This window comes from Hemiscyllium ocellatum, chromosome 43, assembly GCF_020745735.1.
Source record: "Hemiscyllium ocellatum isolate sHemOce1 chromosome 43, sHemOce1.pat.X.cur, whole genome shotgun sequence".
Classification (NCBI taxonomy): domain Eukaryota; kingdom Metazoa; phylum Chordata; class Chondrichthyes; order Orectolobiformes; family Hemiscylliidae; genus Hemiscyllium; species Hemiscyllium ocellatum.
In genome coordinates, this window is record NC_083443.1 from 2,887,489 (window position 1) to 2,959,577 (window position 72,089).

A 72,089-nucleotide genomic window follows, 5' to 3' on the forward strand; every position below is an offset into this window, starting at 1 on the left:
ACAGAATCAATGTGTTCATCTCACTGGACAGATATGACCTTTGTCACCTCGTAAATGCGTGAGAGGATGGAACTCTGGCATAATGGATAAGGCTCCCATTCCTGCCTGGCAAGTTCCTGAATCAAAATTGTTGATGAGAATTTTGAGTGCAGTCCTCTCCCTGGTGTGAGACTGCACAGCTCTGTGACCTCCTCATTGTTGAAATGAACTGGCTTCACTCTTTCAACCTGGGAAAGGTATTCCATTGGGAAATATTTGTGCAAATCTCAGAAAGGATAGTGCAGAGCCCTGCTCCACCCTACGCAGTCTCCGAAGACCCAGAAACGCTGTAAGATCTATCCCCGTACCTTGCACAGAATAGGAAAACCAGGTTCTCTGGTCTCCCTGAATGAATGCAGCAGCTGACAACACAAATCCAAGAAAACCATCCAGAGAACCTATACTGACTTTCTAATGTCAGGTGCAAGTCAATACTAACATATATGACACACCCATTCAATGCATAAAATGCCTCCATCTCCTCTGTTTCTATTCCTGGCTGATAAACTGTTACATTTCTGTGCCGTCCCTGAAATATGAACAGTTCTGGTCTCCATGGAAATAGTTGACACTGTAACTGCACAATTTTCTTTACCTCAGTCACGATAACAGCAACACCGCCACTGATGGTGGAGATGCTGGGGAGGTGATGGTCTAGCGGTATTTTCTCCACACTATAAATTCTGAGATTTCCACAAATATTCCCCAATGGTAATGACACAAATCCGGACTTCAATCCCGCCACAGCAGATGGTGGGAGTTCAATTCAATAAAATATTTGGAATTAACATTCTAATGAAATATTGATGGTTGTAAAAACTAAGAACATCTGGCTCAATAGTGTCCTTCAGGGAAGGAAATTTGCTATCTTCACTGGTCTGGCCTACATGTGATTCCAGACCTTCAGTAGTGGTAGACTCTCCAATGCCCTTTGAACTGGCCAAGTCAGCCAGTCAGTTATAACTCTACAAGGTCTCAAAGAAGTGTAACCAGATCGACTGAAGCACTGCCAGTCTACAGCACGTCGAAGTGCAGTGGTTCAGAAAGGCAGTTTCCCAGCACCTTCTCAAAGGCAACTCGGGGAAAGAGTAATAAGTGCTGGCCCAGTCACCAACACCCATGTCCCATTAATGAAGAAAAGAAAATGACCACACTGAGGATGGAGAGATAGATGGGACAGAACTCACTTGAAACAATGGCTTGGATATACACCAACATGGGCATGATACTCAGAAATATAGGAAAAGGTGAACAATAAATGAAAATGTTCTCACAATTTATTTCCATACAAGCTGATTATCCACAGTCCTGTTGTTTATTTTTTTCTACGTCCCTATTTCTGCACATATTCAACGCAATCCTCCAACACACATTACAGTATTTCTCAGCTGCTTCCACATCTGATGCATGGTGAGTGGACTCAAAATGATAACTGTGATTTTCTCTCGACAAAGGCTACCAAACTTGCTTCGTTTCCCCAGCACTCTGTTTTTTTTTGTTGTTGTTTCAGCATCTCAGTATTTTACTTTGTTTGATTTAATCTTTATTTTTTGTTATTTTATGGGACATTGGCCCATCGAGTCCACACTGACCCTCTGCAGAGCATACACCCAGAACCACCTCATACACCATTCCTGCATTTCCCATGGCTAACCCGCACCCTACCCTGTCCCTGCGTCTCCAATTCCTATCACATTCAGCAGCACATGGCGGATAATTTAGCATGGTCCATCTACTGAACCTGTGTGCATTGTGGGAGGCCACTGAACCTGTTAGAGGTGTACTAGAGCATGAGAGGAACGAGCAGAGTGAATAGTCAGCAGCTGGTCCCCTTCGCCAAAGGGTTAAAAATAAAGGAGAACACGTTTAAATTGAAAGGCAAGACACTAACAAAGGATTTGTTGAATCTGTTTTGAATCTGGACGATGGTTTGTGTCTAGAATGCATTGCCTGAGAGGGTGGATAACGAAGGAAAGCTCACAAACTTTATAAAGCACTTGTATCAGCATTGGATGGTGCAGACTCGATGGGCCTTGTCTTTATTACATGATTTCTTGTGGTGGCAGCCATGAAAGCTCTGATGTATTCTGAAGCAGCAACCAAAGAGACTTGTTGGTTTGTTCCATCGAACTGTGCTCAGTAAGCGGCGAGATTACAAACCAGCAACATCCCATGTGGTATCAGTGCTTACTCCAACTAGGACAGTCCAGACGTCTCTGAAAACATCCATGTTAATTCACATGCTCAGTGCAAGAATTGTCCAATGATGGCATCAGCATTATTTCAGCTATTTGACCCCATTATTTTAAGGACACCCATAACATAGAAACAGGCTTCGCTTCATTATTATATAGACTTCTCGTGTAAGATTGCTATTTCTCTGAAGAATACTAAATTTCTTATGACATATTGACAAAGAGTTCGTTTTCCAGCGAGCTTCTCATCACATATGGCGGCTTGTGTAACACTCCATCCACCAGCAGTAATTTACTCACTGTTAAACCAACACATGAGATGCGCACCTGGCACTCCCTCTCAATAGCCACGTGGATGGACTAACCCCAACTGGACTGGAACGTCTCAAGGGCAATTAATTCTGGTCCAGTTCCATTAAAATCCCAAAATGAACTAAAAAGACAATTCGATTTTACAACAATTATTAAACAATGAGGACATCTTATTGATCCGATGAGTTCATCGCTGTTGTTGAAGTTATGTGATCTATTTCTATGAAACCATATCGTGCATGTACTGAAAGAACAAAAACTCAGGTCACAGACACTGACCCGAAACTATAAATACTTTAGTTTGGTGTTTTCTGGCTGTCATAGATGTATTGGGCTGATAGGCCTGTTTCTATGCTATATGGGTGTATTACTTTAATTGTTGGAAACAGAGAATGAAGTCTCACTATTTCCATAGGTTGTGGGCATCAAATAGTGAGGAATACAATCTCCAAGGGCACACAGGATTTGAAGCTATATCATTCTCCCTTCACTATCAAATTGTTAAGATCCCCGTTTCTTTCTTTGTAACATTCCTGTTAGTGTTCCTGCATCACAAGAACCCCTGGGGTTTATCACCATGCTCTGAATAGAAATTAAACACAGGCAACAGAATGCTGGCCTTGGTAATGAAACACACCTCACAAGAACAACTGAATGGAATCTGCTGTATTAAAGTCATTCATTCGACATAATCTGATTCTAAAGCAGTTTCAAGCATGGCTTTCCCTTTGTACTATGCTCTTGACCTCTTGACAACATTATGATTCTTTCCTGAGTGCTTTTGAGTTCAGTTTAAAAGTCACATATGGAAAGCTGTGCCCAATAATCTGAAAGGAAAAGTTTTCATGTTCATCACAATCGTGTCATAATTTTTTTCAGTATCTAAAGACAACAGAAATGTAGAAACTAGCATCGAGTTAGGAATAAAAACAGCTCCGACATGCGATAAGGTTGTGGATGATTTGATTATGACCTCAATCACACATTCCTTCTTTGCCCTTACACTGTTAGTGCGTCATTCTTAGTCAAGAATCTGCCTGCCTCTGCCTTAGGAATATTCAACAACTTATTCTCCATTGCTATCTGGGAAGAGAATTCCACAAAGACACAACACAATGAGATGATTACACCAAATCACCATCTTCTTAACAGAGGTATTCTTCCGTTTTATAATCCATCCACTCATAGGAATCTCTCACACAAGCTGAAATATTGTTTCGAATTCATCTTTAAAGACAACTTGGAATATTCTGGGGTCAAACAAGGTCACATGTTGTTCGCCTAAAGCACAGAAGATCCAGGTCCAGTCAATTCAAGATTTCCTCCATAAATAATCCCAGGAGTCAGCTGCGTGAATCTCCTATGGATTGCATTTCATATCATTGTGGTTAAAATCTGATTGAAGATTTGTAGCTCGGGTATCCGTTGTTGTGGTTCTGCTCGCCCAGCTGGAAGATTTTCCCTGGCTAGGGAACATCATCAGTGCTGTTGGAGCCTCGTGTGAAGCGCTGCTTTGATGTTTCTTCCGGTATTTATATTGGTTTGTTCTTGCCGCTTCCGGGTGTCAGTTTCAGCTGCAGTGATTTGTATGTGGGGTCCAGGTCGATGTGTCTGTTGATGGATGTTCTTGCCGCTTCCGGGTGTCAGTTTCAGCTGTAGTGGTTTGTATATTGGGTCCAGGTCAATGTGTCTGTTGATGGAGTTTGTGGATGAATGCCATGCTTCTAGGAATTCTCTGGCTGTTCTCTGTCTGGCTTGTCCTATGATAGTGGTGTTTTCCCAGTCAAATTCATGTTGCTGGTTGTCTGAGTGTATGGCTACTAGAGATAGCTGGTCGTGTCGTTTTGTGGCTAGCTGATGTTCATGGATGCGGATTGTTAGCTGTCTTCCTGTTTGTCCTGTATAGCGTTTTGTGCAGTCCTTGCATGGTATTTTGTAAACTACGTTAGTTTGGCTCATGCTGGGTATTGGGTCCTTTGTTCTAGTGAGTTGTTGTCTGAGCGTGGATGTTGGCTTGTGGGCTGTTATGAGTCCTAAGGGTCGCAGTAGTCTGGCTGTCAGTTCTGAGACGCTCCTGACGTATGGTAGAGTGGCTAGTCCTTTTGGTTGTGGCATGTCCTCGTTCCTCGGTCTATCTCTTAGGCATCTGGTGATAAAGTTGCGTGGGTATCCGTTTTTGGCGAATACCTTGTATAGATGTTCCTCTTCCTCTTTTCGCAGTTCTGGTGTACTGCAGTGTGTTGTGGCCCTTTTGAATAGTGTCCTGATGCAGCTTCGTTTGTGTGTGTTGGGGTGGTTACTTTCATAGTTTAAGACTTGGTCTGTGTGTGTTGGTTTCCTGTGTATCCTTGTGGTGAATTCTCCGTTGGGTGTTCTCTCTACTAACACGTCTAGGAATGGGAGTTGGCTATCCTTTTCCTCTTCTCGTGTGAATCGGATTCCTGTGGGTGTGGCGTTGATGATTCGGTGTGTTTTTTCTATATCTGTGTTTTTGATGATTACAAAGGTGTCATCAACATATCTGATCCAGAGTTTGGGTTGGATTTGTGGTATGGCTGTATGTTCTAACCTTTGCATAACTGCCTCTGCTATGAGTCCCGAGATTGATGATCCCATGGGTGTTCCGTTGATTTGTTCGTATATCTGATTGTTGAATGTAAAGTGTGTGGTGAGGCACAGGTCCAGTAGTTTAAGTATGCCGTCCTTGTTGATAGGTTCGGCCTCCTGTGTTCTGTTATGTATGTCCAGTAGGTTGGCTATTGTTTCTCTGGCTAGGGTTTTGTCAATTGAAGTGAACAGTGCCGTCACGGCGAATGAGATCATGGTTTCTTCTTTGTCTATGTGTGTATTCCTGATGACGTCCAAGAATTCCTGTGTTGATTGTATGGAGTGTTTGGATCCGCAATATAGAATTTAAAAACAAACTACTAATCTATTCTCCAAATTAGCAAAAAAAAAGGATATCCTACATTACTAAAACTAAAAGGAGAAAAGAAAATTAACAAGTAAATAAATAATTAGATACATATGTTTTGAAAATTATATTAAGTCATAACAGAACCCGTATTGATACAGGATTCCTCCTTCCAGGAGCCCCCGATCCAACCAGAACCATCCCCACGACTAAGAAAAGGCCCTGAACAATATGGCTGATATATCTGTGTCAATGTAGTTCAAAAATGTGTGCAGTGTTCTATAAAATGATTCCGTCTTTTGGTTCACCATATTTGAAGTCTTCACCCTCAGGGTGAAGACACCTCCACACATCTACTAGCTCCAACTCCATACTCAGATCCACCAATTGCCTAGATATCAAAGATACGCCTGCAGAGATCTTAGGGGTTCTGTCCAGCCCTGGGTTGATGATACAATTACAATCTCTCCCTATAATTGTGTGGTGCACCCCGAGAGCCATTAACTTGGAGAACGTTTCCAGCACAAATTTAAAAGGGTGCGTCGGGGGCGGGGGGCAATAAAGATTCAAAATCCCATATTCTTCTCCATATATTAAGGTTTTAGCCGTTATATACCATCCAGACTCATCGTTTAATGGCTGAGCATTTGGAAGGGAAATTTAGTCTGATTAAGAATGGCTACTCCCCTACTTTTTGAGCTTAAAGATGAAAAGAACACCTGGCCAAATCCACCCTTTTTCAGCCTCGAATGCTCCTTATCAAGTAAATGCTTCTACTGTAGAAATGCTGCATCCACCCTTTCCTTTTTAAGACTTGATAATATCTTGTTCCTTTTGATTGGGGAGTAGCTCTCCTTGACATTCCCGGTGCACCACCTAAACGAATGGCTAGCCATGATCGTCCAAACAAGCCCGAGACCCCGCAGGAAGAATAACCCCACCCAAAAGACATTGACGTTAAACCAAAAACGATTAATACGTGAAAACACTCTTTAAGCAGCGAAATTAAAACAACTGAGAACTACTCCTAAAAACAAATGGCATAAAACATATTTAAAAGGAGACATTCCCCCTTGTTCACAAGGGGCACTACTAGCTTCCGATAATCCCGCCACAACATTTCCCAGCCAGAACCATGTACTCGGCCCAGGCATGACAAAGTAGAATAAATAAATTCCAATACCTTATAAGACAGAGGTTAAAAGGGTGGGAGCTAACCCACCTCCCCCCCCCCCCCCCCCCCCCCCCCACCACACCATCTTCGCCTCATGTCTTCCTCTTCCAGACCACATTATCCTGGAGCCGTTGTATATCATGACATGGGGATCCTTCCCCAGCACTCGAGGACTCGAACAGCATCTGTTTTTCCCTTTACTGTTGAAGTTGAACTAGGACTGGGCGGGGGCGATGGTCCGACCGTCGCCGGCGCACAGCAACCCGGTGGTCCTATTCAACCCGCACCCGGCCCAGCTCCGACTCCAGTTTCAGCAGCTGTGGGAGCCATTGCTTCAGGAAAGCAAAACGCTGGGCTTCCTCTTCCCGTTCGGGAAGGCCCAGTAACCGCATATTTTCCGATGACCTCGACTTTCGAGGTCTTCAATATGTTCCTCTAAGGTCGGGACTCGATGTTCCAGAGACCAGAGCTGACCTATGGATAACTCTGCCCGAGTTTCTCAATCTCTCCATCATGTTTCTGCAGTATGACCGAGACTGACTCCCACCTGGACTGCGTCTCTTCAATGGACTCATCAATCTTTTCTCGGAGTGTAACAAGCTCCGAGATCAGGCTCGCCTCAGCAGGTGAGTCCCCCGCGGCGGCCGCAGACGTCTACATTGCTGCGAGGTGCGGGGAGGTGGTGTGGGCAGGGGGCTCTGCCTGTTGTGAACAGAGGGAGCCTTTACCTTTGGTCATTTTAAAAAGTTATAAAGTTTGATGTAGAATGGCAAAGGCTGCTGGGCAAAAACTATTTTAAACAATTTAACACGTGAGGTGAGGGTGGGTACCCCATTTTGTCTGAGTCTTGGGCAGAGCTCTGCAGACTCATACCTACTTGGTCGCCGCCATCTTGGATCTCGCTGACACCCTGTTTCAAAGGGGAATAAGACCAAAGGCTGAAAATTATAAACTGATTAGTCTAATATCAGTCGTGGGTAAGTTCCTCGAATCCATTGTGAAGGATGAGATTTCTGAATGATTGCCGGTGCACGGTAAAGTAGGGCGAAGTCAGTATGATTTCGTCAAGGGGAAGTCATGCTCATGAATCTGTTAGAATTATTTGAGGATGTGACAAGAAGGTTAGACCAAGGAGAGCTAATGGATGTTATCTATCTGCACTTCAAGAAGGACGTTGACAAGGTGCTTCACAGGAGGATGCTGAGTAAGCTAAGGGCCCATGGTGTCAGAGACTAGGTACTAGTGTGTACAGAAACTTGACTGTCTGACAGAAGGTAGAGAGTGGGAATAAAAAGGTCCTTCTCTGGATAGTAGCCGATGACAACTGGTGTTCTTCAAGGGAACCAAAACTTTTTACTTTGTACATGAACAATCTAGATGAAGGAACTGAGGGCACTCCGGCGAGACGTTTAGATGATGCAAAGGTAGGGAGTGGGACAGGTATCATTGAGGAGGCAGGGAGGCTGCAGAAAGATTTAAAGGTGGTAGGAGAGTGGGCAAAGAAGTGGAAGATGGAATACAACCTGAGAAAGTGCGCGGTGATGCACTTTAGTAGGAAGAAGAGAGGCATGGACTATTTTATACTTGGGGAGAAAATTCAGAAGTCTGACGTACAAAGAGTGTTGCGAGTTCCAGTCCAGGATTGTCTCAAGGTAATCGTGCAAGTTGAGTCAGTAGTTAGGAAGGTGGTGTATCTGCCGCACAATGTGTTTGAAATCTTATATTAATCAAAAGATTGAGTCAACTCTTACAAACAATAATATTTGTTTACTGAACACAATTAATATTAGAACAATAAAACTAATTATAACATAATGCAAAACACTACAAATTATCTTATGGTTTAACATAACTTTGGATGATCAAATACCACCCCACGAGAAGTTGACCGGATTCCAGGTGGTGAAGTCTTCTTGTTCTTCTGATGGTCTTGGAGGTGTCTTCTCTTTCAGTGGTTATTCTCGAGTTACCACTCTCTGAGGGGTTTTACGGTGATTCTTATCCTTCCGAGTCTTCACACCTTTTGGGAGGGTGTGGAGGATCTGCCAATGAAATGATCAGGTTCATTTACTCTGATCAATCAGACTCAACCAGGTGTTGTCACATTGTTGGCCCAAGGGCGACATTCCATTATCCCATTCAAGTCCAACTTCTGTTGCTTCAGGTTTCTTTGGAACCATTTGTGGGGAGCTGCAGCCTGTCTGGATTCTGCAGCATGTGAATGAGCACAGAGACTTTGGTCAATGTTGGGTTCTACTTCTCAGCATGCTTTGATCACTGTTCATTTTTATAACTCCATGGTAAATTTATTATTGTCCATCGTAAGATTATTATTTCAGGTGGCTAATCTGGTCAGAAAGGCAAATACAGTGATGGCATTTATTTTGAGAAGACTTGAATATGACACCAGCGATGGATTTCTGAGGGTCTATCAGACTCTGGTCAGACCACATTTGGTGTATTGTGTACCGTTTTCGGCCCCATAACTCAGGAAGGATGTACCGCGCTGGAGCATGTTCAGAGGGGCTTCATAAGAATGGTCCTCAGAATTAAAAGCTTAACATATGAGGTCACTGGGTCTATACTCGCTGGAGTTTATCAGGATGAAGGTGGATCTAATTGAAGCATACAGAATACTGGTTGCCTGGTCAGACTGGATGTTGAGAAGATGCTTCCACTGTTAGGAGAGAAAGGGCTTAAGGACATAGCCTGAGAGTTAAGAAAAAATCTTTATAACGGAGATAAGGAGAAAAGTCTCCAGCCTGAGAGTGGTGAATCTATGGTAGAATGGCCGTTCCCTTCACTAAAGGACATTAGAGAACCAGGTGAGTATTTCTTGGCAATCGATTCATAACCACCATCGGTCTCTTAATTCCAGATTTGAATTTAAGCTTCGCCATTTGCTGTGTCAGGATTTGAACCCAGGTCGCTCAAACATTATCTGGGTTTAACACGTAAGAATTTAGTGATAACACCACCAGGCCACTTACTTGCCCAATCCTCCACAGTGTGACTGACATGTGCAGTATGATATGCACTGGGATTTGCCTTCATGTTCCCCTTGATTTCCTTATCAAGATGTGGATGATCTTTGTTCGTAATGAATTCCTCTTCGGTCTTTAGCATCTCCCTAATTGCTTGCCAAATGTCTTCAGTTGTCCTGCCTTTGACTGTTCTTTCTCTCTAACACCTCCCCCCACCCCCCCCCCCACCCCTCCCCCACATCACCACAACCAATTCCTTCCTCAGGCCAGTATAATTATCATTGACTAAGACTAAATCTCTCATGTAAGACTCAGTCTTGATTCTTTCAATCTGAATGTGAAACTCCAGCATGTTGTGGTCACTCTTTCCAAGGCAAAGCTCATCCACCAATCCTTCCTTGTATCAAATCAAAATTAGATTAGATGCCCTATAGTATGGAAACAGGCCCTTTGGCCCAATAAGTCCACACAGACCCTCCGAAGAGTAGAGCACCCAGACCATTTCCCTCTGAGTAATGTACCTAACACTATGAGCAATTTAGCATGGCCACTTCAACTGACCTGCATGTCTTTGGACTGTGGGGGGAAATCCATGCAGTCAGGGAGGGGAATGTGCAAACTACACGCAGACAGTCCCCCGAGGCTGGAATCGAACCTGGGACCCTGATGCTGTGCTGACCACTGAGCCACCGTGCCGCCCCATTGTCTGGTTGTTTCCATGATGTCCTACTCTCAGAAATAATCTCTCATGCACTCTATGAATCTTTATTCAAGGATATCACTGTCCAGTTGATTAATTGAGACTATTTGCATGTTCAGACCACCCATAGTTACTGTTGTGCCCTTGTTACACGCCCTCACTCTTTTCTACCTCAGAAGTACTTTGGGGGGACAGTGGCTCAAAATTACTCTTCCCAAGAGGTTTCTTCTCTTGATTTTTATTTGTACTGAGAAGGATTTCAATTATTTTTTGGCACAAAATACTTTGAAAAGGTCTGAGGTCCCACTCTCACAAACAAATGTTTATTTTCTTTTCACTAGCTACATTTCACAGTAAATATCGAGGATTTAAGAGAGCTAAAAGTGGTCATGAGATATCGTTAGCAAACAGGGTTGAGGAAAATCCCAAAGACCTCTTTTCATATATAAGGATCAAGAGGGTAACTAGAGAAATGTTTGGCCCACACAAGGACAAAGGAAGAAAGTTATGCATGAAGTCAGAGAAAATGGTAAGATTCTTAGCGAGTACTTTACATCTGTATTCACCAAGGAGAGGGATGTGACGGATGTTGAGGTTAGGGATAGATCTCTGAGTACTCTGGGTCAAGTCGACATAAAGAGGGAGGATGTTTTGGATACTCTGAAAGGTATTAAGGTAGACAAGTTCCCAAGTCCGGATGGGATCAACCACAGGTTATTGAGGGATATGAGTGTGGAAATAACTGGTGCTTTAACATATGTCTTTGCAGGATAAGTGAACATGGGTGAGGTCCCAGAGGAGTGGACAATTGCTCATATTTCCCCTTGTTTAAGAAGGATAGCAGGGATAATCCAGGTAATTGTAGACCAGCGAGCCTGACATCAGTGGTAGGGAAGCAGCTGGAGAAGATACTGAGGGACTTGAGTAAGGCATTTTATTAGGTTCCCCATGGTCGGCTGATGGAGAAGTTGAAGTCGCATGGGGTCCAGAGTGTTCTATCTAGATGGATAGAGAACTGGCTGAGCAACAGGAGACAGCGAGTAATAGTGGAAGGGGATTTCTCAAAATGGAGACCTATGACCAGTGGTGTGCAGCAGCGATCTGTGCTGGGACCACTGTTGTTTATGATACATATCAATGATTTGGAAGAAGGTATCTTTTGCCTGATTAGCAAGTTTGCCAAGATTGTTGGAGTATCAGATAGTGAAGGAGACTGTCAGAGAATGCAGCATAATATAGATACATTAGAGAGATGGGAACAGAAATGGCAGGTGGAGTTCAGTCTCTGCAAATGCGAGGTCATGCATTTTGAAAGATCCAGTTACGAGTGAACTATACAGTAAACGTAAATTTCCTGGGGAAAATTGACATACAGCGAGATCTGAGTGTTCGGGTCCATTGTTTTCTGAAGATGCCAACACAGGTCTGTAAAGTGGTCAAGGTAGCATATGGCATGCTCTACTTCATTGGATACAGATTTTGGTTTGGCCACATTTGGAACATTGCATATAGTTCTGGTCACTACACTAACGAAAGGATGTGGATGCTTTGAATAGGGTACAGAGTAGGTTCACCAGGATGTTGCCTGGGATGGACATTGCAGGTTATGAAGAAATATTGAGTTAATTATGACTATTTTCATTACCAAGACAAAGGTTGAGGTCTACAAAATCAAGACAGATATACACAGGGTGGATAGCAAGAAGCTTTTTCCCCCAGATTGTGGAACTCAATTACTCGGGGTCATGAGTTTGAAGTGAGAGGGGAAAGGGTTAGGGCCGATATATGTTGGAAGTTCTTGACACATAGGGCGGTAGCAGCCTGGAACATGAGGCCAGCGAAGGTGGTTGAAGCAGGAACGATAACGTTATCTAAGATGTATTTAGACAGAAACATGAATGGGCAGGGAGCATAGGGATACAGGCCCTTAGGAAATAGATAGCATTTTTAGAAAATAGGAGGATCTGGATCAGCACAGGCTAGGAAGGCCGAAGGGTCTGTTCTTGTGTTGGAGTATTCTTTATTCTTTATCATTCATTCTAAAAATAGCAAGTTTTCACCTTATTGTCTGCTACAATTTAATAATGTAAATGCTTTGTTTATTTGATAGTGCATGTTAAATTATTGTCATTTCTAAATTACAGTCACAGGATCAAAGAGATGTATAGCATGGAAAAAAAAAACCCTTTGGTCCAACTTTTCCATGCTGACCAGATATCCCAACCCAATCTAGTCCTACCTGCAAGCACTCAGCTCATATCCAATTTCCATTCATATACCCATCCAGACGCCATCTAAATGTTGCAATTGTACTAACCGCCACCACTTCCTCTGGCAGTTCATTCCACGCATGAACAACCCTATGAGTGAAAAAATGCCCCTTACATATCTTTTATATTTTTCCCTTCCCAACTGAAAGCTATGCCCTCTCGTTCTGGACTTCACCACGCCAGGGAAAAGACCTTGTCTCTTTACCTTATCTATGCCCCTCATGATTTTATAAACCTCTATAAGGTCACCCCTCAGTCTCCAACATTCCAGTGAAAACAGCCCCAGCTTGTTCAACCTCCAGCTATTGCTCAAACCCTCCAACCTTGGCGACATCCTTGTAAATCTTTTCTGAACCCTTTCAAGTTTCATCTGATTTATTAGGTCCTGTGGATGTTTCCACCTTTATGCATTAAGCACTTCTTCCTCAGTTATATGGACATTTTCCAAGATGTCACCATCTATTTCTCCCATGTCCTTTTCCTGAGTAAATACTGGTATAAAATACTAGCTTAGTAACTCTCCCATCTCCTGCAGCTCCACACAAAGGCACCTCGCTGATCTCTGAGGGCTCTATTCTCTCCTTGTTCACTCTTTTGTTCCCAATGTATTTGTAAAATCATTTTGGATTCTCCTTAACTCTATTTTCCAAAGCTATCTCATGTTCCCGTTTTGTCTTCCTGATTTCCCTATTTAATATACTCCTCTTGTCTTTATACTCTTCAAAGGATTCACTCGATCTATCCTGCCTGTACCTGTCGTTATTAAAAGTGTATTGGCCGACATTAAAAGTGGATTCCAAAAAGGTGAATTCAGGTACAGTGCTACTGGAGCTCAAAATTGCATGTAGCACTCAGAGAGACAGAGGCCTGGTGCTGAATCTGTGAAGAGAGTTTCCAACCTGTGTCAGGGCAGTCATAGAAACATTCCCTCACAGAGAACCATTTGGAATCCACCTTGAGCAGGAGGAAACTAGCCAACAGGCTATCACTGCTCTCAGTGTAGGTACACATTCTGTCTAAATTAGATACCAATGACTGACCAATGCCTTACAAATTCACCCTCAGTCACAGCCTGGCCCAGGGAGCAGATGTATGGACACGGAGTGTCAGAATCACATCGCAAAAGTTACTTATGGTGATGACAACTGGCACGTTACCCAGACTACATACATTTGCAACCTGGACCAGACACTGGGTGAAAACATTCACAATTGACAGTCTGTTGCAGCATTTTGTGTCTCAAAGTGAACCCTCTGAAACTATATCCAATAAATGTACTTTCACATTCAAAAGTATCAAAATAAAATTACACATGTCTGTGGATGGTCAGATACTAATTCATAGGTCACCCAGCAGAATTTATCTGAAGAAACCACGAGCAAACGGCATACAAAAAATCATTTTAATAACTGAACCTGGTGGATTTTGTCTGGTCTAGATACCCACACATAATGTACTGACACTCAGGTGAATGTAACAATTACATCAAAACTGGAAGTCTTGGTCTAACGTCCCTCCCCACCTTCCTGACCTCACACACCTCACTCCCTCGCACACTCGATTCCCTCACTCAATCACAAACCTCACTCCCTCACACATTCACTATCTGATGAGAATCCACAAGCTGGGTGAAACTTGGAACATAGAATGGTACAGCACAGTGCAGGCACTTCAGCCCTCAATGTTTTGCCAGCCTTTTATCCTACTCTAAGATCAGACTAACCAACATAACATTCAATGTACTAACTTTCGTTTTCCTATTCAAGAGTCTTCCTAAATATCACTATTGTATCAGACTCTACTACCACTGCTGGAGGAAAGCCCTAGCCCCTCAACCTTTCTTGGTAAGACAAGCCCTCCAGTCTAGGCAGCACCCTGGTAAGTCTCCTCTACACACTCTCTGAGGCTTCCAAGTGTTTCCAATAATGAGGCAACCAAAACTGAACACAATATTCCAAGTGTGGTTGAACCACAGCTTTATAGAGCAAAGAAATAACCTCGCTGGTCTCAAACTCAATCCCCCGATAATGAAAGACAACACACCATATTCCTTCTGAACAACCCTATCAACTTGGGTGGCAACTTTGAGAGATCTATGGAAAATGACCCCAAGATACCTCTGTCACTCTACACTGCCAATAATTCTGCCTTAAACCTTGTATTCTTTATTCAAATGCAATCTTCCAGAATAAATTGCTTCACACATTTTATGATTGAACTCTATCTGCCACTTATCAGCCCAGCTCTGCATCCTGTCAATATCCTGTTGCAACCTACAATGCCCACCATACTATCCACAACCCCACCAACCCCCGGGTCATCGTCAAACATACGAACCTACTTGTCCACTTCCTCATCAAAGTCATTGATAACAATCACGAACAGCACAGGTCCCAGAGCCAATCCCTGTGGAACATCACAGGTCACTGACTCCCAGGCTGAATACATTCCATCTGCTACCATCTTCTGTCTTCTATGAGCCAGCCACACCGGTATCCAGACAGCCAAATGTCTCTGCGCCCCATGCTTCCGTACCTTCTGAATGACCCTACAATGGGAAAGTCATTGCTAAAATTCTTGTCCACCACATCTTTTGGTCTACCTTCATCAACGTGTTTTTTTTAACATCTTCAAATAATTCAATAAGGTTTCTGAGGGATGACCTGCTACTCACAAAGCCATGCGAACTATCTCTAATCAAACTATCGGTTTCTAAATAATTGTGAATATGAACTCTCAGAAACTTCTACAATACTTTGCCCATTACTGATGTACGACTGACTGTTCGGTCATTCCCAGAGTTATCCCTATTCCCTTTCCTGAACAAGGGAATAACATTTGTCACCCTCCAATCATCTGGCTGGCAACAGCTCCAGTGGACAGTGAGGATGCAAAGATCATCGCCAAAGGCACGCCAATCTCACCCGTCACTCCCTGGAGTAACCAAGGGTAACCCCATCTGGCCCAGGGGATTTACCTATCCTTATGTTTGTAATTCATTCAATCAGTGTATACTTCCCTTCAACTTTTCTACTCCCTGCTCAACCAACTGATTGACTGCTTTCCATTTCAGTGCAATATACAGTGCTGCCTTCCTGAGTAAGTGCAGATCACAACATGCTGTGAATCATGGAATGAAAAAATGAAGGAATGCACCAATGCCTTCCTGATGAAGAGATTATGACCGAAACATTGACTCTCCTGCCCCTCAGATCCTGCCTGTCAGGCTGTGCTTTTCAGAACCACACTTTTTGACTCTGATCTCCATCAACTGCAGTCCTCACTTTCTCCATTACTGAGGGCTGTCCCCTCTGCACACTGAGTGGGGGATTAACCATCAGAAGCTCATTGTATGTGGAGCTGACTGCTCAGTTCTGGAAAGTTGCACTTGATGAATACATTTCAAAAAAAAAGAAATTACAATTCCACAGACATTCATTCAGTGCCAGAGTTCGAGTTGTGGTTCATGATTTGAGCAGTTTGATAACAAACAGGAAATGACTGAAGAACTCGGAGGTACAAGGTATTTCAGGTATTATATTCTAGCTTACGTTAATGCTGGGAGTATTATCAGACAGGCTGACAGATGTGATCAGGAAATGAGTTGACATGCGGAGGTGTGACATTTTTGCAATCACAGAGGCGCATTTGAGGGAAGTCAGGGTAAACAATTCAATTCTCTGTTGTATTGGAACTATAGGCAGGACAGGGCAGGATGTTAAAGAGGAAGTGGTGCTGCATTATGAATTAACAAGCCAGTTATTGCTGAAAAGATGGACGATATCTTGGAAGGGTCTTCAAATGAGGCTTTATGGGTCGAGTTTCGAATCACAATGGTGACAGACACAGAGCATTTTGCTTACAGTGTGGAAACAGACCCTCCACCCAACAAGTCCACACCGACCCGCCCCAACACAGACCCATTTCTCTACATTTAACACTACGAGCAATTAAGCATGGCCAATTCACCTAAACTTTGGATTGTGGGTGGAAATGGGAGTACCCAGAGAAAACCCCCCGCAGACATAGCGAGAATACACAAACTCCACACAGACAGTTGCTTGAAGCGGGAATTGAACCCAGGCCTCTGGCACTGCTAATCACTGTGCCACCGTTCTGCCCACAGAACAAAGACAAAACAGGAGCAGATATATAATCAAATCACTGAGATGTGTAGGAAAGCAACGCGGATGATTTTATAGAGTTAGGAAAGCAAGGCTGGATATGATACAGAGACAGGAAAGCAAAGGCTGGAGATGTTACAGAGACAGGAAAGCAAGGCTGGAGATGTTACAGAGACAGGAAAGCAAGGCTGGAGATGTTACAGAGATAGTAAAGCAAGACTGGAGATATTACACTGATAGGAAAGCAAGGCTGGAGATGTTACAGAGATAGGAAAGCAAAGGCTGGTGATGTTACAGAGATGGGAAAGCAAGGCTGGAGATATTACACTGATAGGAAAGCAAGGCTGGAGATGTTACAGAGATAGGAAAGCAAGACTGGAGATGTTACAGAGATAGGAAACCAAGGCTGGAGATGTTACAGAGATGGGAAATCAAGGCTGGAGATGTTACAGAGATGGGAAAGCGAGGCTGGAGATGTTACAAAGATAGGAAAGCAAGGCTAGAGATGTTACAGAGATGGGAAAGCAAGGCTGGAGATGTTACAAGATAGGAAAGCAAGGCTGGAGATGTTATAAGAAAGCAAGGCTGGAGATGTTACAGAGATGGGAAAGCAAGGCTGGAGATGTTACAGAGATGGGAAAGCAAGACTGGAGATGTTACAGAGATGGGAAAGCAAGGCTGGAGATGTTACAGAGATGGGAAAGCAAGGCTGGAGATGTTATAGATATAAGAAAGCAAGGCTGGAGATGTTACAGAGATGGGAAAGCAAGGCTGGAGATGTTACAGAGATGGGAAAGCGAGGCTGGAGATGTTACAAAGATAGGAAAGCAAGGCTAGAGATGTTACAGAGATGGGAAAGCAAGGCTGGAGATGTTATAAGAAAGCAAGGCTGGAGATGTTACAGAGATGGGAAAGCAAGGCTGGAGATGTTACAGAGATGGGAAAGCAAGACTGGAGATGTTACAGAGATGGGAAAGCAAGGCTGGAGATGTTACAGAGATGGGAAAGCAAGGCTGGAGATGTTATAGATATAAGAAAGCAAGGCTGGAGATGTTACAGAGATGGGAAAGCAAGGCTGGAGATGTTACAGAGATGGGAAAGCGAGGCTGGAGATGTTACAAAGATAGGAAAGCAAGGCTAGAGATGTTACAGAGATGGGAAAGCAAGGCTGGAGATGTTACAAGATAGGAAAGCAAGGCTGGAGATGTTATAAGAAAGCAAGGCTGGAGATGTTACAGAGATGGGAAAGCAAGGCTGGAGATGTTACAGAGATGGGAAAGCAAGACTGGAGATGTTACAGAGATGGGAAAGCAAGGCTGGAGATGTTACAGAGATGGGAAAGCAAGGCTGGAGATGTTATAGATATAAGAAAGCAAGGCTGGAGATGTTACAGAGATGGGAAAGCAAGGCTGGAGATGTTACAGAGATGGGAAAGCAAGGCTGGAGATGTTACAGAGACAGGATAGCAAAGGCTGGAGATGTTACAGAGATGGGAAAGCAAGGCTGGAGATGTTACACTGATAGGAAAGCAAGGCTGGAGATGTTACAGAGATGGGAAAGCAAGGCTGGAGATGTTACAGAGATGGGAAAGCAAGTCTGGAGATGTTATAGATATAAGAAAGCAAGGCTGGAGATGTTACAGAGATAGGAAAGCAAGGCTGGAGATGTTATAGATATAAGAAAGCAAGACTGGAGATGTTACAGAGATAGGAAACCAAGACTGGAAATGTTACAGAGATTGGAAAGCAAGGCTGGAGATGTTACAGAGATGGGAAAGCAAGGCTGGAGATGTTATAGATATAAGAAAGCAAGGCTGGAGATGTTACAGAGATAGGAAAGCAAGACTGGAGATGTTACAGAGATGGGAAAGCAAGGCTGGAGATGTTATAGAGATAGGAAAGCAAGGCTGGAGATGTTACAGAGATGGGAAAGCAAGGCTGGAGATGTTACACTGATAGGAAAGCAAGGCTGGAGATGTTACAGAGATGGGAAAGCAAGGCTGGAGATGTTATAGATATAAGAAAGCAAGGCTGGAGATGTTACAGAGATAGGAAAGCAAGGCTGGAGATGTTACAGAGATAGGAAAGCAAGGCTGGGGATGTTACAGAGATGGGAAAGCAAGGCTGGAGATGTTACAGAGATAGGAAAGCAAGGCTGAGGATGTTACAGAGATGGGAAAGCAAGGCTGGAGATGTTACAGAGATGGGAAAGCAAGGCTGGAGATGTTACAGAGATAGGAAAGTAAGGCTGGAGATGTTACAGAGATAGGAAAGCAAGGCTGGAGATGTTACAGAGATGGGAAAGCAAGGCTGGAGATGTTATAGATATAAGAAAGCAAGGCTGGTGATGTTACAGAGATGGGAAAGCAAGGCCGGAGGTAGTCAAGAGATGGTGTGGCTTGTGCATGCTAGAAAATGTTAGTGAGATATTTTTAAAATCATTCACAGGATATAGGGTGAGGTGTAGCTGCAGGAGATGAGAGAGATAGGGAGGGGTGTAGGGGCTGGCGGAATTACAGTGATAGATGGGGCTGGAGTATGAGATAAAGATTGTGGAGATACGGAAGGTTACAGAGATACAGATGGAGGCAGCGGCTGGTGGAGATGACAGGGAAAGATCCTGAGATACACGTGGATAGTTTAAAACGGTATTGTGCACTGATGTAAGAGAAAACATTGTAGAAATCTGTGGAATAAACAAGGCACTGGGAGGAACTGAAGGAGTGAGACCTTGGAGTGTCCAATCACAAGAATTGTAGAGTTTCATACAAACAGAAGAGGCCCTTCAATTGACAGTGACAAAAAACAAAAGTCCTGCTGACCCTGGAAACACCTCCTTCCTAATATTTGGGGGCTACGGAAAGATTTGGGAGAAGTGTCTTACAGACTGCTCAAGCAACAATGTGACATAACAAAACCAAACGGTATCAGACCAAACACTGACACGGAAACCTCCTGCTGACTCCCCTCCCTCAGCCTCACGGTGTCAGATCAAACACTGACATGGAAACCTCCTGCTGACTCCCCTCCTTCAGCTGATGGATCAGTCTCCCTCCACATTAAACAACACTTGCAGGAATCTCCGAGATTGACAGAGCTGATGGGCCAATTCATAACCACCACCAAGACGGGTTCAGCTGCAGCACCGCTGAGAAAGATGGTCAGTTCAAAAAAGGACATAGCTGTGAGACTGGGTCTGCACTGGGTTGGGGGTGGCGGGGGTGGGTTGGGACTGGCGGCCGGGGGCGGGGGGGGGGGGGGGGGGGGGGGGGTGGCAACTGAGAGGGAGAAACCTACTGGCAGCAGACACATTGATCGATGACTGCATTGGGAACGGTGGTGTGTGTGTGTGTGTGTGTGTGCGCGCGCACGCACATGAGCGCCCATGTGAGAGATACTATCACCGTGCTAAATGGGGCAGATTTTGAAGAGATGTAGTACTCAGCACTGGCCTGTGTGAGGTGATTTGGGTCATTACCAACAGCAGCAGAATAGTACTCCAGCACAATTTTCACTGTCATTACCTGGCATCTGCTCCACTTTCCCCTGACCATCAGGCCAGGTGTAAGCCCTTGTTCAATGGAGAATACAGGAGGGCGTGCCAATGGCAGCACCAGGTACACCTCACAATGAGGTGACGTTACCAAACAGAACCACTTACTCACCAGACAGGACCACTTATTCACCAAATAGCCTAACCAGCTCGTGACAGACAGATCTAGCCAACAAATCAGACCTAATCTCTGCAATCCTGTCATATGCTGTCAGGGCGAATTGTGTGGTCAATCAAACAACTCTCTGGAGGAGGAGGATCCGCAAATACTACATTCCTGAATGATGGATGGGCTCAGCGCAACAGAAAAGCTAAGGCTGAAAGATTCACAGCAATGTTCAGGCAGAAGTATCGATGGAATGATCTATTTTATTCTCCTCTAGATGGCAGTCGTCAGCTAATTCAATTCATTTTGTGTAGTATCTCCAAGTGGCTGGACGGATGGGGAATGCAAAGGCTGTGGGGCCTGAGAACGTTCCATTCAAGCTGTTCCTGCTGGGATACAGCACTGGCATATACCTGACAATCTGGGGAACAATCCGGGTGTGTCCTGTACACACGTGAGACCAAACATCATGCAATCAATGACTGCCCCATTGCTCTAATCCCTATCACTAATAAAATATTGGAATGTTATTGGAATCTACAGTGGGATCATGCAGCACTTCCTCAGCACCATCCTGCTCACTAAAGCTCAGTTTGGCCTCTCATCCCTTGGGCTCATTGAAGCCTTGGTTTAACGATGTACAACAAGAAAACACACAGCTGAATTCTAGAGGTAAGGCGGCAGTGACTGCACTTTTAACATCATCATAACTGCACTTGGCCAAGTGCCGTATCCAGGATTAACGGTAAACCTGGAGCAAATAGGAATCGTCTGCACTGGCTGAAGTTATACCTGGTACAAAGGAAGGTGACTGGGGTTGGTGGAGACCAGCCATCTCCGCAGCAGTTCCGCTGTGTTGGTGTGGGAGTAAGTCTGTAGATCAAAAATGGAAAGGTAAGTCACCATACTCCTGCAGAATGATAGGACTGCTCTGTCAGACAGAGACAACTGGTGGTAGTTTAACAGGACAGTCATCATGCCTCAATAAGGGAGAGGTTGAGTAGGACAGTCCTTTAGTTACACCAGTCAGTGAAGGAAATGAATCCACACTGTTGGTATTAATAACTAGCTGTCCAAATGATTGAGCTAACCAAATCCTTGCTCAGTTCATTTGGGGAAGATCCTGTAACATTATCCTGCTCAGAAATGTTGTTAGACACCTCTGGAGCAGGTGGAACTAGAAGCCAGCTTCCTAACCCAGAGAGAGGGACAGTATCAGTGAGCTATGAGAGTGCTCTCTGCCCTAGGCCCAATCATAAATGGCCCTCCCTATACATTAAAGTCAGAAGTTGGGATACTTGCCAATGATTGGACAATGTTCAACACCATTCGTAATTTACTCAGATACTGAAGCAATCCTTATCCAAATGCAACAAGGACCTGGAAATATGCAGGTATGTGCTTAAAAGTGACAAGGACCACTTCCAGATAACAATTCCCTCTAACAATACAGAACTGAACCATATCTTCTAACGGTCAATGCCAGCACCATCACTGAACATCCACCTAGAAATATCCCAGGGATTACTGTAAACCAGAACTGGACTGATCATATAATTTCATTACCCAATCCTGTGAAGAGCTTATGCTAAAACATCGATTCTCCTGTACCTCAGATGCTGCCTGACATCTTGTGTTTTTCCAGCGGAACACATTTCGACATATGTAAGTTAATTGGCTACAAGAATGTGTCAGGAGCTAGGAATCCTGCATAAATACGATGACACAATGGTTAGTGCTGCTACATCACAACGCCAGAGACCCGGCTTCCATTCCTTTATCGGGCAAATGTCCGAGTGGAGTTTGCACATTCCCTCCGTGTCTGCGTGGGTTTGCTCCGGTTTCCTCCCACAGTCCAAAGATGTGCAGGTTAGGTGAATTGGCCATGCTAAATTGCCCATATTGTTAGGTGAAGGGGTAAATGTAAGGGAGCATGTCTGGGTAGGTTACTCTTCGGAGGTAGGTGTGGACTTATTGGGCCAAAGGGCCTGTTTCCACACTGTAAGTAATCTAATCTAATAATTTACCTCATGATTTCTGAAAGCCTGTCCTCTCTCTCTAAGACACATGTTCAATGTGTGCGTTATGATCCCCCCCCACCAATTTGCTTGTGACAGTGCAGCTTCATCCCTCATCCACTGACACTCAGTAGTAGCAATTCCTGCCACCTACACGGTGCCCTGCAGAAATTTACCAAGACTCCTGATGACGTACCTCCGAAACCACAACCATCAAAAGGACAAGGGAAGCAGATATATGGGGGCCTGAACATGTTCACATTCCAATCCAAGCCACGCACCACCCTGATTAGGAAATATATTGCTGTTACTTCAGTGTCACTGTTTCAATGTCCCTCCCGAATGGTATTGCAAATCTAACGACAACACATCGACTGCAGTGGTTTAGTGCGGCAGCTCCCCATCACCTTCTCAAGGGCAACAAGGGACGGGCAATAAATACTGACCCAATCATATTCTATGAATAAATTAAAATGAAAAATATTGTCCAAACATGCCCAATGCTAGACACTATGCTTTGGGTTTTGTGAGCTCAGGCTGGTTGGGTTTAGTCCATACCTTGCTTGTTGTGAGCAGCTGAAGGGATAACCTGTCAGTCTCTTAGAGGCTTATCCTAAATACCGAGCATCACACAGACATTGACATTCACACCCAACATTACTGAGCTCTGAGATAGACATAAGCAATTCAAAGTGTACTCATATCTGACTAACATGTTTAAACACACAGTGAAATTGTTACCACAAAAATGATTACGAATGAATATTACCAGGGAGAAAGTGAGGACTGCAGATACTGAAGATCAGAGTCAAAAAATGTGGTTCTGAAAAAGCACAGCCGTCCAGGTAGCATCTGAGGAGCAGGAAAGCCGACTATTAGTTCACAACATTAATACAAGGAAAAATATTTGCTTATTTTCAAAGTCCTTGCACTTAATAATAATTGGTCTTGGGTGTGGAAATGGGACTCATCATTTCAATGCTCCTTACTGTGAATTGTGCACTGTTTTCATCATATTGTTATAAAACTGAACTGAATAAAGGGGGGATTTTGTGTTTATTGGACAATCTAAAAGTTGGTATTACGAAAGGATGTTAGACCTTCAGTAAAGCGACTTTGCTGTTAATGGTTAGAACAACGCTGCAAACATTTACACACAGATTTCCAGCTCAAGTCACACACAAGGTCGTTGGGCTGGGATCACGCTGGCCATCAATGGAGCTGCACAATTCTGTTTGGATACTGACATTGTGGGGCTAACATACACTGGATATGGTTTATGAGGGATTCAATGTAAGATGTCATGTGCTGCAGGAGTCCATCACCTTTATAACACATTCATTCAGGATCGGGTCCAAGGTTCAGAATTACAGAGTTTAGGTGGCACACCAGAAGAGATATACTTGTAAGACATGGCTGTTTACAGGTCATTGTTACAAATGTTGAACTGCGTCTGGACTAGTGCCACGTGCTAGTCCATTGACCAGTCTGCCCCACTCACATCTTCCTGTTGTTCAGGTATGTGTGTAACCAGACTATTGTGAGGGATTGTGTGAGTATCTGTCCAGCTCAAGTTTGGAAGCTCCCTGGACAGACTTTGGAGATGGCCAGTGTTTTGGAGGTCATGGTGAGGGCCAGTAAAGCTGTGTCTGAATGTAGGTTTTTTATCAATGTCATTTCGAACAGCTTTGCTGCCTGCAAGATGGTGTGTTCACTGAACTGAACATGAATCAGCTGTTTACTACAGTCACTGAACTGTAATAGTTAGGTGTGCGCTCTGGAAAATCAATTATTGCTCACTTGAATTGCTTTCAACTGAAAAACAATGATGTTTGGTTTATTTTAAAATATGTAAGAAATAAAGTGATATTAACTCTTCATTATACAGAATGCAAAAGTGGCCTGTTTTCCCACAGACTAATCAAGCAACAATCAGATATTGTCTTGAAAGCAAGATTTTGTGAACAGGACTATGTCCCAGGCAACATCACCATCCTCTCTGGTAGGTTCTGTCCCACTGAAAGGGCACAGCCAGGCAGAAGAGGGCAGCTCCTTGGCATATAGTCAATATAGGGCGGCATGGTGGCTCAGTGGTTAGCACTGCTTCCTCACAGCACCAGGGACCCAGGTTTGATTCGAGCCTTGGGTAACTGCCTGTGTGGAGTTTGTACATTCTCCCTGTGTCGGCGTGGGTTTTCACCCACAATCTAAAGCAATGCAGCTCAGGTGAATTGGCCATGGCAGTGGCTTGCTCTTCGGAGGTTGGTGTGAACTGGTTGGGCCGAAGGGTCTGTTTCCACACTGTAGGGAATCTAATATAATCATAGTGCTCAGCATTGATGTTGGATCCTGTGGCGAGACTGCTCTGCAGCAGGTTATGGGGAACCAATAAAAGGGAAATCTATAATTGACCACATCATCACCGATCTGCCTACTGCAGATACACTTCTACATTTCATATACCGGTAACAATGTTCACAGCACAGTCCTTATGGGGAGCAAGGGCTAACTTCACATTTTGCAGACCCTCCTCACCATGACATGTACTGAATGGTCCAGACTTTAACCAGATTAAGCAACCAATGACGATGCATCCATGAGGTACAATGGCCCATCGGCAGCAGCACAATCATATTCTGTACAACTCATACAGTCTGCAACTTCCTGGACCGACATACCTCCCACTGTACGGTAACCATCACGGCGTGACATACCTCCCACTGTACAGTAACCATCACGGCCCGACATACCTCCCACTGTACAGTAACCATCATGACACGGCATACCTCCCACTGTACAGTCACCATCACAGCCCGACATACCTCCCTCTGTACAGTAACTATCACGGCCCGACATACCTCCCTCTGTACAGAAACTATCACGGCCCGACATACCTCCCTCTGTACAGTAACTATCACGGCCCGACATATCTCCCACTGTACAGTAACCATCACGGCCCCACATACCTCCCACTGTACAGTAACTATCATGGTCTGACATACCTCCCACTGTACATTAATCATCACGACCTGACATACCTCCCGCTGTACAGAGCTTAAAATGTGTTGCTGGAAAAGCGCAGCAGGTCAGGCAGCATCCAAGAAACAGGAGATTCTACGTTTCGGGCATAAGCCCTTCTTCAGGAATGAGGAAAGTGTGTCCAGCAGGCTAAGATAAAAGGTAGGGAGGAGGGACTTGGGGGAGGGGCAATAGAGATGCAATAGGTGGAAGGAGGTCAAGGTGAGGGTGATATGCTGGAGTGGGGGTGGGGGCGGAGAGGTCAGGAAGAAGATTGCAGGTTAGAAAGGTGGTGCTGAATTCGAGGGATTTGACTGAGACAAGGTGGGAGGGTGGAAATGAGGAAACTGGAGAAATCTGAGTTCATCCCTTGTGGTTGGAGGGTTCCTAGGCTCTTCCTCCAACCGTCGTGTTGTTATGGTCTGGCGATGGAGGAGTCCAAGTACCTGCATGTCCTTGGTGGAGTGGGAGGGGGAGTTAAAGTGTTGAGCCACGGGGTGGTTGGGTTGGTTGGAAACCGACTGACTCCCACAGCTACCTAGACTACACCTCCTCCCACCCTACCCCCTGTAAAAACGCCATCCCATATTCCCAATTCCTTCGTCTCCGCCGCATCTGCTCCCAGGAGGACCAGTTCCAATACCATACAGCCCAGATGGCCTCCTTCTTCAAGGACTGCAGCTTCCCCACCAGACGTGACCGACGATGCCCTCCACCGCATCTCCTCCACTTCCCGCTTCTCCGCCCTTTAGCCCCGCTCCTCCAACCGCCACCATGACAGAACCCCACTGGTTCTCACCTACCACCCCACCAACCTCCATATACAGCGTACCATCCGCCATCATTTTCGCCACCTCCAAACGGACCCCACCACCAGGGATATATTTCCCTCCCCTCCCCTATCAGCGTTCCAAAAAGACCACTCCCTCCGTGACTCCCCTGTCAGGTCCACACCCTCCACCAACCCAACCTCCACTTCCGGCACCTTCCCCTGCAACCACCAGAAATGCAAAACTCGCGCCCACACCTCCTCCCTTACTTCTCTCCAAGGCCCCAAGGGATACTTCCATATCTGCCACAAATTCACCTGCACCTCCATACACATCATCTACTGCATCTGCTGCACCCGATGTGGCCTCCTCTATATTGGGGACACAGGCCGCCTACTTGCGGAACGTTTCAGAGAACACCTCTGGGACACCCGGACCAACCAACCCAACCATCCCGTAGCTCAACACTTCAACTCCCCCTCCCAATCCACCAAGGACATACAGGTACTTGGACTCCTCCATCGCCAGACCATAACAACAAGATGTTTGGAGGAAGAGCGTCTCATCTTCCGCCTAGGAACCCTCCAACCACAAGGGATGAACTCAGATTTCTCCAGTTTCCTCATTCCTCTCCCCCCACCTTGTCTCAGTCAAATCCCTCAAACTCAGCACCGCCTTCCTAACTGCAATCTTCTTCCTGACTTCTCCGCCCCCACCCCACTCCGACCTATCACCCTCACCTTGACCTCCTTCCACCTATCGCATCTCCAACGCCCCCCCCCCCCCCAAAGTCCCTCCTCCCTACCTTTTATCTTAGCCTGCTGGACACACTTTCCTCATTCCTGAAGAAGGGCTTATGCCCGAAACGTCGAATCTCCTGTGCCTTGGATGCTGCCTGACCTGCTGCGCTTTTCCAGCAACACATTTTCAGCTCTGATCTCCAGCATCTGCAGTCCTCACTTTCTCCACAAGTTAAAGATCAAAATTCATCTTGCCGCAATCCAGAAGTTATTAGTGAAGAGTTTTTGGCAATTGATTGTGGAGGCTATTTGCAGGTAAAGGGATGTCAGGCAGATGGGAAGCTTTCAAAAGAGTGATAAAATGAGAGTTCAAGGACACCATATTCCTGTTGGTGTGAAGGACAATGCTGATACAAGTGGGGGTGACACTGGATGACTGGGGGTATTGAGGCTCTGGTCAACAAAAAGGGGGCACGTGTCACATATAGGCAGCTGGATTAAGGGAATCCATTGAAGAACACAGTGGTTGGAGTAATTCACTAAAGAGGGAAATCAGGAGGGCACAAAGGGGACCACAAAAAGTATTGGCAGATGAGGCTGAGGGAAATCCAAAGAGATTCTTCAAGTATATTCTTCAGGAGATTAACTAGAGGAAGAATATGGTTCCTTGACGACGAATGGGACCACCCAAGTGTGGAAACACAGGAGATGGGTGAGATCCTGAACAAACATTTCACGTTTGAACTTAACTTGGAGAAATACTGGGGAAGTCAGGGAATAAGGAACAGTGACGTCTTCAAAAGACTCCACTTAACAGAACAGGAGGTACTGAAGGTTCTATAATGCATATAAGATGGACAAATCCTTGGGACGTAATCAAGTATATCCCAGGATATTGCGGGAAGCTCAGGCTGAAATTGTGGGGTCCCATAAAGAGATATTTCTATCACTGATAGCCATGGGTAATGAGCTGGAAGCCTGGAGGGTGGCTAAGGTTGTGCCAGTGTTTAGGAAAGGCTGCAAGGGAAAGTCAGGGACATCAACACCAATTAGTTTGATGTCAGTGATGCAGACATTGTGGGAAGTGATTCTGCAATACAGGAGTTACATGCATTTGCAACAACAAGGATTGATTAGGGATAATCAGCACAGCTTTGGAACGCTGCATAGAATTCTGATCATCCTGATCTGGGAAGCATTTCCTGAAACTGCAAATGGAGCAAAGATTGACGAAGATGTTACTGATACTGGAGGGTTTGACAGAAACGAAGAATTTTCTACAACACACAGGTACAAAAAAGCAAGTGGAGAGACACTAGGGCTCCTCAGTGATCAGTGAGGCCATCCAAGTGTCGAACCAAGGGAGATGAGCGAGAGCCTAAATGAGCGTTTCATGTCAGAATGTACTGTGGACAAAGACAAGGAAACAAAGGGAAAGAAACAGTGATGTCTTGTAAAGAGTCTCCATTACAGAAGAAGTGGTGCTGGTGGTCTTAGAACTCAAAGGTAGAGAAAACCCTAGGTCCTGAACAAGTGTATACCAGAACATTGTAGCAAAGTAGTGGCAGGGACACAAGCAGAAATATTTATATCATTGTCCTTCACATTTCCACTGGGTGTAGGTGGCTGAGGGTGACCTTATAAAGGTTTATAAAACCATGAGGGGTACAGGTAGCCAACGTATTTACCCCAGGGTAGTGGAGTCCATAACGAGATGGGATTGAACTGCAGAAGGATAAGGTGTTAGCAATTCTGGAAAGTGAAAGAAAAGTCCCCTGGGCCAGATGGGATTTATTCTTGGCTTCTCCGGGAGGCCAGGAAGGAGAGTGCTGAGCCTTTGGCTTTGACCTTTATGTCATCATTGCCTTCAGGAATAGTGTCAGAAGGTTGGAGGATAGCAAATGTTGTCCCCTTGACCAAGAAGGGGAATAGAGACAATCCTGGGTAATTATAGAGCTGTGAGCCTTACTTCGACTCTGGGGAAAAGTGTTGGAAAGGCTTGTAAAAGCTAGCATTTATAATCATCTGGAGATGAATACGTTGATGAGGGATAGTCAGCACGCTTTTGTGAAGGGTAGGTCATGCCTCACAAACCTTGTTGACTTCTTTGAGGTGACCAAACAGGTGGATGTGGGTAAAGCAGAACTTGTTGGTGCAGATCAGCAGAGAGATCACTGTGTCCATATACATGGATCGCTGAAAGTTGCCACCCAGTTTGATCGGGTTGTTAAGAAGGCATTCACCATGTGAGCTTTTATTGGTACAGGGACTGAGTTTCGGTACCATGTGATAATGCTGCAGCTGTACAAAACTCTGGTGCGGCTGCATTTGGAGGGTTGCCTATAGTCCAGATCACCGCATTAGAAGAAAGGTGTTAAAATATTTGGAAAGGGTTCTGATGAGTTTTACTACGATGTTACCTGGTACGGAGGGAAGGTGTTATGAGGAAGGCTGAGGGACATGAATCTGTTTGTGTTTGAGAGAAGAGTTTCAGGCCAAGTAATTGAGACATATAAGATAATCAGAGGGTGGCATGGGTTGGACAGTGAGAGCCTTTTCCCTTGGATAGCGATGCCTAACACAAGGGGAAATAGCTTTAAATTGAGGTAGTAATTAATATTAATATTAATTAATAGATATGGGACAGATGTCAGAGGTAGGTTCTTTACTTAGAATAGTCAGGGCATGGAATGCATGGTTTAAAACAGTGGTAGACTCGCCAACTTTAAGGGCATTTAAATGATCATTGGATAGGCATATGGATGAGATTGGACTAGGGAAGGTCAGATGGGCTTCAGATTGGCTCCACAGGTTGGCGCACATTGAGGGCCGAAGGGCCTGTACTGCACTGTCATATTTTATGTTCTGGAGGGCATAAGTAGGAGATGGGAGAGGAAAAATCTTCAAAGGGTTTGGAGGAGAAGATTTCCCACACAGAGTATGGTGCAGGTATGGAATGGGTTTCGAGGGGAAGTGGTAGAGAAAAGTACAATAACAACATGGAAAAGACATTTGGGCAGGTACATGGAGAGGAGAGGGTTTGAAGGGATATGGGTCAAGTGCAGGGAAACGCGACTCGTTCAGGGACTCTGGTCAGCATGGACTAGTTGGATTGAAAGAACTGTTTCCGTGCTGCATGACCCTGTCTCCTGTTATTGGAGGAGGAGACTACTGAGATAAGGCACGTTATAGACACTGAAACAAGTTACAGCGATAGGGATGGTAGTCTGGAATGCAGTACAATTCAAATATGTGGAGGGAGTATAGGGAAGGGAGGAGGTTACCGGGACAGGAACTGTTATAGGAGTTACAAATTATTGAAGACACGAGTCACCAAGACATGCCATAGATAGATTTTGCAGAGTAGTGAGTCTTAGCACAACAGAACTTATTATAGGGGTGTTGATTGAGCCAGAGGTGTGTCTGTACTGTGCTCCCCTTCCAGCACTGTATCTATGTCATGTTTTGTTAGCCGATGTTTGGAGCTCTCTTTGCTCTCTGCTCTGTTCACTGTGAGTGATCTTACCTCACTGCAGGATTTATTGAAGACTCCAAATCTCCTTTCCCTTTGTCTCCCTGGCTGATCAACCATCTTCAATGTGGCGATGGACGACACACCCAGCAGCTGGGAAGGCTATTGAGTCAGGCCCTTCCTAATACCTACAGGAGTCAGAGGAATAGACAGTGTGGGAAATTAGACTGATCTCGTGAGGGATCCACATGGAGAATGGCGCTAAGTCCAACAGAGATCTGAAAAACCCCGTCTCCATCCCTGGCCTGTGCTGCTGTGTCTCTCTGGAGTGGAGACTTCAATTGGCTCAGGATCTGGAGTAGCTGCAAGAGTGAGAGACACTGACAGAGGCAGCAATTAGACCCTCACAGTGAGGGATACCACATGGAGAGAGACTGAGTGATATCACCAGAGGGCAGGAAAATTTCATAATGAAACAATCATGTAGGAAGAACAGGTTTAGGTTCCTGATGCCCTGGTATCAGTGCTCAGGAATGAGCAACCTTTGAGCAGGTGAAGTGATGGCCTTGTGGTATTATTGCGAGAGCATGTATCCGAAACCTCACCCAATGTTCAGTGGAGGCAGGTTTAAACCCACCATCAGAAATGGTGGAATTTGCAATCATCATTTTTAAAAACAAATTGCAATTAACAATCCATGAATAAGTATGAAATCATTGCTGATGGCCAAAACAATGTTTGTTCATCAAAAATACACTAGGGGACATCTGCCATCCTCACTTGGTCTGTACGATATCCCCACAGCAAAGTGTTTGCCTCTGAAATGGCCGAGCAAGTTACTCAGCTCAAGGGCAGCGAGGGCTGGGCAGGAAAGGCTGGTCAGTCACAGACACCAACATCCCATACCTGAGTTTAAAAATAAACCATTCGGTGGTCCCACTGGAACCGTGCTGTGCCCAGGGTCGTGGACAGTCACGCCGGTAGGTTTAGGGACAGGGCTTTCAACTGAGAGAGAGGATGCAGGGACAGGATTCAGGTGAAAGGAGCTTTCCAAATCCAAATAGAAAAGGTGAAGCTTTGGAACAGCATGGGGATGTGGCTGAAGACAAGCAGAAAGGAACAGGATGGGACCAAGTTTAACTAAAACTGTACGTCAGCGAATCAATTTGTGACAGGAAATTGTCGGAAACAGTAAATTATGTTTTTTTTGAGAAATGGACAAAGTGTCTGCCATAAGGTAGATGGAGTTGTGTCCCAGAGATAAAAGAGAGTTAGACACCAGGGTGACGTGGTTACAGGGTGAAAAAAGTGGACATAAATATTCAATGGTTCACAACCTTGGTCAAACTCAGGCAAAGAGGGCAACGCTGACAATAATTGATAACAAAGGCTTTACAGAGAAAGCATTTGGCCGCAGAGCATGAAGTAGAGTCCTTCTGAATGCAAATTCTGGCTACTATTTGCCAAGGACACAAGCAGCAGAACAGTTTTACGCCACTGAACAGTATTTAATTGCTCATCACTGCATTAAACAGGAACTCATTGGAATTTTTAATAAAGGCCTTAAGAAAAATTGAGTGAAAATTCAAAATTCGCATAATCTTGACAATCACACTGACAACAGTGATATTGGAAGGGAAGTTCAGAAAATTGTTTTCAGTGTTTCTTTAAATAACACATTGTGCAACTGGCTCGGGATGTAACTATGTCAGACCAACCGTTGTGTGATGAAACTTAGTGAATGAGTAATGTCACCTGGAGAGATCCTCAGGGAAATTGTGATAAAGTGCAGTTTAAAGAAATATAAAATTTTAAAGTGAATCACAGAAAGGACAAGCTACAACTAAACAAAAAATTGCCAATTACATGAGTTTGAGAGGAGAACTGACAAAGGTAAACATGCTAAACAGACTGAAACATGTGTATGTGTAAATGAACAGTGGTAAACATTTGAAGGAACAGTGTAAATCACTCAACAAAAGGATATTCCATTGAAACAGACAAAATCTTAACAAGAAACTCACACCTGTCCCTCACTCAGGACAAAATGGATCACATTAGATTATGAGGCTGAGAAGATCACCACAAAGTACTTAAAATCCTGAAATGCGAGTGTGCTTTAGGAGTAAGTTTTAAAGGGATTGCAAAGGTTCTGCTCGCAGGAGGAGGGCAGTTGGCAGACGAATCCCTGTGAGGGTGTAATGTCACAATAGGAACAGGGAGAGGTGAAGGTGCTGGAGGTGGTGAGAGTGTTACAGAGAGTGGTCAGGGCCTGAATGTATTTCAAACTAAGTCCGGATTGTTGCAGCTGGAGGGATTTGCAGAGGTAGGGAGGGACATATGTATTTTTATTTATTCATTTATGGGATGTGGGTGTCACTGCCTGGACTAGCATTCTTTGACCCCACTGCCAATTACCCAGAGTACAGCACAGAGTCAGCCCTCTTGCTGTGGGTCTGGAGTCAAATGTTGGCCAGACCAGGTGAGAATATTTGTTGTCCTTTCCTAAAGCAGGGAGGTGAACCTGATGGATTCTTCCTACTGATCAGCAATGTTTTTATGGTGGCCTCTTGTACAGATACAACATGACATCCCAATTCCTACTCTCCATGCTCTGCCCAATGAAGGTAACCATCCCAAACGCCTGCTTCACCAGCCAGCCTGCCTGTGATGCAACTTTCAAAGAACTGTGTCCCTGCATCCCTGGGTCTCTGGTTGACAACACCACCCAGGGCCCGAACATTAACTGTACAGGTCCCACTCTGGTTTGTTTCACCAAAATGGAACACTTCACATTTATCTAATTAAACTCCATCTGCTATTCTTCAGGCCACTATCCCAGCAGTACTGTTCATCCTGTTGTATCATAGATAACCTTCTTCACTGTCCACTTTACCACCAATGTCAAATGTCAACCAAGAAGCTTACTTACCAGGAAACCAATATTCCCTTCCAAACCATTTATCCAAATGACAAACAACAGGGGACCCACTACACCGCTGGTCACATGCCTCCAGTCAGAAAAACAACATGTCTCCTATTACCCTCTGTCTCCTACTATCAAGCCAATTTTGTATCCGGTTGACTAGCTCCTCCTGAATGCCATATCCTTTTACACTGATTTGAGCTTATTACCCATTTACTATACAGAACGTAGAACACAGAACAGTACAGCACAAAACCCTTCAGCCATGATGCAATGCCAACCTTTTATCCGACTGTAAGATCAAACTAACTTCCATGAGCTCCATTTTACTCTCATCCATGTGCCTACCCAAGAGTCTATTAAATGTCCCTAAAGTATCTAATTTTACTACCACCATCGTCAGTGCATTCCAACCACCTACCATTCTCTATCCTTTTATCCATCCTCCATTCACCTTAAAATTACACCCTCTTGTAATATCCATTTATGCCAAAGGAGAAAAAGTCTCTGACTATTCACTCTCTCTGTGCCTCTCATCATCTTGTTCACCTCTTCCACCGTGGCCCACCCCTTTCTTCACGCCAATGAGAAAAGCCTTTAGCTCCCTCAACCTTTCTTCATGAGAGATGCCCTCCATTCCAGGCAGCATCCTGGTAAATCTCTGGTATATGCTCTCTAAAACTTGCACATCCTTCCTGTAAAGACTGGACCAAAACTGAACACAATATTCCAAGTGTGGTCTCAACAGGATGCTATAAAGATGCAGTAAAACCTCACGGCTCTTAAAATCAATCCCCTTGCTAAGGAAAGCCAACACAACATATGCCTTTTTAACAACCCTACCAACGTGCGTGGCAGCTTTGAGGGATCTATGGATATGGACCCCTTGATCTCTCTGATCTTCCACACTGCCAAGTGTTCTGCCTTTCACCCTGTATTCTGTATTCAAATTCCACCTTCCAGAATGAATCATTTCACCCTTTTCCAGCTTGAACTCCATTTGCCATTTCCAGCCCAGCTCTGCCTCCTGTAAATGTCCCATTGCAACCTACAACAGCCCTCCACATTACCCACCACTCCACCAGATTGGCAAACTTACTAACCCACTCTCCAATATCCACATCAAAGTCATTTATAAAAATCACAGAGAGCAGAGTCCCAAAGCCGACTGTTACAGAACATCACTGGTCACTGAGCTCCAGGCTCAATACTGTCCATCTGCTGCCATACTCTATCTTCTCTGGGCCATCCAATCCTGTATCCAGACAGATTTCCCTGTATCCCAATCATCCTTCTTTTCTGAATGAGCTTCAACATATTCTGCCATATCCTCAAAGAATTCAGTAAGGTTTGTGAGGCATGGCCTGCCCCACACAAACCCATACTGACTGTCTAAAATTTAACTATGCTTTTCCAAGTAGTCATAAATTCTGTCTGTCAGAGTCCTCTCCAATAATCTGCACTTCACAGACATTAGACCAAATCTGTAATTCCCAGGATTCTACCTCCGTAACATGGCCCGGACTCTACAAATTTTCCCTCCTCTGCCATTTTCCCCAGAAGGGCACTGGAGGGTGGTGGGGGTTACAGAGATCGGGAGGGATATCAGGACAGGAGGGTTTTGCAGACGTTAGGAGTGTTGCAGTACCAAAAGGAGGTTTCAGTAATTGTGAGGTTATATGGTAATGAACACATTTGAGGACGGAGGGAGGGAGGATTGTAGCGAAATGAAAGGTTTCACAGTTTAGGTGTTTTGTTAGGACTGCAAGAGGTTACTGAGTTGGGGAAGGTTTAAGCACTGGTGGATTTGACATAACCATGATTTTGATTGCAATGGCAGGAAGAGGCTGCAGGAAGCTGGAGAGTATGGGGTCTGAACGAGGTTACACAAATGGGAAGAGTTGTCAGGAGTGGAGGTGTTTACAGAGACAGCAATGGTCTGATCTGGAGCAGGGGACACAGATTGGGAGGGATGTGGGGACTGCAGGTGGTTTGACAGGGAGGGAGGACCATAGAGCCACAGGACGTTACAGAAATGTGGAGAGCTGTAGGGCCTGCAGGAGTTCATGGAGATGGGGAGGTTGGGAGGGATGGATCAATTTACAGGGATAAGGATAGTGGTAGGAGAGTGCTGATTTATACAGACAGTGACTATTTAGGGAATGGAGCAGATTACAGAGATAATGTAGGTTGTATAGACTGGAAGAAAAAACACACATGGAGGGTAGTCGGGACTGAACAGGTTTAGAGATATCGAAATTCTTAGGTACTGGTGTTATTTAGACATGGAGGATATGGAATCAGACAGATTTTCCCGGAGATGAAAACAGCAATTTTGATTGGAGACAGTTACACAGGTAAAGGAGCATTAGTAATCTCCTCCAGTTTGGCCTAAGTGGGAAAGTGTTGTAGGGGAGGTTGTCGTTAACACAGATAGGGGTGTAAGAGCTGGAGAAGGTTTATACAGATGAGTAGATGGGTGGAAATACTGGAAGAGTTTACATTGACAGAGTGGGTGACAGTGATGAGAGTATGTTACACAGATCGCAGGTCCTTTAGGAACTGGATTGGAACAGTCACAGGGACTGGAGTGGGTTCAACAGATCGGAGTGTGGCAGAGTCCTGAGAAGCTTATAGGGTCTCCACAGATTGATTGTGTTTTTAGGACTGGAAGAGGTTCGGTAGATATGGAAACCTTAAACCCAATGTACACCATCTTCATTTGTCAAACCAAAGCCTCAATATCCCTCATCAGCCGGGGATCCCTAAACCTGACATTTTCCCTTCACCCTAACAGGTACATACTGACCCTGGATTTTCAGTATCACACTTTTAAAAGCCTCCCATTTTCCAGTCGTTCCTTTTCCTTCAAACAGACTCACCCACTCAACCTCTGCTAGATCCTGCTTCATGGCCCCAAAACTGGCTGTGTTCCAGCATAGCCCCTTAACCTGTGGACCTCCCCTATCATTCTCTGTAGTTATGTTAAAACTAAGACAGTTGCAGTCACTGGACCCAAAGTGCTCTCCGACTGACACATCAGTCATTTCCTGACCTTGTTTTCTCAGGGGAGATTCAATGTTGTGCCCGCCTGAGTAGAGTAGGACCATCTACATATTGGTCAAGGAAACTTTCTTGGACCCATTCGACAAATTGTTACCCATATGGGCCTTTTATTCTCTGAATGCATAAGTCAATCCAGGGGAAATTAAAATCTCCAATCAATACTACTCTCTTATTCCTACAGCTATACAATCTCTCTACACATCCGCTCTTCTCATACCCGCTGGCTATTTGAGAGTCTGTAATACAGTCCCAACAAAGTGACCGCTCCCTTCTTCTTTCTCACTTCTAACCATATGGCCTCATTTGATGACTCTTTAGGAGTATCCTCTCTGAACACTGTTGTATGTTCTCCCTTATCAAAAGGGCAACTCCCCCTCCTCATTTATTTGTCTTTCTGTCGCACTTGTGTATCCTGGAACTCTGAGCTGCCAGTCCTGCCCTTCTCTCAGCCATGTTTGTGTTATGGCTATACCATCCCAGTCCCCAGAGCCAATCCATGCTCTGAGCTCACCTGCCTTACCAGTCAGGTCTCATGTGTCAAAATAAATGTCCTTTAAACCAGAAGTCTTTTCCCTCCCTTGACTGTGCCCCTGGATATCCTGAATAGGAAACGTGCTCTCGGTGGCTGGTGTATTTTCCTCTGACTGGCCGATGATCTCTCTCTTTTTCAGAATCGCAATTGCCTGGCAAACCAGATTAAGCCCTCCCAGGTAGCACTAGCAAATCTCCCTCCCAGGTTGCTTGTACCCCTCTGGTTCAAGTCTAACCAGTCCCCCTTTTCCAGGTCACTTCTACTGCAGAAGAGATCCCAATGATCCAAGATGTAAAAACCCTTCCCTCTCCACCAGCTCCTCAGGCACTCATTCATCAGCTTATCTTTCTATTTCCGTAATCACTGGCGAGTGGCACTGGGAGTAATCTGGAGCTCACTGCCCTTGTAGTCCTGCTTTTTAACTTCTTACCTAACTCTCAATACTCACTTGACCAGATCCCACCTAACTGTATCTATGCCATGTGGACTGATGTACACAATTACCACTGGTTGTTTGCCCTCCCCTGGAAAAAAGGGCAAAATCTGACCTCCCCTTGGGAAACAAGGTAGGGAAAAAGACTGAGGTGTTAGTTGGGGAGCACTTTGACAAAGTGACCACAGCTATATTAGTTTGAAAACAGTTATGGAAAAGGACAGGCCTGGTCCATAAGTGAAACATCAAAATTGGCCGGACCCAATCCAGAAGGTATTGGTCAAGAGCTTTTAACAGTTGATTGTGGAGATTATTTGCAGGTAAATGGACCTCAGGCAGGTGGGAAACTTTCAAAAGAAAGATAAAATGAGAGTTCAGGGTGAGGATATTTCTGTTAGTATGAAGGACAATGCTGATTACAAGTAGAAAATTCTGGATGACTGGGGATATGGAGGTTCTGGTCAGGAAAAAGGCGGTCCATGTCACATATGGCCAGCTGGATTCCTCAAACAACATTGTGGGTACAGTAATACCCTGAAGAGGGAGAGCAGGAGGGCAACCAGGAGACCTGAGAAAACATTGGCTGGTAATGCTGAGGAAAATCCAAAGGGATTCTACATGAATACTAACGACAGAAGATTAACTAGGCACAGAATGTGTCCCCTTGAAGATCAATGGGATAATCCATGTGTGGAACCACAGGAGATGGGTGAGATCCTTAATGAAAATTTCACATCAGAACTTAAAAACTGGGCAAGTCAGGGAAATACAGTCTTCCAAAGACTCCGCATATCAGAATAAGAGTTGCTGGAGATTTTAAAATGCATAAAAAATAGACAAATCCCTGGAGCTAATCACGTATATCCGAGGACATTGGGGGAAACTCAGAAAGAAGTGCCCCTTACAGAGGTATTCATATCCTGTGACAGCCACGGGTGATGAGCTGGAAGCTGCACAAGTAGTGTCTCACAAACCTGACTAAGAAGATAGATGATGACAGAACAGGAGACTTTGTGTATACTGACCACAGCAAGGCCTTGGACAGGGTTTAGCGTGGAACACTGGTTAGGAAGGTTAGATCACATGGGATCAGGGAGAGCTATCTAATTGGATACAAAATTGGTTTGACATTGGGAGACAGAAAGTGGTGGGAGAGGGTTGTTGTGCAGACTATGGGCCTATCACCAGCGGTGTGCAATAAGGAACAGTGCTAGATCCACTGTTATGCATCATTTACAGAAATTATTTCAGTAAGAGCATAGGTGTCATTGTTAGTAAGTTTTTTGATAAAGGTCCGGATAGAACACGGGTGATAGTGCGCAGGGAATACAGTTGTCGAAGGGGATCTCGAACAACTGAGCCAGTGGGCCAAGGAATGAAAGATGGAGTTGAATTCAGGTGATGAATTTTGTTAAAACAAACTAGGGAGGACTAACACAATTAATGGTCGGGCCTGGGCGGTGTTGGCGAACAGAGAGAGACCAAGGAGTACACTTACATTGTTCCTTGGATGTGGCATCACACATGGACAGGGAGGGGAAAGGGCATTTAGCAGACTTACTCTTATGGGTCGCAGCATTGACTACATGAGTTGGTACATCATGATATGGCTGTATAAGGCATTGCTGGGTCCCCAGTTGGAGTACTGCATAGAATTCTGGTCCTCCTGCTTTAGGAAGCATTTCCTACAAACGTAAATGGAGCAAAGATTGACGAAGATGTTACTGATACTGGAGCGTTTGACAGAAACTGAGAGGCTGGATAAGGTGGAAAGCAACATGGGGGATGAGATAGATTTGGCATTTTAGGTTAAGGAGAATGCAAGGAAATTCTACAGCACACAAGGACAAAAAGGCAACTAGAGAGACACTAGGGCCCCGCAAAGATCAATAAGGCCATCCATGAGTGGAATCACAGGAGATGATTGAGACCCTAAATGAACATTTTATGTCAGAAATTACTGCAGACAAGTCAGTTAAAGAACGTGATGGCTTGAAAAGAGTGCCCATTACAGAAGGGGTGGTGCTGGAGGTCTTAGAACACAAAGGTAGAGAAAGCACTAGGTCCTGAACAAGTGTATTCCAGAACATTGTGGCAAAGTGGTGGCAGGGACCCGAGCAGAAGTATTTGTATCATTGTCGTTCGATGATACAAATTGCAGGACGATGATTTAAACCACGAGGGATACAGGTAAGGTGAGTAGCCAACGTCTTTACCACAGGGTTGTGGAGTCCATAACTAGATTGGATCGAAGTGCAGAAGGAGGAGGTGTTAGCAATTCTGTAAAGTCTAAAAATAGACAAGTCCCCGAGGCCGAATGGGATTTATCCCCGGATTCACTGGGAATCCAGGAAGGAAATTTCATGCCTTTGGCTTTGATGTTTATGTCATCAATGTTTACTGGAACAGTGCCAGAAGGCTGGAGGAGAGCAAATGCTGTTCCCTTAGAATAGATTACTTACAGTGTGGAAATAGGCCCTTCGGCCCAACAAATCCACACCGACCCTCTGACGAGCAACCCCCCCAGACCGATTCCCTTACATTCATCCCTTCACCTAACACTATGGGCAATTTAGCATGGCCAGTTCACCTAACCTGCACATTTTGGACTGTGGGAGGAAACCGGAACACCCGGAGGAAACCCACACAGCCAGGGGAGAATGTGCAAACTCCACACAGACAGTTGGCTGAGGCAGGAATTGAAGCCGGGTCTCTGGTGCTGTGATGTAGCAGTGCTAACCATTGCGCCACTGTGCCACCCCAAGCAGGGGAGTGGAGACAATTCTGGTAGTTATAGACGTGGGAGCCTTAATTTGATTCTGGGTAAAGTGTTGGAAAGGCTTGTAAGGGATAGGATTTATATTCATCTGGAGATGAGTAAGTTGATTAGGGATAGTCAACACGATTTTGTGAAGGGTAGGTCGTGCCTCACAAATCTTATTGAGGTCTTTAAGAAGGAGAACAAAGACAGAGATGGATGACGGTAAAGCAGTTGATGTGGTGTATATGTATTTCAGTAAGGCATTTGTTAAGGTTCCCCATGGTAGGCTATTGCCAATAATACGGACGCATGGGATTGTGGGTGAATAAGCAGTTTGGATCAGAAATTGGCTCACTGAAAGAAGACAGAGGGTAGTGGTTGATGAGAAAGATTGATCCTAGAGTTCAGTTAGTAGTGGATACTGCCAGGATGTGTTTTGGGTCCACTGTTGCTGTTATTTATATAAATGACCTGAATGAGGGCATTGAAGGATGGGTTAGTAAATTTGCAGAAGACACGAAGGTTGGTAGAGATGTGGACACATTGACAAAGGATGTTGTAGGTTACAGAAAGATATATATAAGCTGCACAGCTGGACTGAAAGTTCGTAACTGGAGTTGAATGTGGAAAGGTGAAAGGCGATTCACTCTGGAGGGAGTAACAGGAACACAGAGTACTGGGATAATGGTAAGATTGTTGGTAGTGTAGATGAACAGAGAGATCTCTATGTCCATGTACATCGATCCTTGAAAGTTGCCACCCAGGTTTAAGAAGCCATTCAGTGTGTGAGCTTGTATTGGGAGTGGGATTGGGTTTTGGAACCATTAGATCATGGTGCAGCTGTACAAAACTCTGGTGTGGCCACATTTGTTCAGGTCACTGCATTACAGGATGGCTGTGTAAGCTTTGGAAATGATTCAGAGGAGATTTACTAGGAAGTTACCTGGTATGGAGGGAAGGTCTTATGAGGAAAGGCTGAGGGACTTTAAGCTGCTATTGTTCAAGAGAATGTGTTTGAGGTCAATTAATTGAGATATACAAGATAATCAGCAGGAGAGATGGGTTGGACAGTGAGAGCCTTTTCACTTGGGTGGTGATGCCTAGCACGAGGGGAGATAGTTTTAAACTGAGAAAGATATTAATATTAATAAATAGATATGGGATAGACGCCAGCAGTAGGTTGTTTACTCAGAATAGTCGGGGCCAACTTTAAAGGCATTTCAATGGTGTTTGGATAGGCATATGGACAAGAATTGGAATAGTGTTGGTTCGATTGGCTTCAGATTGGGTCTACAGGTTGGTGCAAAATCGAAGGCCGAAGGGCCTGTATTACGCTATCATGTTCCAGTAGGCATAATTATGTGATGGAAGAGGAAAGACTTAAAAGAGATTTTAGGAGAAAATTTTCTACACAGTTATGGAATGAGCTTCCAGGGGAAGTGGTAGAGAGAAGTACAATTACAACATGGAAAAGTTGGGCAGGTACATGGAGAGGAGGAAGTTTGAAGGGATATGGGTCAAATGCAGGGAAACGCGACTCGTTCATGGACTCTGGTCAGCATGGACTAGTTGGGTTGAAGGAACAGTTTCTGTGTTGCATGGCTCTGTCTCCAGTTATTGGAGGAGGAGACTACCGAGATAAGGAATGTTGTGGACACTGAAGCAAGTTACAGCGATAGGGATGGTAGTCTGGAATGCAGTACGTCTCAAATATGTGGAGGGATGATCGGTAAGGGAGGACGTTACAGGGACAGGGACTATTCTAGGAGTGAAAAATGACTGAAGACACTGGTGCACAAGCCATGCCACAGGTACAGTGTTACAGAGTAGTGAGTCTTAGTAAATCCGAACTTACATTAGAAGTGGTGATTGAGCCTGGGGTGTGTGTAAGTACTCCGCTCCCCCCGCCCCCCCCCCAGAACTGTATCTATGTCATGTCTTGTTAACCAATGTTTGGAGCCCTCTTATTGCTCCCTGCTCTGTGCACGGTGAGTGATCTTACTTCACTGCATGATTTTTTGAGGGCTCCAGATCTCCCTGCCCTTTGTCTCTCTGACTGACCAACCACCTTCAATGTGGTGAAGGATGAGACACCCAGCAGCTGGGAAGTTAATTGAGTCTGACCCTACCCGAGTACCTACAGGAGACAGAGGAATAGACAGAATGGGAAATTAGACTGATGTGGTGAGGACTGCAAATGGCACTGAGTACCATCATAGAGATCTGGAAAATCCCAATTTCCATCCCTGACCTGTGCTCCCTCATCTCTCTGGAGTGGAGAATTCTGTTGGCTCAGGATCTGGTGTAGTTGCAATAGAGAGCGCGAGAGCGAGAGCGAGAACGCGAAAGCGAGAGCAAGAGCAAGATACTGAGTGATACCACCAGAGTGCTGGAAGATATCAGGAACACATAACTGTGTTGGAAGAACAGGTTTTGCTTCATCATGCGCTGATATAACCGGTCAAGAATGAGCAACCAGTGAGCAGGTGAAGTGATGGCCTAGTGGTATTATTGCTAGAGCATATATCCCAAACCTCAGCTAATGTTCAAGGGATGCAGGCTGGAATCCCACCATCAGAAATGGTGGAATTTGAAATCACTAATTTTAAAAATAGTAATTAACAATCCACAAATATGTATGAGACCATTGCTGATGTACAAAAAAACCCAAACCCTTGTCCTTTAGAAAAAGACATCTGCCCATCCTCACGTGGTCTGCACGACATCCCCACAGCAAAGTGTTTGCCTCTCAATGACCCTCTGAAATGGCCGAGCATGTTACTCAGTTCAAGGGCAGCTCGGGCTGGACAAGGAAGTCTGGTCAGTCAGAGACACCCACATCCCATAGCTGGTTTAATAAATAATCCATTAGGATGGTCCCACAGGAACTGTGCTGGGACCAGTGTCCAGGCCAATCATGTCGGTACGTTTATGGACAGAGTTTTCAACTGACAGAGAGGATGCTGGGACAGGGTTCAGGTGAAAGGAGCTTTCCAAATCCAAAGAGAAAAAGTGTAACATCGGAACAGTGTGGGGATGTGGCTGAAGACAGGCAGAAAGGAACAAAGTTTATCTAAAATTGTACATCAGTGAATAGATTTGTGACAGAAAATTGTGGGAAAAAGTAAGTTTTAATAGACAACGTCACTGCAATAAGGGAGATGGATTTAAAACTCAGAGATTAAAGAGATTTAGACACCAGGGAGACATGGATACAGGGTGAACAAAAATATTCAATGGATCACAATCTTGTGCAACCTCGGGCAAAATGGGCAACGCTAACAATAATGGATAACAAAGGCATTACAGAGAAAGCATTTGGCCACAGATCATGAAGTAGAGTCAGTCTGAATGTAACTTCTGGCTACTATTTGCCAAGGACACAAGCAGCAGAACAGTTTTAGTCAATGAACAGTATTCCATTGCTCATTACTGCATTACACAGGAACTCACTGGAATTGTTAACAAAGGCTTGGGGATAATTCAGTGAACCTTCAATATTCACATAATCTTGTCAATCACACTGACAACAGTGTTATTGGAAGAGGGGTTTGGAGATTTTTTTTCAATGTTTCTTTGAATAACACACTGTGCAACTGGATAGGGATGAAGCTATGTCAGATCAACCGTTGTGTGATGAAACTTAGGGACTGAGTAATGTCACCTGGCGAGATCCTCTGGGAAATCGTGATAAAGTGCAGTTCAAAGGAATTTAAACTTTTAAAGTGAATCACAGAAAGAACAAGCTACAACTAGAAACAAAAACAGCCAGTTACATGAGGCTGAGAGGAGAACTGACCAAGATAAACAAGTGAAACAAACTGAAATAGGTGTCTGTAAATGAACAGTGGAAAACATTTGAGGGATAGTGAAAAATACTCAACAAAAGGACATTCCATTGAAACAGATAAAACCGCAGCAAGAAATTCCCACCCATCCCTCACTCAGGAAAATTGGATCATATTAGATTATGAGGCTAAGAAAATCACCAAAAAGTACTTAAAATCCTGAAGTAAGAGAATATTTCAGGAGTAAGTGTTAAAGGGATTGCAAAGGGTCAGCTAGCAGGAGGAGGGCAGTTGGAATGGGAATCATGATCAGGGTTTAATGATACGACAGGAACAGGGACAGGTGAAGTTGCTGGAGGTGGTGAGAGTGTTACAGAGTGTGGTCCAGGCCTGAACGTTGTTAAAAAGCCAGTATGGATTGCTGCAGCAGGAAGGGTTTGCAGAGAGAGGGAAGGACATATGTATTTTAATTTATTCATTAATGGGACGTGGGTGTCACTGATTGGATCAACATTCTTTGTCCCACTGCAAATTACCCAGAGGGTAGCTCAGAGTCAGCCATATTGCTGTGGGTCTGGAGTCCAATGTTAGCCAGACCAGGTTAGAATGTCAGATATCCTTCACTAAATGAGGTAAGTGAAACTGATGAGTTCTTCCTTTTTATCAACAATGCTTTTACGGTGACCTCACCAGTGTCTTGTGCAGATACAACATGGTAAAAAGAAGGGCTGCAGATGCTGGAAACCAGAGTCTAGATTATAGTGGTGCTGTAAAAGCACAGCAGGTCAGGCAGCATCTTGACATCCTGGCTCTTACTCTCAATGCTCTGCTCAATGAAGGTAACCATCGCAAACGCCTGCTTCACCGGCCTGTCTCCCTATGTCACCACTTTCAAAGAACTGTGTACCTGCATCCCTGGGTCACTGACTGACAACACTACCCAGGGCCCGAACATTAACTGTACAAGTCCCACTCTGGTTTATTTTACCAAAATGGAACATTTTGCATTTATCTAATTAAACTGCATCTGCTATTCTTGAGCCCACTATCCCAGCAATACTGTTAATCTTGTTGTATCACAGATAACCTTCTTCACTGTCCATTTTACCACCAATTTCAGTATCACCCAAAGAAATTACTTACCAGCAAACCAATAGTCCCATCCAAACCATTTATCCAAATGACAAACAACGGGGACCCACTACACCGCTGGTCACATGTCTCCAGTCAGAAAAAATCAACATGTCTCCCACCACCTTCTGTCTCTGACCATCAAGCCAATTTTGTATCCAGTTGACTAGCTCCTCCCGAATGCCATATCCTTTTACATTGATCTGAGCTTATTACCCAGTTTACCATACAGAACGTAGAACACAGAACAAGACAGCACAAGACCCTTCGGCCATGATGCCATGCCAATCTTTTACCTGACTGTAAGATCAAACTAACCTACATAACCTTCATTTTGCTATCATCCATGTGGCAACCAAGAGTCTATTAAATGTCCCATTACACTCATCCACTACTCTCTGTGTAAAGAACCTAGATCTGAAATCTCCCTGACCCATTCTCCAATCACCTTATAATTATGCCCCCTGGTACCATGTATGCCATGGGATAAAGAGGTCGCTCACTGTTCACTCTATCTTTGCCTCACACTATCTTGTTCACCTCTACCAAGTCACCCTGCCCCCTTCTTCACTCCAATGAGAACAGCCGAAGCTCCCTCAACCTTTCTTCATAAGACATATCCTGGTAAATCTCCTCTTCACCTCCTCTAAAGCTTTCACATCCTTCCTGTAATGAGGGGATCTGAACTGAACACAATATTCTAAGTGGGGTCTAAACAGAGCTCTATAGAGCTGCAGCATAACCTCATGGCTTTAAAACTCAATCCCCCAGCTAATGAAAGCCGATACAACATATTCCTTCTTAACAACATTATCAACTTGGGCGACAAATTTGATGGATTGCTGGTCATAAAATCCAAGATCCATCTGTTCCTCCACACTATCCAGTATTCTGCCTTTACCCCTGTATTCTGCATAGTGAATCACTTCACACTTTTCCTGATTTGACTCCATCTACCACTTCTCAGCCCAGCTCTACTTCCTGTCAATGTCCCGTTGCAACCTCCAGCAGACATCCACACTATTCACCACTCCACCAACCTTCATATCATTGGCAAACTTACTAACTCACTCTTTCACTCACATCCAAGTCATTCGTAAAATCACAAAGAACAGAGGTCCTGTAACCTCTCCCTGCAGAAAACCACTGGTCACAGAGCTCCAGGCTGAATGCTTTCCACCTGTCACGAAACCTTTCCACCTGTTTAAGAAGGGCGGTAAAGACAAGCCAGGGAACTACAGATCAATGAGCCTGACCTCGGTGGTGGGCAAGTTGTTGGAGGGAATCCTGAGGGACAGGACGTATGTGCATTTGGAAATGCAAGGACTGATCTGGGATAGTCAACATGGCTTTGTGCGTGGGAAATCATGTCTCACAACCTTGATTGAGTTTTTTGAAGTAGTAACAAAGAAGATTGATGAGGGCAGAGCAGTAGATGTGATCCATATGGATTTCAGTAAGGCGTTCAACAAGGTTTCCCACGGGAGACTGATTAGCAAGGTTAGATCTCATAAAATACAGGGAGAAGTAGCCATTTGGATACAGAAATGGCTCAAAGGTAGAAGACAGAGGGTGGAGGTGGAGGGTTGTTTTTCGGACTGGAGACCTGTGACCAGTGGAGTGCCACAAGGATCAGTGCTGGTCCTTCTACCTTTTGTCATTTACATAAATTATTTGGATGTGAGCATAAGAGCTTATGCAAAAAGTCAGGAGGCACGGGATAGAGGGAAATTTGGCCAAATGGATAGAAAACTTTCTAACCGGTCGAAGTCAGAGAGTGGTGGTAGATGTTAAATATTGAGCCTGGAGCCCAGTTACAAGTAGAGTTCCGCAGGGATCAGTTCTGGGTCCTCTGCTGTTTGTAAATTTTTATTAATGACTTTGATGAGGGAGTCGAAGGGTGGGTCAGTAAATTTGCAAACGATACGAAGATTGGTGGGGTTGTGGACAGTGAGGAGGGCTGTTGTCGTTTGCAAAGAGACTTAGATATGATGCAGAGCTGGGCTGAGGAGTGGCAGATGGAGTTCAACCCTGCCAAGTGTGAGGTTGTCCATTTTGGAAGAACAAATAAGAATGCGGAATACAGGGTTAACAGTAGGGTTCTTAGTCAGGTGAAAGAACAGAGGGATCTTGGGGTCTATGTACATAGATCTTTGAAAGTTGCCACTCAGGTGGATAGAGCTTGTAAGAAGGCCTATGGTGTATTAGCGTTCATTAGCAGAGGGATTGAATTCAAGAGTCGTGAAGTGATGTTGCAGCTGTACAGGACTTTGGTTAGGCCACATTTGGAGTACTGTGTGCAGTTCTGGTCGCCTCACTTTAGGAAAGATGTGGAAGCTTTGGAGAGGGTGCAGAGAAGATTTACCAGGATGTTGCCTGGAATGGAGAATAGGTCGTACGAGGATAGGTTGAGAGTTCTCGGCCTTTCTCATTGGAACGGCGAAGGATGAGGGGTGACTCGATAGAGGTTTATAAGATGATCAGAGGAATAGATAGAGTAGACAGTCAGAAACTTTTTCCCCGGGTACGACAGAGTGTTACAAGGGGACATAAATTTAAGGTGAAGGGTGGAAGGTATAGGGGAGATGTCAGGGGTGGGTTCTTTACCCAGGGAGTGGTGGGGGCATGGAATGCGCTGCCCGTGGGAGTGGTAGAGTCAGAATCATTGTCGACCTTTAAGCGGCAATTGGATAGGTACATGGATGGGTGCTTAATCTAGGATAGATGTTCGGCACAACATCGTGAGCCGAAGGGCCTGTTCTGTGCTGTATTGTTCTATGTTCTATGTTCTATGTACAGTTAGTAAGTTTGCAATGGACACCAAAATTGGAGGTGTAGTAGACAGCGAAGAGGATTACCTCAGATTACAACAGGATCTGGATCAGATGGGCCAATGGGCTGAGAAGTGGCAGATGGAGTTTAATTCAGATAAATGCGAGAGCTGCATTTTGGGAAAGCAAATCTTAACAGGACTTATACACTTAATGGTAAGATCGTAGGGAGTGTTGTTGAACAAAGGCACCTTGGACTGCAATTTCATAGCCCCTTGAAGTCGCAGGTAGATGGGATAGTGAAGAAGGCAAATGCTATGCTTTCCTTTAGAAATAGAATGGGAAATGAGACTGATGCAATGAAGGTTACACAATGAAGGAGAATGGCACTGAGTCCCACAGAGATCTGGAAAATCCCATTCTCCATCTCCAGCCTACATCTCTCTGAAATGGAGAATTCTGTTAGCTCAGGATCTGGAGTAGCTGCAAGAGTGAGAGGCACTGACAGGGGCAGCAATTAGACCCACACTGTGAGGGATATCACATGGAGAGAGACTGAGTGATATCAGCAGAGTGCTGGAATGTGTCAGGATCCCACAATGGTATCATTAGAAGTGGTTCTGACCAATGAGCACACAGGGAGGACAGAGCTATTTTATTGGGATAGGCTCCTCTGGTCCCAGGATTATGCCGTGTGCTATAAACGGACACAGATGAGGAGGGGGACATGTCTGAGGTATATGGAAATTCCCAAGACCAAAGAGAAAGGTTGAAATATTGGAACACCATGGAGATGTGGATGAAGACCAATAGAAAGAAACAGTAAGGGACGGAGTTTAATTAAAATACTACATTGTCAAACAGATTTGTGACAGGAAATTATTGGTTAAAATAAAGTAAATGCCATTTCTGCCCCCCACAATTCCTCATACACCACAAATGACATCACTTCCACCCCTCACATCATCGCTGATGTCACATGCTCAGTGACTTCCCCGCCCCCCCCCCAGGTGGGTCGTGGTAGAGTGGGCGGTAGGAGGAGATGTCTTCGAGTTGGAATCATGGATTCAGCGGTGTAGAGGTCAGTGTGCCAAACTACCACTGCACCCCCTTTATCTGCTGGTTTGATGGTGCGGTCGGGAGTGGAGCAGAGGGAGTGGAGGCCTGCTCATTGTGAGGGTGAGAGGTTGGTGTGGGGGAGGGGGTAGATAGGTTGAGGCGGTTAATGTCTCAGCAGCAGTTTCAAATGAAGAGATCGAAGGCAGGTAATAGGCCAGCACGGTGTGTCCAGGTGGATGGGGTGTGTTGGAGGTGGGCAAAGGGGTCCTCGGAAGGTGGGCAGGAGTCCTGATTGTAAAAGTCAGCTCGGCGTGTTTGCCACCACTTCCGCCCTCACCAACGTCACTCACTTATATTCTGCTGATAGCCCACCCCCAAAACCTGGAGGGGAACACCGCCCCTGCTCATGACTCCACCCCGAATACCCCTAACATCACACCCACTCCAGTTCCAGGCTCCATCCCCTCCCCCAGCTCCAAACCTACGCCAGGTCCTAGCTCCCAGTCCTGCCGAGTTTTCACCAATCCCCCTGACCTCCCCCTCACTGAGGACGAAAGATCAGTGCACAGCAAAGGGTGAATGAATTTAATACATGCCGTGACGTTGAACACTTATTCCACAGCTGCCGAGCTGACTTTTACAATCAGGACTCCCGCCCACCTTCCAAGGACCCCTTTGCCCACCTCCAACACACCCCATCCACCTGGACACCCCGCGCTGGCCTATTACCTGCCTTCGATCTCTTCATTTGCAACTGCCGCTGAGACATTAACTGCCTCAACCTATCTACCCCCTCCCCCACTCCAACCTCTCACCCTCACAATGAGCAGCCCTCCACTCCCTCTGCTCCACTCCCGACCGCACCATCAAACCAGCAGATAAAGGGGGTGCAGTGGTAGTGTGGCGCACTGACCTCTACACCGCTGAATACATGATTCCAACTCGAAGACACCTCCTCCTACCGCCCCCTCTATCACGACCCACCTCCCATCACCAAACCGTCATCTCCCAGGGCATACGGAACCTCATCACCTCAGGAGATCTCCCACCCACAGCTTCCAACCTCATAGTCCAGGATCCTACACTGCCCGGTTCTACCTCCTTCCCAAGATCCACAAGCCTGACCACCCTGGCCGACCCATTGTCTGACATGCTCCTACCCCACTGAACTCATCGCTACCCACCTCGATATTGTCCTATCTCCCAGTCCAGGAATTCCCCAGATTCGTTCAAGACACCACCCACACCCTCCACCTCCTCCAAAACTTCCGTTTCCCCGGCGCCCAAAGCCTCATCTTCACCATGGATATCCAATCCCTCTATACCTCCATCCGCCATGACCAGGACCTCCAAGCCCTCCATTACTTCCTCTTCCAACATCCCCAACAGTATCCTTCCACCAACACTCTCATTCGTTTGGCTGAACTTATCCTCACCCTTAACAATTTTTCCTTCAAATCCTCCCACTTCCTCCAGACCAAAGGGGTAGCCATGGGAACCCATATGGGCCCCAGCTCTGCCTGTTTCTTTGTTGGCTACGTAGAACAGTCCATCTTCCGTAGTTACACTGGCACCACTCTCTCCCTCTTCCTCCGCAACATTGATGACTGCATTGGCGCCATCTCGTGCTCCCTCGAGGAGTTTGAGCAATTCATCAACTTCACGAACACATTCTACACTGACCTTAAATTTACTTGGACTATCTCTGACACCTCCATCCCCTTCCTGGACCTCTCCATCCCCATTAATGACTACTGACTTGATAACGACATTTTTTATGAACGTACCGACTCCCACAGCTACCTAGATTACACCCCTTCCCACCCTACCGCCTGCAAAATTGTCAACCCGTATTCCCAATTCCCCCGTCTCCGCAGTACCTGCTCCCAAGAAGGGGCAGTTCCACCACAAAACACACCAGGTGGCCTCCTTCTTTCGAGATCACAATCTCTCTTCCCACGTGATTAAAGATGCCCTCCTATGCATCTTGTCCACATCCTGCATCTCTGCCCTCACACCCCAGCCCTCCAACCATAACAAGGACAGAACCCCGCTGGTGTTCACCTTCCACCCTACCAAATTTCCCAGTAACTAAATCATGCGCTGACATTTCCGCCATCTCCAAACGGAACCCACCACCAGCGATATATTTCCCTCCCCACCTCTTTCCGTTTTCTGCAAAGACCGTTCCCTCAGTGACTACCTGGTCAGGTCCACGTCCCCCAACAAACCACCGCCCCCCTTCTTGGCACCTTCCCCTGCCACTGTAGAAATTGAAAAACCTGCACCCACACCTCTCCCCTCACCACAATCCAAGGCCGCAAAGGAGCCTTCCACATCCAAAGTTTTACCTGCACGTCCACCAATATCATTTATTGTATCCATTCCGCCTGATGCGGTCTCCTCTACATTGGGGAAACTGGATAGGAACTAGCAGAGTGCTTTCGGGAACATCTCTGGGACATCCGCACCAATCAACCATACCACCCTGTGGCCCAACATATCAACTCCCCTTCCCACTCTGCAGAGGACATGGAGGTCCTGGGCCTCCTCCACGCCGCGTCCTCACCACCCGAGGCCTGGAGGAAGAACGCCTCACCTTCCGCCTCGGAACACTTCAACCACAAAGCACCAATGTGGACTTCACCAGTTTCCTCATTTCCTATTCCCACACCTCACCCCAGCTCCAGCCTTCCAGCTCAGCACCGCCCTCATGACCTGTTCTAACGGCCTATCTTCCTTCCCACCTATCCACTCCACCCTCCTCTCTGACCTAACACCTTCTTCCCCACCCCATTCACCTACTGTACTCTATGTTACTTTCTCCCCATCCCCACCCCCTCTCATTTATCTCTCCACCCTGCAGACTCCCCGCCTCTGTTCCTGATGAAGGGCTTTTGCCCGAAACGTCGATTTTCCTGTTTCTCGGATGCTGCCTGACCTGCCATGCTTTTCCAGCATCACTCTAATCTAGACTCTGGTTTCCAGCATCTCGAGTCCTTGCTTTTACCTTATTGGAGGAGGAGACGACTGAGATAAGGCATGTTGCAAGTTACAGCTATAGGGATGGTAGTCCGGAATGCAGTACATTTCAAATATGTGGAGGGACTATCGGGAAGCAAGGAGGTTACAGCGATAGGAACAGTAACAGGAATTAAACATTATTGAAGACAATGGACCACAAGACATGCCATAGATACAGTGTTGCAGAGTCATGAGTCTTAGTACAACAGAACTTACATTACGGGTGGTGATTGAGCCTGGGGTGTGTGTGTGCTGTGCTCCCCTTCAGCACTGTATCTATGTCATTTTGTGTTAAAAGATGTTTGGAGCCCTGTCATTGCTCTTTGCTCTGTGCACTGTGGGGGATCTTACCTGACGACACGATTTATTGAAGGCTCCAGATCTCCTTTTCCTTTGTCTCTCTCTCTCTCTCTCTCTCTGTGGCAGACCCAACCGCGTTCAATGTGGTGATGGACGATCTACCCAGCAGCTGGGAAGGCTATTGAGTCAAGACCTTTCTGAGTAACTACAGGAGACAGAGAAATAGACAGAATGGGAAATTAGACAGATGCAGTGTGGGTTACACGTGGAATTTGGTACCGAGTCCCACAGAGATCTGGAAAATGGAGAGATATTAAGTAATAGCCCCATATTGCTGGAAGATGTCAGGATCACACAGTCATGTTGGAAAAGCGTGTTTAGCTTCATGATGCCTGGTATCAGTTAGAACATAGAACATAGAACATAGAAAAATACAGCGCAGTACAGGCGCTTCGGCCCTCAATGTTGCACCGATCCAAGCCCACCTAACCTACACTAGCCCACTTTCCTCCATATGCCTATCCAATGCCCGTTTAAATGCCCATAAAGAGGGAGAGTCCAACACTGTTACTGGCAGGACATTCCATGAACTCACGACTCGCTGAGTAAAGAATCTACCCCTAACATCAGTCCTATACCTACCACCCCTTAATTTAAAGCTATGCCCCCTCGTAATAGCTGACTCCATAGGTGGAAAAAGGTTCTCATGGTCAACCCTATCTAAACCCCTAATCATCTTGTACACCTCTATCAAGTTACCCTTAAACCTTCTTTTCTCCAATGAAAACAGCCCCAAGTGCCTCAGCCTTTCCTCATACAATCTTCCTACCATACCAGGCAACATCCTGGTAAACCTCCTCTGCACCCGTTCCAGTGCCTCCACATCCTTTCTATAGTATGGCGACCAAAATTGCACACAATACTCCAGATGCGGCCGCACCAGAGTCTTATACAACTGCAACATGACCTCAGGACTCCGGAACTCAATTCCTCTGCCAATAAAGCCCAGTACGCCATATGCCTTCTTCACAGCACTATTTACCTGGGTGGCAACTTTCAGAGATCTGTGTACATGGACACCAAGATCCCTCTGCTCATCCACACTACCAAGTATCCGACCATTAGCCCAGTACTCCATCTTCTTGTTACTCTTACCAAAGTGAATCACTTCACACTGAGCTACATTGAACTCCATTTGCCACCATTCCTGCCAAGCTCTGCAGCTTATCTATATCCCGTTGTAACCTGCCACATCCTTCCTCACTGTCAACAACTCCACTGACTTTCGTATCATCCGCAAACTTGCTCGCCCAACCTTCTAGCCCCTCCTCCAGGCCATTTATAAATATGACAAACAGCAATGATCCCAAAACAGATCCTTGCGGAACACCGCTGGTAACTGCACTCCAAGATGAACCTTTACCATCAACTACTACCCTCTGTCTTCTTCCAGCCAGCCAATTCCTAATCCAAACCTCCAACTCACCCTCAATGCCATACCTCTGTATTTTTTGCAGTAGCCTACCATGGGGAACCTTATCAAATGCCTTACTAAAATCCATATACACCACATCTACTGCTTTACCCTCGTCTACCTCCTTAGTCACCTTCTCAAAAAATTCAATAAGGTTTGTGAGGCACGACCTGCTCGTCACAAAAGGGATGCCCTTCATAAAAGTTCTTAGGGATGAGCATCCTGTGAGCAGGTGAAGTGATGGCCTAGTGGTATTATTGCGAGAATGTATCCAAAACCCCAGCTAATGTTCAGGGGATACAGGTTTGAATCCCACCATCTGAAAAGGAGACATTTGAAATCAATAATTTTAAAAATAATAATCAACAATCCACAAATAAGTATGAAACCATTACTGATGCACAACAAATGCAAACCCTTGTCCTTTAGATAAGGACATCTGCCCATCCTCACGTGGTCTGCACGACGTACCCACAGCAAAGTGTTTGTCTCTCGATTACCCTCTGAAATGGCCGAGCAAGTTACTCAGCTCAAGGGCAGCTCGGGCTGGGCAAGAAAGGCTGGTCAGCCAGAGACACCCACATCCCATACTTGATTTAATAAATAATCCATTAGGATGCTCCCACAGGAACTGTGCTGGGAGCAGTGACCTGGCCACTCATTTTGGTAGGTTTCTGGACAGGGCTTTAAACTGACAGAGAGGATGCAGGGACAGGCTTCATGTGAAAGGAGCTTTCCAAATTCAAAGAGAAAAAGTGAAGCAATGAAACAGCATGGGAATGTGACTGAAGACAAGCAGAAAGGAACAGGAAGGATGGAGTTTAACTAAAATTGTACATCAACAATTAGATTTGTGACAGAAAATTGTGAGAAAGAGTATATTATGCTTTTGTTTGAATGGACAACGTCGCTGCAATAAGGTAGATGGATTTATGACATAGAGATAAAAGAGATTTAGACACCAGGGAGATATGGATACAGGGTGAACAAAATCATTCAGTGGTTCACAATCTTGTGCAAACTCAGGCAAAACGGACAACTCTAACAATGATGGGTAACAAAGGCATTACAGAGAAAGCATTTGGCCTCAGATCATGAAGTAGAGTCAGTCTGAATGTAAATTCTGGCTACTACTTGCCAAGGACACCAGCAGCAGAACATTTTTAGCCATCGAACAATATTTCGTTGCTCATCACTGCATTAAACAGGAACTCATTGGAATTTTTTAACAAACGCATTGTGATAATTTTGGAAAACTTCAATATTTGTATAATCTGAGACAATCACACGGACAACATTGATATTGGAAGAGGAGTTTGGTTAATCTTTTTTCAGTGTTTTTCTGAAAAACACATTGTCCCTTAACAGTTGCACATAACTATCGCAGAGCGACCATGTAATGAAACTTAGTAAATGAGTAATGTCACCTGCAGACATCCTCAGGGAAATTGCGATAAAGTGCAGTTTAAAGAAATATAAAGTTTTAAAGTGAATCACAAAAAGGACAAGCTACAACTAGAAATAAAAACAGCCAATTACTTGAGTTTGAGAGGAGAACTGACCAAGGTAAACAGCCTAAACAGACTGAAATATGTGCCTGTAAATGATCAGTGGAAAACATTTGAAGGAACAGTATAAAACACAACAGAAGAACATTCGATTTTAACAGTAAAAACGTCAGCAAGAAATTCCCACTGACCCCTCACTCAGGACAAAAGGGATCATACTAGATTATGAGGCTGAGAAGATCACCACAAAGTACTTCAAATCCTGAAATGAGAGAGTGCTTCAGGAGTAAATGGATTGCAATGGGTCTGCTCGCAGGAGGAGGGCTGTGGGAAGGGGAACCTCGGTCAGGGTTCATTGACACGATAGGAACAGGGAGAGCTGAAGGCACTGGAGGTAGTGAGAGTGTTACAGAGAGTGGTCAAGGATTTACAAAGCCAGTACGAATTGCTGCAGCTGGAGGGATTTGTAGAGGTAGGGAGGGACATATGTATTTTTATTTATTCATTCATGGGATGTGGGTGTCACTGCCTGGAACAACGTTCTTTGACCCCCACTGCTAATTACTCAGAGGGTAGCTCAGAGTCAGCCATATTGCTGTGGGTCTGGAGTCACATGTTAGCCAGACTAAGAAAGAATATTTGATGTCCTTCCCTAAAAGAGGTTAGTGATCTAGATGAGTTCTTCCTCCTGATCAACAATGTTTTTTATAGTGGCCTGACCAATGTCTTTTCCAGCCACAACATGACATCCCAACTCTTACTCTCAATGCTCTCCCCAATGAAGGTAACCATCCCAAACGCCTGCTTCACCGGCCTGTCTCCCTGTGACACCACTTTTAAAGAACTGTGTACCTGCATCCCTGGGTCTCTGACTGACAACACCACCCAGGGCCCGAACATTAACTGTACAAATCCCACCCTGGTTTGTTTCACCACAATGGAACACTTCACATTTATCTAATTAAACTCCATCTGCTCTTCTTCAGCCCACTATCACAGCAGTACTGTTCATCCTGTTGTTTCATAGATACCCTTCTTCACTGTCCACTTTACCACCAATGTCAGTGTCACCCAAAAACCTTACTTACCAGGAAACCAACACTCTCATACAAACAATTTATCCAAAATGACAAACAACAGGGGACCCACTCCACCGCTGTACACATGCCTCCAGTCAGAAAAACAACATGTCTCCCATTGCCCTCTGTCTCCTACCATCAAGCCAATTTTGTATCCTGTTCACGAGCTCCTCCAGAATGCCATATCCTTTTTACACTGATCTGAGCTTATTACCCATTTTTCCAACAGAACACAGAACGCAGAACAGTTCAGCCCAAGACCCTTCGGCCATGATTTCATGCCAACCTTTTATCCAACTGTAAGATCAAACTAACCTACTTACCCTTCATTTTACTACTATCCATGCGTCTATCTAAGAGACTATTAAATATCCCTAAAGTATCTAAATTTACTACTACCATTGGCAGTGCATTCCAACCACCTAGCATTCTCTTCCCTCTTATTAATCCTCCAATCACCTTAAAATTATGCCGCCTTGTAATAGCCATTTATTCCACAGGAGAAAAAGCCTCTGTGCCTCTCATCATCTTGTTCACCTCTACCGGGTCGCTCCACCCCTTTCTTCATTCCCATGAGAAAAGCCTTAGCTCCCTCAAACTTTCCTCATAAGAACTGCCCTCCATTCCAGGCAGCATCCTGGTAAATCTCCTGTGTACGCTCTCTAAAACTTACACATCCTTCCTGTAAAGACGGGACCAGAACTGAACACGATATTCCGTATGCTCTCACCAGGACACGAGACCGATGCAGTAAAACCTTATGGCTCTTAAAATCAATCCCCTTCTAAGGAAAGCCAACACAACATATGTCTTTTTAGCAACCCTCGAAATGCGATTTTGAAGGATCTCTGGACATGGACCCCATGATTTCTCTGTTCTTCCACACTGCCAAGTATTCTGCCTTGCACCCTGTATTCTGTATTCAAATTCGACCTTCCAGAATGAACCACTTCACACTTTTCCAGATTGGACTCCATCTGCCACTTCCAGCCCAGCTCTGTGTCCTGTCAATGTCACATTGCAACCTACAACAGCCCTCCACATTACCTACCACTCCACCAACCTTCATGTTATTGACAAACGTACTAAGCCACTCTCCAACATCCACATCCAAGTCATTTATAAAAATCACAGAGAGCAGAGTCCCAGAGCCGACTGTTACAGAACCCACTGGTCACTGAGCTCCAGGCTCAATACTGTCCATCTGCTGCCACACTCTGTCTTCTCTGGGCCATCCAATCCTGTATCCAGACAGACAGATTCCCCTGTATCCCATGCCTCCTTATTTTCTGAATGAGCTTAAACTTATTCTGTCATATCCTCAAAGAATTCAATAAGGTTTGTGAGGCATGACCTGACCCCACACAAACCCATGCTGACTGTCTCTAATTTAGCAAGTAGTCATGAATCCTGTCTCTCAGAATCCTCACCAATAATCTGCACACCACATAAATTAGACTAAATCTGTAATTCCCAGGATTCTACCTCCGTAACATGGCACAGACTATACAAATCTTCTCTCCTCTGCCATGTTCCCCAGAAGGGCTGGAGGTGGTGGGGGTTACAGAGATAGGGAGGGATATCAGGACAGGAGGATTTTGCAGACATTAGGAGGGTTGCAGTGTCAAAAGGAGGGTTCAGTAATTGTAAGGCTTCATGGTGATGAAGGTATTAGAGGAAGGGAGGGAGGATTGTAGGAAATTAAGAGGTTTCACAGTTTAGATGCTTTGGTTACTGAGTTGGGGAAAGTTTAAGCACTGGTGGATTTGACATAAACATGATTTTGGTTGCAATGGCAGGAAGAGGCTGCAGGAAGCTGGAGAGTATGGGGTCTGAACGAGGTTACACAAATGTCAGAGTTGTCAGGAGTGGAGGTGTTTACAGAGACAGCAATGGTCTGATCTGGAGCAGGGGACCCAGATTGGGAGGGATGTGGGGACTGGAGGTGGTTTCACAGGGAGGGAGGACCATAGGCCCACAGGAGGTTACAGAAATGTGGACAGCTGTAGGCTGACGGGTTTATGGAGTTGGGAATGTTGGGAGGGATAAAGAAGTCTACATGGACAAGGATGTTTATAGGACAGCGCTGGACTACACAGGCAGGGACTGTTTTAGGGAGCTGAGCAGATTACAGAGATAAAGAGGTTTTTTGTCATCTGGCGGAACAAACAGAGATATGGAGAGTCATCGTGACTGAAGATGTTTATAGATATAGGAAGGCTTAGGTTCTGGGGGTTATTTAGACATGGAGGCTGTGGAATCTGGATTCGTGTTTCAGAGATTGGGGTAGCAAGTTTGGTTGGAGACAGTTTCACAGATAAGGGAGCATAGCACAAACAGGAGGATGTTCCTGCGTTAGGAAGGGGGGGTTCGAGTGGAGAGTGACGTTTACACAGATAGGGGTGTAAGAGCTGGAGAAGGTTATGGAGATGGGTAACTGGATGGAGATACAGGAGGAGCTTACATTGACACTGTGGGTGATAGTGACGGGAGGATGTTACATAGTTAATGAGTCTTGTAGGAACAGGACCGGGAAGGGCACAGGCATTGGAGTGGGATCTTCAGATCGGGAGTGTTGCAGGGACCTGAGAGGATAACACAGATAGGGATGGTGGTAGGGTCACCACAGACTGATGACGTTTTAGGAACTGGAAGAGGTTTTGTACACAGGGAGGACTGGAAGAGCTGCAGGAGGTTATGGAGAGTTGAAGATTTGGAGCAGTTCACAGAGGGAGGGTTCTCCGACAGAAGTAGGTCACAGATAGTGAGGGTTGTGTGGCCTGAGAAAGTTAAAAGAGAGGGGAGTTTTCGGCTCTGGAAGATATTACACTGACAGGGACAGTTGAAGAGTCTGAAGCAAAAATGAATGTAGAAGGTTACACAGATAGGGAGGTGAGTAGGGACTGAAGGTGAATACACAAACTTGGAGGGTTGTATTGTTTGACGGAGTTTAGAGGGATAAGACCATAAGACCATAAGACATAGGAGTGGAAGTAAGGCCATTCGGCCCATCGAGTCCACTCCGCCATTCAATCATGGCTGATGGGCATTTCAACTCCACTTACCAGCGTTCTCCCCGTAGCCCTTAATTCCTCGAGACAACAAGAATCTATCAATCTCGGCCTTGAAGACATTTAGCGTCCCGGCCTCCACTGCACTCCGTGGCAATGAATTCCACAGGCCCATCACCCTCTGGCTGAAGAAATGTCTCCGCATTTCTGTTCTGAATTGACCCCCTCTAATTCTAAGGCTGTGTCCACGGGTCCTAGTCTCCTCGCCTAATGGAAACAATTTCCTAGAGTCCACCCTTTCCAAGCCATGTATTATCTTGTATGTCTCTATTAAGTCTCCCCTTAATCTTCTAAACTCCAACGAATACAATCCCTGTATCCTCAGCCGTTCCTCATATGTTAGACCTGCCATTCCAGAGATCATCCGTGTGAATCTCCGCTGGACACGCTCCAGTGCCAGTATGTCCTTCCTGAGGTGTGGGGACCAAAACTGGACACAGTACTCCAAATGGGGCCTAACCAGAGCTTTATAAAGTCTCAGTATGAAATCTCTGCTTTTATATTGCAACCCTCTTGAGATAAGAGACAACATTGCATTTGCTTTCTTAATCACGGACTCAACCTGCATTTTTACCTTTAGAGAATCCTCGACTAGCACTCCTAGATCCCTGTGTACTTTGGCTTTACTAATTTTCTCACCAGTTAGAAAGTAGTCTATGCTTTTATTCTGTTTGCCAAAGTGCAAGACCTCGCACTTTCTCACGTTAAATTCCATCAGCCATTTCCTGGACCACTCTCCCAACCTGTCTAGATCCTTCTGTAGCCTCCCCACTTCCTCAGTACTACCTGCCTGTCCACCTAACTTGGTATCATCGGCAAACTTCCCTAGAATGCCCCCAGTCCCCTCGTCCAAATCATTAATATATAATGCGAATAGCTGTTGCCCCAACACCGAACCCTGCGGGACACCGCTCGTCACCGGCTGCCATTCTGAAAAAGAACCTTTTATCCCAACTCTCTGCATTCTGTTAGACAGCCGATCCTCAATCCATCCCAGCAGCTCACCTCGAACACCATGGGCCCTCACCTTGCTCAGCAGCCTCCCGTGTGGCACCTTATCAAAGGCCTTTTGAAAGTCGACATAGACCACATCCACTGGGACTGGGGTAGGGATTTACACAGATAGGGAAGGTTGTGTTTTTGGTGAAGGTTATACTGATACAGACAGTGTTTGGGGAGTGATTAATGGACTACAGAAGAGCTCAGAGAGAATGAATTCTGGGGAGTGGAGGAGATTACAGACACAGAGATGGTTCTCGGTTTGAACAGAGCTTCTACAGATCCTCAGCGCTGTAAGGCTGGAGGGAGGTTACAATAATAAGGGTTGTCGACACTTAATTACTTTTTTGAAATAGAGAAAGTCTCAGAACAGGACTGTCAAAAGGAAATATAGACAGTCCAGATGCGTTTACAGAGATATAAATGTTTTGGGGGGTTTCAGGATGGAACAGTGATTGGGAGTGATGTAACAAATGACAACAGTTATAGGGATTGTTCTAAAAGCAGGAAGAGGTGACAGTCATATCGATCGTGGCAAGGACTGGAGAAGCTTACATCGCCAAGGAGTGTTTTAGAGACTGTTGGAGATTACACATTTAAGGAGAATATTGGGGATGAGGAAGGTTCAAGAGACAGGGATGGTTGACAGGACTGGGCAATAACCTGAATAGAATCTCCACAGTGTGGAAACAGGCTATTCGGCCCAACAAGTCCACACCAACCCTCTAAAGAGCATCCTAAGCAGACGTATCCCTCTCCCTGTCCAATAAACCCTGCATTTCTCATGGTGAACTCACCTAAACCACACTTGCCTAAATATTACAGTCATTTTGTTTTAGATTAGATTACTTAGTGTGGAAACAGGCCCTTTGGCCCAACAAGTCCACATGACCCGCCGAATCGCAACCCACCCATACCCCTACATTTACCCCTTTACCTAACACTACGGGCAATTTAGCATGGTCAATTCACCTGACCCGCACATCTTTGGACTGTGGGAGGAAACCTACGCAGACACGGGGAGAACGTGGAAACTCCACACAGTCAGTCGCCTGAGTCGGGAATTGAACCCGGGTCTCAGGTGCTGTGAGGCCACAGTGCTAACCACTGTGCCACCGTGCTGCCCAATTTATGATGGCCAATCCACGTATCGTGCAAATGCTGGGCTATGGCAAGAAACTAGAGCACCTGGAAGAAACCCACACAGTCGGGGGGAGAACATGCAAAGTTCCCACAGACAGTCGGCCAAGGCTGGAATTGAAGCCAGGTTCCAGGCACAGTGAGGCTGATTATACAGAGCACTGCAGAGATTGGACTAGGTCACAAAGTTCACAGGGATTATTGGAACAGGAGGAAAATACAGTCAGGAACAGGAGAAGGTTACATAGATGGTGTCCATGAGAGGAACTGGGGGAGGGTAACACAATAGGGAAGATTGTGGATTCTCTCGACAATTAGAGTAGGGACGGTTGGGGAGACCGGATGAATTTAGTCATACTCAGAGTTGTACACACTGGGTGAGGTTACCAAGTTAGCAAGGATTCTATGGACTGACTGAGGTTATGGACAGAGGCAATCGTGAGAATGTGAGTTGTTACAACAATTGAGAGGATATTTCAGGCACATAAGATGCTTTTAGTGGCTGCAAGATGTTCAAGAGCTAGGAAGGCTAGTACTGACTGGAGGTGGTCAGAAGTAAGGAACATTGTACTGATGGGAGTTAGTCACAGAGACAGAGAAGATTGAAGAGAGAGAGAGGGCAAGGTTACAGATCTTGGGAGCCTTCAGGTGGCTTCAGAACATTACACAAAGGGAGGGTTGGCAGGAAACACTGTAGGAACTGGAGGACTCTGCACAGACAGTGAGGGGAAATGGATGGTGGAAGGTTAGGGGTAATGAGGTGGAACTGGAGAAGGTTACAGTGACATATGTGCTGGAGAAGTTGGAGGAAGGTACACGGATGGGGAGGTCAGTAAGAGCTGGATATAACAGATAGAGTGAGCTGTAGGTGCTACACAAGATGACAGACATAAGAATTTTTATAGTGTTTTGGTGATACTAGTCATAACAGTAGGTTTCAAAGTAATTTTGGAAAAAATATAACGATAGAGTAGAAGTGAAAATGCCAAATTTATGGATGCCCCCTAATCGTAAGAATATCACCGTCACTGGGCATTATCATTACCCCGACACAGGATCTGGCAAACACAGACTGGGAGGAACTATTTGCTGTTGGGTTCATATTCAGAAAGAGGAACTATGTTAAAGTGATACAGGGAGAATTCAAGGCCAGTGTGTTCTGCAAAGAGTGAATGACAAAGGCAGTAACTCCAGTGAATACTGGTCAAGCGATATCCTGAGCTTGATAAAGGAAATAAAATGTGATGAAAACAGGTAAAGACCGACCAACGCAGAGAGAGTGCAAGGGAATCCTTAAAATGACAGGCAATTAATGGGCATGAAATATCCTTGACAGATACTGTTAAGGAGAAGCCACAAGGTATTTAACGAGCATAGTTAGAGGAAGACAACTCACAGAAAAACGATGAGGCTTGTTACAAACCAAAGGGACAATCTGTGCATGGAGCCAGAAGTAGGAGGTGAGGTCTTCAATGAATACTTGCCATCTCTATTCACACAGGAGCAAGACATTGTAGTGGGAGATTTCAGTGGGGATGGTGAGGTTGTAGAATGTAATAAAGTGCATAAGGAGGAGGTATTAAATGTTTTCACGGGCATAAAGGTGGAGAAATCCCCAGTGCCCAATGAAATGTATCCCAGGCTGCTATGGGAGGTAAGGGAGGAGATTGCTGGGGTCCTGTTGGATATATTTAATACTTTGCTGGCCACAGGTGAAGTGTCAAATTATTGGAGGATAGCTCATGTGGTTTCTTTGTTCAGGAAGGGCAGCAGGGATAGGCCAGATAATTACAGAGCAGATAGTCTGACAGCAGGGGGAGGGAAATTATTGGGAACAACTCTGAGGATGCATCAACACTTGCAAAGGCATGGATCACCGTGGCAGCGTCATCACGGATTTGGTAGAGGGAGATACAGTCTGAGGAATTCAGTTCAGTTTTTTTGAAATGCTGTCTAAAAATATTGATGAGGGCAGTGCAAATGATGTGGGTTACATTGACTTGAATAAGGCCTTTGACAAGGTCCCTTATGGAAGGCTGGTTCAAATGTAAAGACCAACTGGGATCCAAGGCAAGTTCGCAAACTAGATACAAAATTAGCGGATATCCTTCTTCGTGTTTGAAATGCTTTCACCAGTGGGTGTACCACAGGGATCTGTGCAGGAACCAGTGCTAGTTATTATGTACACTAATAATTTGGATGTGAAAGCAGAAAGAATCATTAGTGGGTTTGCAGGTGACATAAATGGTGAGGGGGTGGTCTCAGGCTGCAGTCTGATATCAATCATATGATAAACTGAGCAGAGTAATGGCAGATGGAGTTTACTTCTGATCACTGAGAGGTATTGCACTGTGGGAGGTCTCATAAGTGAAGGATATACATCATGAATGGTAGGTCTTCCTGGAGTTCTGAGGAACACAGAATCCCTGGTGGGCAAGTCTCTGGATACCTGAAGTTGTCAGCACAGGTTGACAGGGTGGGGAAGGCACCTGAACTGGGAGCAGGAGGGGGACCCACATCCTGATGGGGTGAATTGTTAGAGCTGCTTGAGAGGTATAAACTAGTCTGGCAGGGTGTTGCATCTTAAACAGTCGTAAAGCCAGAAAGAAGATTGATGCTGGTACACAAGTTAAAGAGAGCAATTTCAGCAGACAAGACAGGCAAGAGCATAGCAGGGAATTGGGGAAAACTGATGTTTAAACTGCATTTATTTCAATGCAAGGGGCCTGACAGTTAAGAAAGATGAACTCAGGGCATGGATTGGAACATGGGACTGGGTTAGTACAGTTATTACAGAAACACAGCCGGGGAAGGGGCAGGGCTGGCAGCGCATTGTTTCAAGGTGGAAATGCTACAGGAAGCATCAAAGGGGAGGCACGAGAGGATGTGTGGAGGTGGGGTTTGATCGCATGAATCATCCCAGCAGTACCGAGAGAGGATATTCCTGTGGGATTGCCCAGTGAAGTTATGTTAGTAGCACTGAGAAATAAGAATGGGTCATCACTTTGATACGATTGTCCTACTAACTCCGAATAATCTGTGGCAGACTGAGGAACAAATAAATCAGGAGATCTCAAATATCAACCATAATAATAGGGCTGTTATGGTAGGGTTTTTGAACTTTCCAAACCTAGACTGGGACTGCCAGTGTTCAGTGTTTGCAAGGGAGGAATTTGGTAATTATGTTCCAGAAAACTCCCAATCAATACGTAAATGGCCTGAAAAGAGAAAGGGGCAAAACCGACCGCCCCTTGGGAAACAAGGTAGGGAAAGGGACTGAGGTGTGAGTGGGAATGCATTTTGCCAAAGTCACCACAATTCTATTAGCTTACGAATAGAGATGGAAAAGGACAGGTCTAGTCCACACTTTCAAGTTATGAAATGGGACCAGAACAATCTTGACAGTATTAGACAGGAACTTTCAAAAGGTGATGGGGGAGTCTATTTGCAGGAAAAGGGGAGTCTGGCAACTGAGAATATTTTAAAAGTGAGATAAATTGAGCGATCACCACCAGCATGTTCCTGTTTGTGTGCAGCTCAATGCTGACAGCAGTCGGAAACACTGGCTGTCTATTGGACAAGGAAAAGGGGCACATGTCAGGTATCACCAGCTGGATCAAGGGAATCCCTGTGGATCACAGGGGCTGGAGGAATACACTTTGGGTGGAAATCAGGAATGCAGAAAGGGTACATGAAATAGACTCGGCAGGGAAGGATAGGGAGAATCCAAAAGTGATTGTATAAATATATTGAGGAAAAGAGTAATTCGAGACAAAATAATGTTCCTTAAAGATCAATCAGACTATTGATGTGTGAAACCGCAGGATATGGCTAAGACCTTAAATATTTTCTGTTACCCCAGAACTTACTGTGGACAAAGAATGGGGAACTCAGGGAACAAGAGTAATACGTTAGACCATATTTGGAGTTCGCTGCAATTCCAGTATCCCTGCTATAGGAAGGAGGTTGTGAAACTTGAAAGTGTTCGGAAAAGATTAACAAGATGTTGCCGGGGTTCTTGCTGAATAAGCTCAAATAATTTTCCCTGGAGCATCAGAGACTGAGGGGTGACCTGACAGAGGTTTATATAAACATGAGGAGTATGGATTGGGTAAACATTCAAGGTCTTTTCCCAGAGGTTGGGGATCCAAAACTAAAGGGCATAGGTTTAAGGTTAAAGGGGGAAGGTTTAAAAGGGACTGAAGGGTCAGCTTTTTTATGCACACGGTGATGTGTGTATGGAATGAGCTGAGAGAGAAAGTAGCAGATAATGATACTGTGACAACATTTAAGAGATGGATGGTTCTGTGAATAATAAGGGTTTAGATGTACATGGGCCAAATGCTGGTAAATGGGATGGACTTATTTAGATCTTCTGGTCAGTATGGATGAGTTGGACCGAAGGGTTTGTTTCCCTTGTACATCTCTATGGCTTGAAAAGAGGACATGTTATAGAAGAGGCGGTGCTGGACATTTTAAAACACAAAGGTATGGAAAGCCCCAGGACCTGATTAAGTGTATCACAGGACATTGTGGGATGGAAGGGAAGACATTTTGGAGCCCCTAGCAAAGGTATTTGTACCATTGACAGCCATGTGTGGTGGGCTGGCAGGCTGGAGGGTGACATAGTGGACAGTGAAGGAGGTTTGCTAAGATTACAAAGGGATCTTGATGATATGGGTGAATGAGCTGAAAAATTGTAGATGAACTTCAATCTGAATAAATGTGAGGTAATGCACTTGGTAAAACATATAAGGATAGAGCTGATACAATTAATGTTCGGGCCTCGGCTCGTGTTTTAGAGCAGTGGGAACTCCGGGTTCAGATACATAATTCTTGAAGTTTGCATCACAGGATGGATAAGTCAGTGCTTGGCATGCCTGACTATTGCTCAGTCCATTGAGTGGAGGATTTGGGACGTCATGTTGAAATTGCACAGACATTTGTGAGGCCTGTTCTGCAATACTCTGTGCAGGGGTCTGGTCGCCCAGTTAACAGGGAGGATATTATTAAGCTGCAGGGGATTCAGAAGAGATTTACCAGGATATTGCTGGGTATGGAAGGCTTGAGTTCTGCAAAATGGCGGGATAGGCTGAGTCTTTTTTCACTGGAGCCTGGAGGTTGAGACGTGATGTTATAAAAGTTAATTTTAAAAAATAAGGTATATAGATCAATTTAATGGTAGTTGTCTTTTCCACAGGATGGGGGACTCCCAAGAGGAGTGACCACGTCTTAAAGTTTAGAAGAGAGCGATGTTCAAAAAAAATACATGGGGGCAAATTGTTCCACAGAGTGTGTTATGATTGTGGAATGAACTTCCTGAGGAAGGGTGGATGTGGGTACAATGACAACGGTTAAAAGACAGAGATACTAAATGAGTATTTTGCATCAGTTTTTACTGTGGAAAAGGATATGGAAGATATAGAATGTAGGGTAATAGATAGTGACACCTTGCAAAATGTCCATATTATAGAGGAGCAAGTGATGATGTCTTGAAATGCATGAAAGGAGAGTAAATTCCCAGGACCTGATCAGGTGTACCCGAGAACTCTTTGGGAAGCGAGGGAAGTGATTACTGGACCTCTTGCTGAGATATTTGTATCATAGATTGTCACAGGAGAGGTGCCAGAAGACTGAAGTTTGTCTAATGAGGTGCCATTGTTTAAGAAGAGTGGTAAGGACAAGCCAGGGAATTATAGAGCAGTGAGCCTGACCTCGGTGGTGGGCAAGTTGTTGGAGGGAATCCTGAGGGACAGGATGTACATGTAGTTGGAAAGGCAAGGACTGATTCGGGATAGTCAACGTGGCTTTGTGCGTGGGAGATCATGCCTTACAAACTTAACTGAGTTTTTTGAAGAAATAACAATGAGGATTGATGAGGGCTGAGTAGTAGGTGTGATCTATATGGACTTCAGTAAGGTGTGCGACAAGTTTCACCATGGGAGATTGACTAGCAAGGTTCGATCTCATGGAATACAGGGAGAACTAGCTATTTAGAGACAGAACTGGCTCAAAGGTAGAAGACAGAGGGTGGTGGTGAGGGTTGCTTATCAGAATGGAGGACAGTGACCGGTGGAGTCTCACAAGGATTGGGCCTAAGAATGGTGAATAGCCAAGGGTAAGGGAGACAAAACTCGAGGGTACAAACTGGAGGTAAGAGAGCAAAGATTTAGAGAGGGAGCTGAGGGGCAACACTTTCCAAAGAGGATGGTGTACAGATAGAACGGACTGCCAGGGGGCACATGGGAGAAACAAGAACAATGACAACATGGAAAACACATTTGGGCAGGAACATGGAGAGGAGAAGGTTTGAAGAACTAAGGGCCAAAGCAGGCAAATGAGACTCATTCAGTTTAGGAAACATGGGCAGCATTGAGGAGTTGGACCACAGGTTCTGTTTCCATGCTGTATCACTCTGTATCCAGTTAAAGAGGATTATAGTACGGAAGTAAAGCATGTTGTGGACACTGAAACAACTTACAGTGAAAGGGATGGTAGTCTGGAATGCAGTACGTTTCTATTATGTGGAGGGGCTATTGGGATTGGAGCAGGTTACAGGGACAGGAACTGTTATAGGAGTTAAAAATGACTGAAGACACTGGTACACAAGCCATGCCATACATACAGTGTTGCAGAGTAGTGAGTCTTAGTACAGTGTTGGAGGGAGAACACAGAACAGAAAGATCCCAGGCAGCATTCACAACATCTCGTCGGAGGCCTACTCTCCCCTCTGTTGTACTGATGCTCACTAAGACAGCACAGGACTGGATTGATAACTATGAACTCCCGATGCTGTCTCAGTGCAACGGAAGTTAATGTAGAGGTGGTGATTGAGCGAGGGGTGTTTCTGTACTATACTGTACTTCCCCTCCAGCACTGTATCTATGTCAGGTCTTGTTAGATGATGTTTGCAGACCTCTTGTTGCTCCCTTCTCTGTGCACTGTGAGTGACCTTACCTCACTGCAGGATTTATTGAAGGCTCCAGATCTCCCTGCCCATTGTCTCTCTGGCTGACCAACCATCTTCAATGTGGTGATGGACGAGACACACAGCAGTTGGGAAGTCTATAGAGTCAGCACCTTCCTGAGTATCTGCAGGAGACAGAAAAATAGACAGAATGGAAAATTAGACTGATGCAGTGAGGGTTACACATGGAGAATGGAAATGAGCCCCGCAGAGATCTGGAAAATCCCACTCTTTCCCTGGCCTGTGCTGTTGCATCTCTCTGGAGTGGAGGATTCTGTTCGCTCAAGATCTGGAGTAGCTGCAAGAGCGGGAGGCGCTGACAGAGGCAGCAATTAGACCCCCACAGTGAGGGATACTGCATGGAGGGAGACTGAGTGATATCACCAGAGTGCTAAAAGACCTCAGGATCACACAGTCATGTTGGAAGAATGGGTTTAGCTTCATGTTGCCCTGGTATCAGTGCTCAGGGATGAGCAACCAGTGAGCAGGCAATTGATGGCCGAGTGGTATTATTGCAAGAGCATGTATCCAAAACCTCAGCTAATGTTCAGGGGAAGTGGGTTTGAATCCCACCTTCAATAATTTTAAAAATAGTAATTAACAATCCATAAATAAATATGAAACCATTGCTGATGTACAAAACCCCAAACACTTGTCCTTTCGAGAAGGACATCTGCCCATCCTCACGTGGTCTGCACGACGTACCCACAGCAAAGCGTTTGCCTCTCAATGACCCTCTGAAATGGCCGAGCAAGTTACTTAGCTCAAGGGCAGCTTGGGCTGGGCAAGAAAGGCTGGTCAGAGACACCCACATCCCATACCTGATTTAATAACTAACCCATTAGGATGGTCCCACTGGAACTGTGCTGGGACCAGTGTCCTGGCCAATCATGTTGGTAGGTTTATGGACAGGGCTTTCAACTGACAGAGAGGATGCAGGTGAAAGGAGCTTTCCAAATCCAAGGGAAAAAGGTGAAGTATGGGAGCAGCATGGGAATGTGGCTGAAGACAAGCAGAAAGGAACAGGATGGGACAGCGATTAACTAAAACTGTACATCAGGGAATCGGGTTGTGACAGGAAATTGTGGGAAAGAGTAAATTATGTTTTTTGAATGTCTGTCCAATAAGGTAGATTGATTTGTGACACTGAGATAAAAGAGATTTAGACACCAGAGAGACGTGGTTACAGGGTGAACAAAAGGTGGACAGAAATAGTCAATGGATCACAACCTTGTGGAAATTCAGGCAAAATGGGTAACGCTAACAATAATGGATAAAAAGGCATCACAGAGAAAGCATTTGGCCTCAGATCATGAAGTAGAGTCAGTCTGAATGTAAATTCTGGCTACTACTTGCCAAGGACACAAGCAGCAGAACAGTTTTAGCCACCGAACAATATTCCATTGTTCATCACTGCATTACACAGGAACTCACTGGAATTTTTTTAACAAACACATTGTGATAATTTTGGGAAACTTCAATGTTCACATAATCTGGGACAGTCACACTGACAACAGTGATATTGGAAGAGGAGTTCAGAGAATTTTTTTCAGTGTTTCTTTGAATAACAAATTGTGCAACTGGTTAGGGACATAACTATCTCAGAGCGACTGTTGTGTGATGAAACTTAGTGAATGAGTAATGTCACCGGGAGAGATCCTCAGGGAAATTGCGATAAAGTGCAGTTTAAATAAATATAAAGTTTAAAGTGAATCACAACAAGGACAAGCTACAACTAGAAACAAAAACAGCCAATTACTTGGGTTTGAGATGAGAACTGACCAAGGTAAAGAGGCGAAACAGACTGAAATATGGGCCTGTAAATGAACAATGGAAAATATTTGAAGGAACAGTGTACATCACTCAACAAAATAAGATTCCATTGAAACAGACAAAACCTCAGCAAGAAATTCCCACCGGCCCCTCACTCAGGACAAAATAGGTCATATTAGATTATGAGGCTTAGAAGATCACCAAAAATTACTTAAAATCATGATGTGCGAGAGTGTTTTAGGAGTAAGTTTTAAAGGGCTTGCAAAGGGTCTGCTAGCAGGAGGAGGGCAGTTGGCAGAGGAATCCCTGTGAGGGTATAATGTCACAATAGGAACAGGGAGAGGTGAAGGTGCTGGATGTGGTGAGAGTGTTACAGAGAGTGGTCAGGGCCTGAACAGTGTTACAAAGTCACTACGGATTGCTACAGCTGGAGGGGTTGCAGAGGTAGGGAGGGACATATGTATTTTTATTTATTCATTCATGGGATGAGGGTGTCACTGCTAATTACCCAGAGAACAGCTCAGAGTCAGCCATATTGCAGGGGGTCTGGGGTCACATGTTAGCCAAACCAGGTTAAAATGTCAGATGTTCTACACAAAAGGTCAGTGAACCAGATGTGTTATTCCCACTGATCAACAATGCTTTTATCGTGGCCTGACCAATGTCTTGTACAGATACAACATGACGTCCCAACCCTTAGTCTTAATGCTCTGCCCAATAAAGGTAGACATCCCAAACACCTGCTTCATCGGCCTGTCTACCTGTGACACCACTTTCAAAGAACTGTGTACCTGCATCCCTGGGTCTCTCACAACACCACCCAGGGCCTGAACATTAACTGTACAAGTCCCACCCTGGTTTGTTTCACCAAAATGGAACACTTCACGTTTATCTAATTAAACTCCATCTGCTATTCTTCAGCCCACTACCCCAGCAGTACTGTCCATCCTGTTGGATCATAGATAACCGTCTTCATTGTCTACTTTACCACCAATGCCAGTGTCACCCAAAAAACTTACTTAACAGGAAACCAATATTCCCATCCAAACCATTTATCCAAATGACAAACAACAGGGGACCCACTACACCGCTGGTCACATGCCTCCAGTATGAAAAACAACATGTCTCCCATCACCCTGTCTCCAACCATCAAGACCAATTTTTTGTACAGTTGACTAGCTCCTCCTGAATGCCATTTCCTTTTACACTGATCTGAGTTTATTACCCAGTTTACCATACGACACGTAGAACACAGCAAAGTACAGAACAAGACCCTTCGGCCATGATGACATGCCAATCTTTTACCCGACTGTAAGATTAAAAAAAAGTGGCAGATAGAGTTTAATTCAGGTAAATGCAACGTGCTGTATTTTGGGAAAGCAAATCTTAATAGGACTGATACATGAAATGGTCAGGTCCTCGGGAGTGTTGCTGAACAAAAAGACCTTGGGGTGCAGGTTCATAGCTCCTTGAAAATGGAGACCCAGGTAGATAGGATAGTGAAGAAGGCGTTTGGTATGCATTCCTTTATTGGTCAGAGTATTGAGTACAGGAGTTGGGAGGTCATGTTGTGACTGTACAGCACATTGAATAGGCCACTGTTGGAATATTGCGTGCAATTTTGGTCTCCTTACTATCAGAAAGATATCGCGAAACTTGAAAGGGTTCAGAAAAGATTTACAAGGATGGTGCCAGGGTTGGGGGCTTTGAGCTCTAGGGAGAGGCTGAACAGGCTGGGGGTGATTTCCTTGGAGCGTCGGGAGGCTGAGGGGTGACCTTGTAGAGGTGCATGGATAGGGTAAATAGACAATGTATTTTCCCTGGGTTTGGGGAGTCCAGAACTAGAGGGTATAGGTTTAGGGTGAGAGGGGAAAGATATAAAAGAGACCTAAGGGGCAA